At 38.0% G+C, this 68787-nt stretch overlaps 7 protein-coding genes across 11 annotated transcripts; 4 read left to right on the top strand and 3 right to left on the bottom strand.

Moving 5' to 3' along the window:
* The first annotated feature begins 200 nt into the window (after positions 1-200).
* Positions 201-3983, top strand: LOC140021452 (transcription factor bHLH79-like). 2 transcript variants are annotated; one of them, XM_072072271.1, is made up of 6 exons: positions 201-917; positions 1305-1496; positions 1690-1755; positions 2650-2718; positions 2882-2953; positions 3460-3983. In XM_072072271.1, exons 1-6 carry the CDS (start codon positions 597-599, stop codon positions 3586-3588), a joined length of 849 nt encoding a protein of 282 aa, XP_071928372.1. In that variant the 5' UTR covers positions 201-596; the 3' UTR covers positions 3589-3983. The 2 variants fall into 2 exon arrangements, with proteins under 2 accessions (XP_071928372.1, XP_071928373.1); XM_072072272.1 differs by having other exon boundaries at positions 3508-3983.
* Positions 3984-5678: 1695 nt separating this feature from the next.
* On the bottom strand, positions 5679-10833 carry LOC113716844 (ubiquitin-like modifier-activating enzyme atg7). Of its 2 annotated transcripts, XM_027241344.2 has the most exons (15): positions 10612-10833; positions 10222-10388; positions 9630-9853; positions 9274-9465; positions 9135-9189; positions 8944-9038; positions 8563-8749; positions 8342-8447; positions 8113-8257; positions 7854-8003; positions 7581-7769; positions 7209-7403; positions 7012-7127; positions 6743-6902; positions 5679-6493 (listed from the first exon to the last, which is right to left on the bottom strand). In XM_027241344.2, exons 2-15 carry the CDS (start codon positions 10358-10360, stop codon positions 6320-6322), a joined length of 2127 nt encoding a protein of 708 aa, XP_027097145.2. In that variant the 5' UTR covers positions 10361-10388; positions 10612-10833; the 3' UTR covers positions 5679-6319. The 2 variants fall into 2 exon arrangements, with proteins under 2 accessions (XP_027097145.2, XP_071928371.1); XM_072072270.1 differs by lacking the exon at positions 8944-9038 and having other exon boundaries at positions 8563-8610; positions 10222-10833.
* A 1773-nt stretch (positions 10834-12606) lies between these two features.
* Positions 12607-25966, top strand: LOC113716349 (phospholipid-transporting ATPase 3). 2 transcript variants are annotated; one of them, XM_027240645.2, is made up of 27 exons: positions 12607-13040; positions 14804-14869; positions 15001-15062; positions 16460-16541; positions 16774-16884; positions 17473-17550; positions 17743-17839; positions 18011-18117; positions 18450-18515; positions 18828-18949; positions 19048-19132; positions 19215-19292; positions 19367-19483; positions 19674-19820; positions 19903-20007; positions 20677-20819; positions 21062-21163; positions 21250-21313; positions 21403-21615; positions 22212-22377; positions 22557-22636; positions 22718-22957; positions 23371-23592; positions 23836-24003; positions 24170-24529; positions 24609-24715; positions 25297-25966. In XM_027240645.2, exons 1-27 carry the CDS (start codon positions 12858-12860, stop codon positions 25598-25600), a joined length of 3675 nt encoding a protein of 1224 aa, XP_027096446.2. In that variant the 5' UTR covers positions 12607-12857; the 3' UTR covers positions 25601-25966. The 2 variants fall into 2 exon arrangements, with proteins under 2 accessions (XP_027096446.2, XP_071927830.1); XM_072071729.1 differs by having other exon boundaries at positions 12855-13040; positions 15006-15062.
* Positions 25967-27229: 1263 nt separating this feature from the next.
* LOC113717256 (uncharacterized) lies at positions 27230-35575 on the bottom strand. The gene is made up of 5 exons (XM_072071726.1): positions 34994-35575; positions 30942-32055; positions 30254-30679; positions 28141-29751; positions 27230-27999 (listed from the first exon to the last, which is right to left on the bottom strand). Exons 1-5 carry the CDS (start codon positions 35476-35478, stop codon positions 27322-27324), a joined length of 4314 nt encoding a protein of 1437 aa, XP_071927827.1. The 5' UTR covers positions 35479-35575; the 3' UTR covers positions 27230-27321.
* A 659-nt stretch (positions 35576-36234) lies between these two features.
* Positions 36235-43871, top strand: LOC140021024 (uncharacterized). Of its 2 annotated transcripts, none has more exons than XM_072071728.1 (6): positions 36235-36453; positions 36672-37182; positions 38744-39848; positions 40316-40735; positions 41386-43002; positions 43090-43871. In XM_072071728.1, the coding sequence occupies exons 2-6, from the start codon at positions 36689-36691 to the stop codon at positions 43600-43602; spliced, it is 4149 nt and encodes a 1382-aa protein (XP_071927829.1). In that variant the 5' UTR covers positions 36235-36453; positions 36672-36688; the 3' UTR covers positions 43603-43871. The 2 variants fall into 2 exon arrangements, with proteins under 2 accessions (XP_071927829.1, XP_071927828.1); XM_072071727.1 differs by having other exon boundaries at positions 36235-36440.
* An 11664-nt stretch (positions 43872-55535) lies between these two features.
* Positions 55536-60928, top strand: LOC140021697 (serine/threonine-protein phosphatase PP2A-2 catalytic subunit). The gene is made up of 7 exons (XM_072072991.1): positions 55536-55737; positions 55838-56145; positions 58136-58250; positions 59677-59785; positions 59864-59941; positions 60196-60387; positions 60464-60928. The coding sequence occupies exons 2-7, from the start codon at positions 55893-55895 to the stop codon at positions 60635-60637; spliced, it is 921 nt and encodes a 306-aa protein (XP_071929092.1). The 5' UTR covers positions 55536-55737; positions 55838-55892; the 3' UTR covers positions 60638-60928.
* A 558-nt stretch (positions 60929-61486) lies between these two features.
* On the bottom strand, positions 61487-64585 carry LOC113716975 (uncharacterized). The gene is made up of 4 exons (XM_027241552.2): positions 64347-64585; positions 63923-64070; positions 62666-62968; positions 61487-61822 (listed from the first exon to the last, which is right to left on the bottom strand). The coding sequence occupies exons 1-4, from the start codon at positions 64436-64438 to the stop codon at positions 61709-61711; spliced, it is 657 nt and encodes a 218-aa protein (XP_027097353.2). The 5' UTR covers positions 64439-64585; the 3' UTR covers positions 61487-61708.
* Between the last annotated feature and the right edge of the window lie 4202 nt (positions 64586-68787).

Consider the following 68787-nt stretch of genomic DNA (forward strand, 5'->3'; position numbering starts at 1 on the left):
AATCAAAATGAAAAATAAACTATAATTCGGGACAGATAAAAAAAGAAAACAAAACTATCAAAATGGGACAGAAGGAGTATAAATTTTTTGAAACGTAACATGTGAACTTGTCCAAGAAAAAAAGTCAAATCAAATGATGGTCAAAGTTTCGATATATAAATTACTCTCCTCCTCATTTACACCACGCTACCTGATATAAGCAAATCCGAGGGCAAGTGAGGGAGGGAGGTGGGAAGTACACGCGAAGAGTAGAGAAGAGAGGAGGGAGGAAGGTGTTTGTTGGGACAGGAAACGCTGGACCCTCCGAGAAAACCTCACTCCAAAGTCAGTTGTTTTCAACTCCCGAGGAGTGATAGTGAGAAGAGAGTGGTGGACAGAGAAAGAGAAAGCTACGGCAGAGTGAGCCACTAAGTACTGTACGCATACCAACGACAGCGCCCTCCACCTCCCACCGCCACCACCTTTACTTCCTTCAGCTGTCACCGTTCCTCTAACAAAACCTTTGCATCACCAGCTCTCCCAAGGTCTCAACCAATGCTGTGTAACTGAAAAATAAAGTTCCAGTTCGTTTTTGGATTCGGATCGGGTTGGGAGAAATGGATCCGCAAGCGTCCTATAATCTGGGATGTGATACGGCGGCGTATAACTTAGCGGAGATCTGGCCGTTTCCTATGAACAACGGTCCCGGTCCCGGTGCAAGCGCTGCGACGTCGTTTCACAATACTAATGACTTTGTTGCCACTATGAGTATGAACATGAATGTGAATTCCGGTGTTAATAGAGACCGTGATCCGATGGTAATGGAGCAGGCTCCAAATCCGACTCCCAACAGCAGTGGTGGCGGAGGAGCTAGGCGGAGAAGAGATGAGGATGAGGCAGTTAAAGGAGTTTCAAATAGCAGTAATGGCAATGCCATGGTAATTTTTCCTACTGAAATTACGCTCAATTTACGCTGTACATATGAAAGTTTACTAAGCTGGAAATTCTTTCCACTTTTTTTTTTTTTTTTTTGCTTTTGTTGTTTAGTTGTTTTAGTTGAATTGCTTGGATGTAGTATATTAGAAGTTATTTCAAATCGGATTCTGCATTGTTTTAGAATTTGTCATTGTTTTGAGCTGATTTTATCTATATAAAGTTCATACGCATCAGAATCTAGAGTTCGTAAATTGAAGATCCACGTGGATTGCCTGTGCATTATACCAATTCTACCGTTACCGTTAGTTGCTTTCACTGTTTAACCTGAAGATTTGAACTATCAATTGCTTAATTTTGATTATGATTTAGCGGCTTTGACAATTGTGCAGAAAGCATGTGATAGTAAAAAACTTAAGACAGCAGGAGCGCATGAGAATCGGGAAGCGGAGGCAGAAGGGGAAGCAAATTCAGGCAAGGCAGCGGAACCATCTCCAAAACCGGCTGAACCGCCTAAGCAAGATTACATCCATGTGCGAGCGAGAAGAGGTCAAGCTACAGACAGTCATAGTCTAGCCGAAAGGGTAATTTTCTTTAGATTATCTATCGATTTGTTGTAGTAATTCTTTGCCTTGCTGATAGTAAGGGTAATAGTTAAGAGGTTGTGAGGTCTTCAAATTTTCATTCAGTAGCTGCATCAGATGGATTAATAGAAAAGTAGCGCGCTAGTTCTGGAAAATAACAAAGGCTTAGTTGTTTTATTTTACTGATATGCAGGCTAGGCGAGAGAAGATAAGTGAGAGGATGAAAATTCTCCAGGACCTAGTCCCTGGTTGTAACAAGGTGAGCTCTGGCTTTATATCCATTTGTCTTTTACTTCATGAACTAACAGTTCTTGTTTGTTGATACTGTGGTAAATTTCGACATTGGGAAATGGTATCATTTGCTCGCTAATTGTCATATAAGATGACATAGAGAATTGAAAAAGAATTTTCTTTTGTTTTTCTTACTTTTTTTGATCCTTCTTATTCAATTGAGATTTCACACAGTTTGATCTTCATTAAAGCTGATGAAGCCACTTAAAGTATACTTCCCCTCCCCCCTCCTTTGGGTGATTAAGTGTTTATAAGCAACTTAAATCAACTTAGATCTCATTATGGGTGATAGTACCCATAGAAACAAATATGTAAGGTAGATAGTAAATTAAAGTGACACCTGATCCTTGCTGTCAAAGGTCATCAAGTTTTTGAAGTACAGCATTAATGAAAACACCACGAGAATGAAAACAATAGGTATTTGAACTAAATTGGCGGAAGATGATCCTAGTGGTGCACCTTCCCATTGGATGGCTGAAGGTAGTGCTGCTGGAGGTAAAAAATCAAATCCCAAGAAATTTCTCTTTCAATCTTTTCCCTCCAAGAAATCTCTCTTTCAATCTTTTCTCTTACAATTCGGTCAGATTTTTCCCTCTGTTACTGTAGACTCATTTTTCACCTTCGTAAGGAGTCTAGGGATAAATTAACACTGCTACATTGGTTGGAGTCTGTTTCTGTGGATGCTCTTTCTTTGTTTTATCCTGAGTGCTTTTTTTTTTTTAATGTGTAAGAGTTATTTCTGAATTGCACCTCTAGCTGTTGCACAATTTAGTTATCTTGAAGGGTAATATTTCACTTCTTTAAGCTGGCAAACTTTGGAGGATATGTCAGTTTTCTAACAGAAGTTGGTCTTCGGATTCAGGTTATCGGAAAAGCTTTGGTTCTTGATGAGATTATCAATTATATCCAATCCTTACAGCGCCAAGTTGAGGTACAGTCTGTACAGTCTTCCCCCTTCCCCCAAAAAGAAAAAGGAAAAAGAAGAAGAAAAGAGAAGCAGCTTCTTGTGAATAGTGGATAATCCTATGACTACTCCTGCTTTTGGCTCATTCTGTAACAGTTTATACTGAATTGCAAATTTACTTGCCTTCCAGTTTCTTTCAATGAAGCTTGAAGCAGTTAATTCAAGATTAAGCCCTGGAATTGAAGGTTTTCCCTCCAAAGATGTAAGTGCACTAGACATCTATCATGAGTTGCCAGAATTTGTCCCATGATAGGAGCTATACATTGTGAAACATTTGGAATTAGTGGGTGTGCAGTTGAGTCAAGCCAAATCATTACTCAATCTTCATAATTTGAGCTTACCTGACTCCTGAATCCTTACTTTTGTTCGAACTCCTTGCTGTTAAGAGTTCTTTTGTCTTGCTTAAAAGCTACGCTAAAGGAAAATCTCGTGACTTGGTGAGGAACTTTGTTTATCTTTTCTTTCAATGAAATGAAGACCAAACATCATTTCCTTTCTAAAATTTTTCAGCACTTCGAAACATATTATGTGAAGAAAGGACACCTTATTTATTAAACTACATACAGTAGAGAAAGATTGAAAGGTGTTGAAAGATCATAAAAGATAGAGACGGGACTTGCTACTATTGATAAAATATATAGATACTTTTACCTTTATTTACATAATTTTGGTGTAAATTTTTTGACATGTAGCACATGTTGTTTCCAGTTTGGCCAGCAGCCATTTGATTCATCTGGGATGGCCTTTGCTTCACAGGCGGTGAGGGAATATGCTAGGGGTACATCACCTGATTGGTTGCACATGCAGATTGGTGGTGGTTTTGAAAGATCATCATGAGTAAATATAGTTCAGATCAACTGGTAATAAGAGCGTTGAGAAACCAGGCTCATTCATTCATTGACCATCAGAAGATGTCCATTTTTCTGGGTCAAAGAGTTACCTTACACTCGTTTCTTCATCAAAGCCACAGAAATGTGGGTAGTCTCTTCGACTCCTGAAGCTTATATCAGAATATCTCCATAACTTGGTAAACAGAGAGAAATTGTTTAGCTTCTATACTTCTTCTGGCGGGATTGATCTATAATGTCTGGTACAGTGTTCTTGTGAGGTTGCTTGCCCAGAACTTATAAAGCTCGACTAATCTGTGTCAAATTTGTTTGATTGAATATATTAAGAAACCGAAGATTAACTGAATAAATAAAATTACAAGGATGTAAGTGCTTGTTTCAGAAGTTCCAATGCTTTGCTCTCATATTACCTGATTATGCGAGTTTAGACATTAAAAAGGGTTCAAGGGAAAGAAATTTTTTTTTTTAATGGTTCGCGGAAATTTGCCTTCCAGTTTGGTACCTTGGCAACGTAGGCCGATCTTTTCATTTGTCTTTGCGTTTTTCATTTAAAAGAAGGGGAACGAAATAGCGCAAAGGGATTGGTGGATGGAAATATGAACAAAAACCCTTGACCTCGCGTACAGGCTGCTCAGCTTGTAATTTCCATCTGTCTATGTATCAATGGCTGGCTGGCCGGCCGAAACCTCGTCCCATATTTGGCGATGTAGAAAAAGAAGAAAAATTCAACGTCCGAGAGTAATTTCTCATTACCAGAGAGTTTGCACAGTATTAAGATGCGGATGCAATAGAACCTTGGACCGGGTTTCAGCTTTTTGATTTCGATCAACAGAATCAATCATAAAGTACAATAGAAACCAAACAAAGCAGTTTGAAGCGGCCAAGTTGGGGTATTATTCCTTGATGGAAAAGTAAACCTGCTACTAATAAAGGGTTGACAATTAAGCGGGCCATGGAAATTGCATGGATTCCGAAGTCGACTCTGGCTAAAAACAGCTCCAGCCAGATTGGGCGTAGAACCAGCTGATAGATAAACACCAAAATACAGTTCCCCCAAGTGTGCGTACCACCAAGATGAACGACAACATTTGCTTCCATGGATAAATGATGCGAACACGACCTAGCCAATGCTTATGCAACATTATGAGCACTTTGTCAAAATCACAAACAGAAAACAATGCCTTGCCCTCAAGTACTATGAAAAGAAAACCAACAGCAAAGCTGCAAGTGCAAAAGACACCTGTATTCTTGCAACAAAGGGGATACACAGACCACAAACTTCAGAGAATTTATAGAAAGTGACCCAGAAAATGCAGATTAACCAATGGATCAAAATATGTGGTAGCTTATCCTTTCTCTTTATTTAATTAGACCAACTAACTAAGATGAGTTTTTCAACAAACTAACGTTTGTCATACAAAGGAACAAGAAACTGAGTAAGATCAAGTCAAAAAAACATGATGCCCACATATCAACTAATAACTGTATTCATGCAAAGAAATACTAATTTGATACCAAAAGTTGGAGAAACAGGAAAAGGGCGGATCTGAAATATAACAGGGGACAAGCGGCGAAGAAGAAAACTGTTCTTTAATGCACTAACTCCATTTTATGTAGTAAAATTGACAAATGATACACCTTCCAATGGCCAAATACTGATCCATAATAAGATTCTAGGCTGTGAACTAATGCAAACTCACCAGCCAGAAAGTTGTACTGTACCTGAAAGTGTTTAAACTAACAAATAGATGTAACGACAGACTAGAAATAAAAGCAGTGTACTTGAAAATAAAATAACACTTGACAAATGACATGAGAATCATAGGATATCTTTGAACAGTACAATATTTTATGCAGTTACAAAGGTTTACAATAATTATTCCCATCCTTCATATGTTAAAGCTAATACCATCTAAATTACATGTAATTATATTCCACACCTTTATATTCACAGAGGTCTCCACCATGATCAAAGATAAAATGCCAAACAATATGAGCGTTGCATGCAACCAGAACAACAGCTAGTTCCAGAGTTATGCACAAATAAGTAGTAAAAGGAAACTTCATATCTGCAAACAGTTATCCGTAAAAAGAGATAAACTTTTAAGGGTATGTATATAGTACATGAACCTGATTCAAGTTGAATGGAACTAAAAGATACTTGGGAAACCTGCATGATTGTGTCTTTACTAAAGACTTTAATCAGAGAATTTGTCACGAAACCTGCAGCTTTCATTCGGAGCCAGGTATCCAACAAATAACAGGAATAATAGTAGTATTTTTTTTTTGTAACTACAAACTGCATTACCAAAACAATTTCTGAAATTAGTAGCACTGGGAATGGATGCAATTTTGGAACATCTTCTTATGCTGTTTGCCAGCTAACCACTCCCAAGAGTTCTAATAACTAGTTTTTGGGGATGCCACAGAAAACGGAAAAGCAAGAAGCACATCCTAGTAGGTAAAGATAACTTCTCGTCTTCAAAACTTTTTCCTTCTTTCTGTTTGCCTTGTACCAACCATTCTGCAAGTGAAACTACATCAACAGACTCCCCCCACCCCCCCTCCAAAAAAAAAAAAAAGAAAAGGACAAATCAAGTAGAAGTCAAACTTTCGTCTCTTTTCTGGTGATTTCTACAACACTTCAAACAAGAACATTCATGTTAATTTCCACCAGAAGATTTTATATGATCAGCTGAAGTTAATTACACCAGAAGATTTTATATTTCCACACAATCATCCTCCACATCATCAGTTCCAACTTCCCAATCCAAATTAAAAGAATCAGCTGACTTTTTCAGCTCTGTTAGTCCTGTTCGATCTTCTAGATACATAGGTGTATTGATAGCTTGAAGGACAAAATCCAGCCCTCTCTTCTGATATTCCAATATCACCTGGAATATTTCAAGTTCCAGAGACATCAAACAACCTCCAGAATTAAACAAAAACCAAAAGAAGGGATATGCAAAAGATTATAATAGCTTCACACAGGTAAAACGCAAAGCTAGAGAATATGGTTTTACGCCGACAAACAAAACCATTAATAAAAAACCATTAATAAAATGATTGTCCGGGTTGTGGTGGTAAATAACGTGATGCATTTATTTACTAATAAGGGGATTTAACAGTTTTTAGAAACTTACAGTGCTGCTACAACCAGTGCAGCTAGAAGAGGCATGCCCCACAAGTGTTATCATAGACATCTGGGAGAGGGATCCTCGAATCTGATGGGGCAAGATACCAAGACAATTCTCACTGCTCGGGTTATTAGCTGAGTTTGCAAACTCAGCATCCGCAAATATCCTGTGTGAGAGTGTCCATAAACAAGAAACATGAAAACACAGCACACCCAATATAAAACTGTCATCAGGTAATGGCCATTGATAACGTCATGCAGTAAAAGGACAATTACCCCAAACGATCTTGTAAAATTCCTGCTAGAAGTTTAACAGCATAGCCAGATGTAATAGAAGCAAGTCCAGGAAGAGCAACTGTGCACTGCTGATCCAAGGTACGGTTTGCAGTCGACTGAAAGTAGAACAAGTGATCAATGCTTCTAAAATCAAAATCTTATAACTTAAAAGATATTTCAATAATTCAAAATATTACGTCAACTGGCGCAACCACGTCATTACAGAAATAGCATCCTAGTCTCTGTTTTCCCATCCTGTTTGTAAGTGAGAGGTTGTGCATTTCAGCAGACAAACTACTTAGAGCTCCAGAATCTTTGATCATGCTCAAAGGACCAGCTCCATGACGCATAACTACAAAGCTCTCAAATCCTAGAGCTGCTGTAATAGCTATCTACACAAAAAAGGATTATTTATCAGGACCATTGTACAAGTGAAAGCAACCCAAGGTATCTAGTCTTTAAGCATCAATATTTTAAAGCACACATTATATGTAAAATGATCCCAAGATATGATGCAACAACTATACAACAGGACAGAACTTAATAGGACATAAGTTAATAAACCATACCTTGTTAGCACTAGAGCAAAGAAGAGTAGGCAGCCACCGACTCTCTCGCGTATCAGTCAGCAAGAATATTACATCATGACATTCAACTAAATCGTGCAGCCGTTTACAATCCTCAAGCACACTTTGCTCTTCTTGTTCGGGCACCGGATGCCCAGGCATTGGAATAGCCATCACAATGCCTTCTGCTTCCTGAGAGGAAGAACAAACAACATCCTTTCAGCCAAAAAATCGATTTTTCTTAGGGCTAATTCATTTTGGGACTAAATTAATCACCACTGCAGGAAAGATGCGATTTAAACTTCTAACTGCAGCAATGGCCTTAAATTCACCGCAGTCATCTAATGTGTACAGGGACTGCCTCAGTGGATTTGAAATGGCAACCTTGCCGCTATCAAGCATTGTAATTTTACGGAAACCCCAAGCCTGCAAAATTAAAATAATTCTCAATAAGGTATCGAGGCATTAAGATTATCAAGTTATTGTTTCTTTCAACAAAAAGAGGTTTAACTTGAAATTGGTACCAAACACTTACCATAAGCAATCTAGCAACTTCGCATCCAAGTGTACCTGCTCCCAGTATAAGACATCTAGTAGCAGACAAGATGCTGAGGTTCAAATCTGGCACTGCACGCCATTTCATAAGCTTTAAATTCAAATCTGCACTTGATATGGCTAAACTGCACATCATAAACCAAAAATGGCCTAAATAAGGAGAATGAAACCACATTAATAAGCAATTTTTAACTAATTTCCTCTGATACCTAGTTGGATCCATAGCCTTTGCAAGGCTGATGAAGTTTGGTTTAGCATTCCCTTTGTTCACTTCCCATCCAACAGCTTTAGGCGTACAGTCACGAGTTTTCCATTCTAAACAAACGTGAGCATATACTTGAGAAAAGCAGGGAAACCAAAGTTTTGCTAAAAGTTGAAAGAACATGAGTAGCAATTTGAAGAAAAGCTGTTAAAGACTCTGCATCTCTACCTGGTGAAACTGATATAGAAGCTTCTCCAATGAGTGAAAACCCTAAATCTGCAAAACCACGAGTCTCGCGATAGCACAAGAAATGAACCTTCTCAAGACCCCATCTTATGCAAATATATGCAAGATAATTTCGAAGTGGCCAACCAGGATATGGAACATTACAAGGGTCATAAAAACCAAATAAAACCTGGACAAAAGAGCGGCACCAAAAATCGTTCAAAAACTATTGATTTTTCCTATGTTTCATTAAATGTACTTTGTAACTATATTTTTTGCGCATTATAAGTCCATAAAACAGAAGCTATCATTTGTCAAAATTTTATTCACTCACTAATAACGACCTTATTTTTATAGCAGCTAGTGTAAGGCATGTTAACAGACCTTTTGACCATCATCCATGCAAGCTTCCCAATCAGCTAGATGTCTAAGAGTAACATGAGAGTCTGAAGCAATACAAACCAGAAAAAATGGCACACCTGCAGTGACATCAAGGTTTAAATTCTTTATGTATCAGACAATACACATCAAATATACAAATTCTGATAAAACTACAAGCCATAATCTAATCATGCCTGTTGTAGAGCTTGTATTACGCCACTCATTACATGCTGATGACAAGGACTCAGCCTGTTTAAGAAGTTGAACATCTTTAAGATCAAAATCTTATCTTTACAAGCTATCATCAATCCATAGAGTTGATCAGAGTAACACCTGTTCTAAACTAAGGCACTGGGATGCTGACCGCAAACTGACCACCCTTGCTGCAGGATCAAGCATTAGAGCCGGGAAAGCAAACCAATAACAAAAGCTCCATTTTTTCAGCTCTGCAAATGATATAACCATGAATCTTAAGAGCACAGAGCTGCTTTCCTCCACTTTACCATTGTGAATATCATCCCAAATCTGATATTAAACGATAAATAAACTAGATACATGAGCAATGTTCCAGCACTAGCACATCTAGCTTTCCATCCATCAAAGATTACAGCTAGTTAAGTAATCAAATTCAAAAATAAAATTTTCTCCACATGGCATTGACAGTTTCAATAAACTTCACTTCATAATACCTTCTTAGCTTCAGTCTCAAGTAAGCTCACTCTATCAATGGCATTGAAGCCCTCCAAAGTGTTCGTATTGTAAAGAATGCCAGGTACAGGACATCTATTCCTATTCCCCTGATTCAAAGTAGCAGGTAAGGATGATGATTGTTTTTGATCTTCACTAGGCAGAGACTCGGCCAGAAGGGTCAGACGACTTGGAACTTGCTTGTGCGAACAAGGTGCAAAAAAACCTAGCATTTTATCACAACAAAATCAAGCTACTAAAACCTGCTTAGGCATTATAAATAACTAAATAGTGCCATAAAATTCCAATTTCTACTTAATTTGATTGCTTGAAATATGTATCCCAAACTAAACCCAAAACAAAAAGTGGAAAAAAAACATGTAGAAAAGCAGAAAGAAGCAACGGAAACCATAAATGGTGCGATATATATTCTCTATTTGCTCAATTTGATTGCTAACATGATTGAATAGCAAAGACAAGCTACAGATATCATAAAAGATCCCATAAAAATTCAATCTTCAATCTTTCTGAGTATTTGAACCCAAAAAAAAAAAGCATAAAATTAAAGTTTAGAAAAAACAGAAAGAATTAAACCAGTAATGGGCATTGGAGATTCATCAAGCCGTAATTTGTTGAGCTTCAATGAAGATAATCTATGCCAGAAACCCTCATCCACTCTACTTTGAAACGGTGCAAATTTAAGCAAAGTTCCTTCCTCAGCGTCAACGTCCATGTTTGCTGATTTCTTTCCCAAAATTCCCCTGCAAGGCCCCTTAAAATTTCAAATCTTCGAAAAAAGAGCCCCCGAGGACAATACTTGATGGGTCCAAGCCAAATTGTAATTGAAAAAGTTTTGGTAAAAGATTTGCGAAATTAACCGAAGCCCACAAAAAGCTTTGGCGAAAAGAAGAGCAAATATGGCGACTTCTTGTCAGGAGAAAAGTTAGAAAACTTCAAAAGGTGCCAAGGTGCCAATAATCGTACGGTAGATTGTAAACGTGTACTTTAGCCTTTGCTTATTCCCAGAGATAATTGAATTCGATGAAGCAAGGTGTTTGATTTGGTGTTGGAATGGGACGAGTAGGACTGTCAAACTGGCGCTGCCGGATACTTCAAGCAGCTGTTGAGAATTGGGATTCTCACTCTCTTTTTTTTTTTCCTCAAACTAGTGTACCACTACTTTTTTCTCCAAAACAGTTCTAGACTAGCACCTTATTTTTCTGCCCCTCGTGAAAATAGAATAAATCGCACGGTCTCCAACTTGTAGTTCCCAAAGTACAACGTAAATGGGTTTAGATTGCCCTTTTTTCCATAAAATTTTTATATTTTTAACCACATTTTTATTTTATGTGTATCAAATTACTACTATCATATATTTTCTATAAAAATTTTAAAACATAATAATCTAAACGGACATATTTGAAAATTACTGAAGAATCTCAAGTTGGACAAGTTCGATAGGAGAAGGACAATTAATTTTTCAACGAGAAAAAAATCCAAAGAATCATCTCATATATAATAATAAGCTATGGAAAATAGAGGAAATTAAAGTAGTTATTTGCACCGTATGAATAAGACAAGAATGTGCAATGAGACCACAAAATTAGTCATGTGACATAATTATTATCAATTGCTAGACAATTGTATAATTATACAAATACATTAAAAGGTTGATTATTTTCTTCTAGATAAGATTAAAACTTATGTTGGAAGTGGCATTTTTATGTTGTTATTTTGACATTAACCATAAGTAAAATTTGATGTTATCAAAGGAAAAAACACATTTGATCATTTTGACACATCCGTCTTTTATCTCACAACATAGAGTTTGAAAATACAAATTATGCTATAAATATTTGCTTCTCAATTTATAATTTCCAACCAGTAAACAAAAAGTAAAAAGAGTTAATGTAGGTGAGATTAAAAAATAATTTAAAAAATAAAGAAGTGATTCAATAACTTATTCATGAAACAAATAACTATTATTATTATTATTTTGCAGAAATTGGCGCAGAAGAGTGGGAGCAGTACAGATGTACCTGTTCTAACCGCCACATCCAACGTCATCACCTAAAATTTCAACTGTCCGCTCCATGATCATCACGACAATGGCCCTTTTCTATCGCCTCTCAGCCCCCATTAACAAACTTCGTTGACGGCGCAATTTAGCATCCTGCACGTCAAATAAACGTTGTCGTCTCTCCTCTTCATGACATCCTCTTTAACCTTCACTTTCCTTTCCGCGCGTACACAAACTATCCGGAGTTTTAATTTCTCAAAACCCGTGCAGAAAGTGCTCAACGCGCACACCCAGGAGTTGTTAAATCCCCACAGTCGTTAAGTACATTTACCATGATACGTAAAAATTGCAAATACTGTCCCTCATCTTTGCAACTCATCCTTTTTTGCCTCATGTATCTAAAAAAAAAACAAATACTCTAGTGAGTAAGATCCACAAACGCCATTTTCTTACTATTATTTTTTTAATTGCATAGAAAAGTCCTGAAATGTAATTATCAAAAGATAGTTTTGCATGAAAGAAATTCTTTAGTTAACCATAAAATTTAGATTTAATGTAAATCATCATTTTTTTTATTGTTAGTGAATGATATTGTGAAAATATAACACCATTTTAACAATTAGTGTTAGATAACTCATTTCGTCAATCTTTTTTAATTCAATAAGTATGTTGAAAAATATATATTATTTCTCTACTTTGTAAAAATTATTTGTCATGTTAAGATTTGATAATTTAGATAGAGAATAAATTTATAAGAAAGTGATCTAAAAAATAAACTTATAAAGGATATATTTTGTTCCCACTGAATTGATATATTTTTACCTTTTCACAACGACAGGAGCTTAGTGCATTGTCTGATACATTGAGGGAGTATAAAACTATACTTCGAAAATTGAGGGACTACATCTCAAAAATTTTCGCCAAAAAAATGCAGTAATGGATTTCACGCGGAACAAAAAGATGGTGGAATATCAAATCTGTAATGTATTTAACGAAAAAGGGCTGAATTACCAACAAAAGCCCCTCCCTTCTTCTTCCGTCCTATTATCTTCACACTTCAACCAGCAATTAATTAATATTCCCCCAATTTATTCAAATATATGAAAAGGAAATTTGAAGTGAGGTAAGATTTGGAGAATTTTTCAACGTGATAGTCTCCGGAATTGATTTGATCGGTTCTGTGCGATCGGAGGGATTACAGGGCAGTAGTATGGCGGGCTGGAGGGGATCCAGATCGAGGTTAGGCGGCGGCGGAGACACCGGAGGCACGGCTATGACGGAGCACGTCTCTTCGTCTCGAACTGTTCGACTCGGGAGAGTCCAGCCGCAGGCACCTGGTCACCGTACCGTGTTTTGTAATGACCGTGAAGCCAATGCCCTCGCCAAATTCAAGGTCCATTAACTTTTCAACTTCTCATTCCTTACTACGTTTTAGAGGTTTGCTTATTCCCCCTCCCCTCTCCTCTTGGTTGATTTACTTCGAAATGTGGGATGGGGACGTAGGCACGAATTTCTTTGAAGGGCAGTAATTTTTTTTGGGAGGTTCATCGAAGGTTTACTTCATGTTTAAATGTTGGTAGCAGCGGCTAGTGGTTATTAGGATATAAAGATGGACGATTGTTTTGTCTTCGTTTCAAATTTATAAAGTTGAAAAGAATGATATGAGTTGTTTTTGCCTTTTCTGGTGGCAGTATATGGTGCACAATTAGATGGATTGTTGTGCATTTAAGTTTCAGTTGATAAATTATTAATGTTATTGAGCCATTCTTGTCTTATTGTTCATTTAGGAAATAGAAAGATGTTCTTGTTGGAATAACTGTGAGGAAAATCAATTGGAATGGAGTTTATTATTTTGCTCAAAGTATGTTATTTATGAATCTTTAACTTCTTGATAATAGAAAAGAATTTGTTTCTTTCTTAAACTAAGTCTGAATTTTTAAGACCTTAACATCTTCTGCAAATTGTGAATGCATAGAATCCTTGTTCTCAGTACATTCATAACCTTAACAATGTATATAGGGCCACTTGAATCCCTTATTTACGTGAAAATAGAACTCTAATATGCATTTAACACTTTGTCAATCTTTGTGACATTTAATCTTTGTCATGGTATCTTGTCTGGTATTCTATCTTAAATTCTATCTTCCCTTTCCACACTGAGTTAAAAAGAAGTATTTTAGAGCTTTAACAACAAGTTGTTTTGAACTATTTTCTTGTTCCTTTTCTAAGAGAACTAGATATTGTAAAAAGATCTTATGTGGAAGCTGTCAAGTCTTAGTGTTATGGCCAGAGTGAAGCTTGGCCCATCTAGTTTATCGTCAATTTGGGTTCTTCATGCAATTAGAATAACTAATTTCTCCTGATGGATTGAGAGAAGCTAAGATTTGTGATTCAATTCGCACAAAAGAACACAGGCACAGGGAGAAATGGCTTATTGATGTCCAGCTCGATTAAGACATTCGACACTGGATGGAGCCATTGGGGCCTGATTTCTGCTTACGTGAGAGAGATGTTGGAATGAAATTGGTTTATGATTGGTTCTATTTCTTCAAGTTGTCTGTTAGCATCTTTGCTGATACTTTGAAAGGTCCACCGTATAGACCTTTCTGACTATGTGACAATTTGATGCTTTGTTTGTATGATTAAGTTTAGTAGTTGTTTTTTTTTTGATGAAACTGTTTCCCAACAACTGGAACTTTGTTTCAACCGTGTAGCACATTCTAAGCCTTAAGCTAGCTTTGTTATTTTGTATTGGAAATGTCTTCATTTGTAGTTGTGAAAATTGTCACAATCTAGTTTTGTGTGTTGGCATATAGTTTCAGGAGCAAAAAAAATCGAAAAATAATATCTAATTGCATAAAATTGCATGTGATGCCATACTGGGACCATCGCCTGCTCAGATGTCTAAAGCTAAACTTTGGACTGCAAAGTGAACTGATTGTACTCATAAGTCTTTCTTCCAAGACTCTTTGCTCCTGTGAGTGATGTGATGTTTTTAAGATTTGTTGGAAAGATATCATTGATTTGTATGTGAAAGGTTATTGAGATTGAATTTTGGAGCTTAAAACAGATATAAACTTCTCAGTTATTTTTCTTAATGTTACTTTCGAATTTTGATGAAGTTTGGTTCTAGTTTACTGAAACTCTTTTTCTCAGGGAAATTCTGTGTCAACCACAAAATATGATGTGCTTACATTTCTCCCAAAGGGGTTATTTGAACAGGTAAATTTTGTTATACCATTAATGCTAATAGTCAGTAATTTCAAATTATCATCTCTGCAATTCTTCACAAGATGTAACCTTGCTGTCTATTTCACTTTATCTTTTCTTCTTGCTGTTGTTTGTGCTGACAGTTCAGGCGGGTGGCTAACCTTTACTTCCTTATGATCTCGATCTTGTCATGCACTCCCGTCAGGTATGTTTGTTGCAAAATTTATCTTCTAACTTGTCAAGAAGCAAGCAAAATGCGGGGTTCATTTGGCACCCCTGTTTTTTTGCATGTTTTTAATAGTGAAAGTTTTTCTTCAACTTTAGCTACAATAACTTGTTCAAACAGCCTAATTTTGTAAGACAAACCCACCCACCCCCCCCCCCCCCCAACAAAAAAAACCACAAAAAAAAAAAGAAACACTCAAAAACTGCACACCCTTTTTCCCTTCTCGCACCACCTTCCATAACCATTTCCCCTTCTGCGGCTGCCACTTCCTCCCATCACGGCTGCCCCACGCCACCACCCTCCCCCACACTTCCGCCACCTATTCTGCTTCCCCCTCTCTCCTTGTTTCCTCTCTCCCCTCCCTTCCCCTCTTCCCCTCTTCTCCTCCTCCTTCCACCTCTTCCCCCTCCCCCCTACTTTCTTCCTCCCTTCTTTTCCCCACCAGCACCTATCCCCATCATCACCTTCCTCCTCTTATCTCCCTCTCCACCACCACCCATCCTGCCACCACCTTCACCTTCTCCTCCCTCTCTCCCTCTCTCTCCTTCCCATACCCCGTGGTGGCGGGCTGGAGGAGAGGGAGAAAAGAAGAGGGAGGAGGATGAAACTGCCATGGTGGAGAGAGAGGATGAGGGGATGGGGGTGGCAGCGGCCGGTAGTGGGGTGTGGTGAGAGGGGTGCTTCTGGGGGTAGTGGAGAAGTAGGGAGTGGGAGGGGCGGCGGCAGGTGAGGGAGAGGCGGTAGTGGTTGCCGGTGGCGGTTGTGGGTGGGGAATGGTGGTGAGAGTTGCTGGTGGGTGTCATGTCCAGATTGAGCGGCGTTGTGGGTGGCTCATGGAAAGGTTTTTGTAAAACATTCTACAGTAAGCTACAGTAAAGTTGTAGACAAACATCAATAAACACACCATCCAAGTAGACCCATGGCTTTATTAGTTCTGAATCATCACTTGAATCTGGATTTCATGCACTGAATTTTGCTTCTAAATTAGCATCTCATGTTGTTCTTTCTGGGCAATGTTGGTATAGAGTATTGTTATATAGAAAGAATAGTGGAAAAAGTGAAAAAAAAACTCATGCATGAGAGTTATAGTAAAACTCATCAAAATTTTTGTCTCAAGTTTCTTTTACAGTTGATATGAGGTGTGCCTCAGCTTTTAACTGGTTTCGCCAGAAGTATCGTGGAGATCTAGTACTGCTATTATCTCCTACTTACCCTGTGTTACCAAAATGTTACCACCAAAACATTACTTAGTGCATGTTTGTAATGCTTTATGGAGTTGTGTACTCCCATAGCATCAGAGAGAATTTGGATGGAGTTGGCTTTTAGTGATTTTGGGAATTTTAACTACTCTGATTTTTATATTTTCTTCCTTGCAGTCCTGTAAGTCCAATTACAAATGTGCTTCCTTTGAGCTTGGTGCTTCTTGTTTCTCTGATAAAGGAGGCGTGGGAGGACTGGGTGAGTATTATCAGATAACTTTAGTTTGTTTTCTTTATATTTTTGTACTTAATAGGATGAATGTTCCAATTTGTAAAAGCTTTACTTGTCTTTGAATAGGCTTAATAGATAAAACAGTAATTTGATCTGCATCTAATCAAGAACTTAGAGCTTTCTTTCCTGATGCTTCTGCTAGGCCTAAGGGATTTCTCACCTTTTTTTTCTTTATTCTCCTGTGCCCTGTGTATAACAGAAGCGTTTTCAAAATGACATGGCAATTAATAATACTCCAGTCGATGTATTGCTAGATCAAAAGTGGATATCTGTTCCTTGGAAGAAACTTCAGGTTGGAGACATCATCAGAGTAAGTAAATCGAATTTATGATGTTTACCCATTTATTGTATTCATGTATAGCTGGACTAAGATTGTTGCCTACTCTTATGCTCATGCATCTTCTATCTGTGGTTGTTGTCTTGATTGTGACTTTTCCAACATTTATCTCCTTTTTCTTGTGAAGAGCTTCATTTTTGCCACACTGGTTAAACCTTTATGTTTATGGTTGATTTTACTTAATATGGAAGGGAACTTCCGCACATATTGATTCAGGTAGCTTTAGTTTTTTTTTTTTTAGGATGTTTTTTCCTTCTTTTCCCTGGCACTACTACTGTGCTTTAGAAATAAGATGTATAGACTGTTATTTATTTCAGAAGAGTGCAATAGTATATTAATATCCTGCTGGTCTTTTATGCGAATATTGGTATCCTTACTTTGATGTCGAAGTTATATTTTAACAAGTATCAGAGATATTGACTCGGGGCAACTTTACAGTTCTGAACTTTCATCAGAATTGACTCAAGGCAACTTATATTTACAGTTTTGACCTTCCATTCTTAGTGCTTGGAAGAATTGGCATCTTTGTGGTTATTTAGCATGTGTTGCTCTATTTTTCAGGTTAAGCAGGATGGATACTTTCCTGCTGATTTATTATTTCTGGCCAGCCCTAATCCGGATGGGGTCTGTTACACTGAGGTATAGCTCTTTGTGCAGTTGACTTTCCCATTGACTTTTGCCTGTAACTGAACTATTGATTATGTTGCATTCGCAAGGATGACATGATCTTATCTGTTGTATACCTGGTTTGTTGGTCTGTCTGTCTGTTTCTCCTCTCTCTCTCTCTCTCTCTCTCTCTCTCAGCTTGCAGTTCTTTTTGTCTTGTCACAGACTGCAAATCTGGATGGTGAAACAAATTTAAAGATCAGAAAAGCATTAGAGAAGACATGGGATTATTTGACTCCTGAGAGAGTCTCTGAATTTAAAGGTTCTACCTATCCATTTTTTTGCCTATATATCCTCGTGTTATGCTAGTAAATTTATTAGAAAATTCTAACTAGCATCAATAGCCCCTGTAACAATGATAAATCAACTGATATATTCTGTAATCATCCCATTATTGTCTACTATCTCATGTGTGTCTTTCTATAAGTTGCAGGTGAAGTGCAATGTGAGCAACCTAACAATTCATTGTACACCTTTACTGGCAATTTGATAATTCAAAATCAGACGTTGCCCCTGAGTCCTAATCAGATTTTACTGCGAGTACGGCTTCATTTTGTCATCTTTATGATTCTTTGATTGTTTTAACATCATTCATATTATTTAATTATCTGTGTGCAAATTTTGTCATACTTTCCATGAATGACTATTTCTTCATTGTTTGTGGGGTTCAAATCTTGTTCATTCATATACCAGTCTGATATGCTTTTCTTAGTGCATGCATTTCTCACCTAATTTTATTTTTCTTCAACTGAATTTTTCATGGTGGGACTATGTTTCTATTCTTCACACTTGCTTGCCTGGTTAACGTTGGTATTTTGCTGCCTAACTTGTTTATGATTTGACCTGCTGACTTTTGCTTTAAATTTCCACAGGGATGTAGTCTCAGGAACACTGAGTTCATCGTTGGCGCTGTAATTTTCACGGGGCATGAGACGAAGGTACTACTATATATGGCAGCACTATGTCTTTGTTAGATTTCCTCCATTCTGGTTATAGTAACACACAATAACAATGTCTATATGGGCAGTCTTCACGGTACTGGGTTGGGTATGGTCTAAAAAATTTAGTTCTACAATAAGACGTGCTTAAGCAAAGATATTTTACTGTTTTCTATCAATGTTATTTCTTTGTATGTGAACTTTTTGGCTTGGCTTTGTCCATATTTATGTTCTATTTCTCACATTTTGCCATCATTTTTACTGTTCATCTTCATAATGTCCAGTTCCATGGCCTCCTTGGTCAAATTGCAGGTCATGATGAATGCAATGAAAATCCCATCAAAGCGAAGTACTTTAGAAAAGAAACTTGACAAACTTATTTTGACTCTGTTCTGTGTCCTCTTCTGCATGTGCCTTTTGGGTGCTGTGGGCAGGTTAGCTTCTCTTCCCCAAAATGTTCAGTATGAAATAGAGGTTTCATTTGAAGCATGCTCACACTTTCACGATGACTTATTGTTCAAAATTTTTGCAGTGGTATTTTCATCAATCGGAAGTATTATTACTTACAGTTTAGCAAGAACTCAGATGCACAGTCCAATCCAGACAATCGATTTGCGGTGATGGAGAGATTATTTATGTTTTTTCTGCTTTCTGTTTTTTATACTGCTTCTTGTTTTACTGATTGTATTAATTGTGCAGGTTGCTGCTTTGACCATGTTCACTCTTATCACACTCTATTCTCCAATAATTCCCATCTCCCTCTATGTCTCTGTCGAGGTATGTGTCTGGCATTTTCTTTTCATTGTATGTGTATAAGTCTCATCTAAGCTTGCCTTTCTTTTCCTTTTCAGATGATAAAATTTATCCAGTCCACTCAGTTTATCAATAATGATTTGCATATGTATCATTTTGAGAGCAACACCCCGGCTTTAGCACGGACTTCTAATTTGAATGAAGAACTTGGGCAGGTGAAATTTATTTATTAATGATTTTTCTTGATTGGACGGGATGCAGAAAATCTATCTGCTTTCACTTTTGCTTATTCTCTTTCCTACATGAGCACAATCCTATGGATGAAGAAATTATTGTCATCATCTTTCTTTTGTAATTCACTCAAGCTGATTTCTGGCAACTGGATTTATCATCTTATTTCACCAGGTGGAATACATTTTTTCGGATAAAACTGGAACTTTGACAAGAAACTTAATGGAATTCTTTAAATGTTCAATTGGAGGAGAAATATATGGTACTGGTATCAGCGAGATCGAGATTGGAACTGCTCAAAGGAATGGAATGAAAGTAGAGGTAAGTTAATCTGCCATCACAAGGAGAGAGATTGTATTTTAGTTGCAGTCATGCATGTTTTCATGTCATAAAGTTCATACAGGTTCAGAAATCGTCAGATGCTACACATGAAAAGGGTTTCAACTTTGATGATGCTCGGCTTATGAGAGGTGCTTGGCGGAATGAACCTAATCCTGATTTATGCAAGGTAGAATATATAAAATAGGAACTAGTTAAGATTTACATGCTCAATCTTTAAAGAAACTGAATTTCCCATTATCCAATTCAAAATATGTTGGTCATTGGGTGCTCTTGTTCCACTTTTGATCACAATTACTTTCTCTGAGATGTGGACCTATAATTTTTGTGGCTGCTTTCAGTTTTCATTGTTATCCAGTTACTCATTTGCCGAAATGTTCTTCTCTGTACCGGTTGCACTGCCTTCAGCTATTTAATTTTTCATAGAATCGGATGGAGAAGAGCTAGTAAATGAGATAAAGTCTCTGTGTGCACTCTGTGATATGCAACTTTACCTTTTTGATTTGGTGTGCACCTTCTTCTGGGGACACTGCTTGTATCTATTAGAATTTTTTGTCCTTTCCTGTCAATTGTGTTAAGCTATCAAGACATTGTTGCCTTACTTGTGAATTGACTGTTGTGTGCAATCTGATGCTTCCTTTGCTTTCAGTCTAGTTTTCCTCCCTTTTCTCCTCTTCCTGCTCTTATTTATTATGCTATTGTGATGTTGTTAAATTTGAAAGTAAAGTGTTTGTTGCTTTTGTTGGTTCTACTACATCTAATAATTGATGACCATGTACATATCTAATGAAAAGATTTCATTGTTCAACATCAACAAAAGCTTTTCTTTTTTGTGTAGGAATTCTTCAGATGCCTTGCAATTTGTCATACTGTACTCCCTGAAGGTGAAGATTCCCCTGAAAAAATTCGCTACCAAGCTGCTTCCCCTGATGAGGCTGCTTTGGTTACAGCAGCCAAGAACTTTGGCTTCTTCTTTTTTAAGTAAGCATGCATGAATAATGACTTATGAATGATAAGACTTGTAAAAATCGATCTTTTCGTCATTCAGTGATGTTTAACCTTAAATTAGAGTGATTTCATCTCCAAATGATAGTCGAAATGATAGTCGAATTAATCAATCAATTTAGATAGGAATGAGAAAGTGATATGGATCTTGTGCTTGAAATCCAGAATGAGATAATCAATTCATCTGTGATGGTAATTGGTGAAGTATGCTTTTGCAGACGTACACCTACTACAATTTATGTCCATGAATCACACGTGGAGAGAATGGGAAAGGTTGAAGATGTTCCTTATGAGATCCTGAATGTCCTCGAGTTCAACAGGTGATTATATTTTATTACTTGCATGATGGTAGCGATTATATGCTATGTTTCATAAAATTGACTTAAACACTCTATGGTGTGTGTAGTACAAGGAAGCGCCAATCTGTTGTCTGTCGTTATTCAAATGGCAGACTTGTGTTGTACTGCAAGGTAATGGTTTCATGGGACTGACTATGCGAGTTGAACCCTGTCTTTAGGCTTTCTAGATGGTTTTTTTTACAGTACTTGCTTTTTCGCAGGGTGCAGATACTGTAATTTATGAACGATTGGCTGACAGAGACAATGAACTGAAAAGAACCAGTAGGGAGCACTTGGAAGAGTTTGGAGCTGCTGGACTGCGTACGCTTTGCCTGGCCTACAGAGATTTGAGTTCTGAAGTGTATGAGAGTTGGAATGAGAAATATATTCAGGCAAAATCTTCTTTAAGGGATCGTGAAAAGAAATTAGATGAGGTCTGTGTTAATTTGAGTTTCTACCAAAAGTTAAAACTAGCTTTCTGAGGGAAATACCATTGAAGTTCTGGTGGTTTCTTACATTGGGATTTTGGTTTGTGAGGCATTTGGCATTTGATTGGTGCTCCAGTTATTGATGCTTTTCATTTGGCTTTTTAATGGTAGCATTTAACCTTTTCCATCTTTTCATTATTATCCATCACTATCTGGGGAGCTAGAAAAATGTCTTCAAAGGCCCCCCACCACACCACCGCACCTCCCTTTAACGAAAAAGAAAAAAAAATCTCAGGATGTGAAGAAAATGTGATTTGTAGGTGCAGCATCTTGATTTGTCTTGCTAGGTCCAATGATTTTCTGGAAAAGTATTGAATGCTGGTGCGGCTTTTGGTGCAATATGTTCATCTATATTCTAGAATGTGTGGATATAGTACATTAGGTTCTTTAGGTTGTCAATTTTCATCATCGAAGTGGACGCACAACATCAATTTCTTTGATAGCATATGTATTTGAATGTGCTTTTTGTTGGTGTACCTTTACTGTATATAAGCCACTTCTGATACTTTTTTCCTGCAAATAACTATCTGTTTATTTTGCAGGTAGCTGAACTCATTGAAAAAGAGCTTGTTCTGATTGGGTGCACTGCTATAGAAGACAAGCTTCAGGAAGGGGTACCCACTTGTATAGAGACTCTGTCAAAGGCTGGTATCAAGATTTGGGTGCTTACTGGGGACAAGATGGAGACAGCAATAAATATAGCTTATGGTAATTTTTTCCCTTAGAATTCAATTTTTTCATTTCTATTCTTTTCTACGTTAATGGCAACAATAAACTTTTATTCATTGTATTTTAGCTTCAGCTTCATAATTTCATCAGCACATTCTAGGAGTTTCCTTGTCATATTAATTTGATAGTGGAATATCTCATTTGATTTTTTGGTACAGCTTGCAAATTGATTAATAACAGCATGAAACAATTTATCATCAGCTCTGAAACTGATGCCGTTAGAGAAGTAGAAGACAGAGTGAGTAACATTTCTTCTGTAAAACAGTTCTTTAGTGAATTTTGATGTCAAAGGCTTAAGTTGTCATAAACCTAATTATAGGGTGACCAAGTGGAGCTTGCTCGGTTTATGAAAGAAAATGTGAAGAATGAGCTGAAAAGGTGCTATGAAGAAGCATTACAGTATCTTCGTACTGGATCAGAAACAAAATTAGCCCTTGTGATTGATGGGAAGTGTTTGATGTATGCATTAGATCCAAGTTTGCGCGTAATGCTGTTGAATTTGAGCTTAAATTGTAATGCAGTGGTTTGCTGTCGAGTTTCTCCTTTACAAAAAGCACAGGTGATGTTCTTAAGACTCTTATTGAAGAGTGTATCAAGTGAAACCGTTGATTTAATTTATGAGGCTAACACCTTAACTTTCTTACGTTTCCTTTCTGTCAAGGACATAGCCAGAAGTGTATATATTATTGTTTATGGTATTGGTGGTGTTAAAATATAAGCTATACGTCACAGTTGTTCCTCTGGCATAACCTGAAAAACTGCTTGGAAGATGGGCCCAAACTTTTCTCTGCACATGATCTTGTTTCATTCAAAATGTCATAATTTTTTTCTTGTGTACCTCAAATGTGGGCACTAAAGAATCTTTTAGGTATGAAGTTGATTATTTTGTGTTAGCCTGTACAATAGCATCTGGTCTGCAAGTCATATACTTCTATGTTCAAGTGTTTCAGGAAACTCTGTTATTGGTTGTAGGTCACAAGCCTGGTTAAGAAGGGTGCAAAGAGAATCACACTCAGTATTGGCGATGGTGCCAATGATGTTAGCATGATTCAGGCTGCTCATGTTGGTGTTGGAATAAGTGGACAGGAAGGGATGCAAGCAGTAATGGCCAGTGATTTTGCAATTGCTCAGTTCCGCTTTCTCACAGACCTACTTCTTGTGCATGGAAGGTGGTCGTATCTTAGGATATGCAAGGTATGGTATTTTCCTTCCCTTCCCCCCCCCCCCCGGGCCCCCTTCCCCCAAAAAATAAAAAATAAAAAAGATATATTGATGAATTATAAGAGCCATTGTGGATTCTTTATTGTATCAGCTTGGCGGATCCATTCCTTGTGTCATCGAATGCATTTAGCAGTGATCAGTCACATTGGCGTTGCAATTATCTTGTGCTTTTTGATTTGCATCTTAAGCTCAATTTTTGTTTTGTTTTGTTTACAGGTGGTGACGTACTTCTTTTACAAGAATCTGATGTTTACTCTGACCCAGTTCTGGTTCACATTCCATACTGGATTTTCTGGTCAAAGGTTCTATGATGATTGGTTTCAGTCTCTCTACAATGTTATCTTCACTGCCTTACCTGTGATTGTCCTAGGAATATTTGAGAAGGTAATCTTATACTTATGAAATTTGGTTTTTTACCTTGCATAATTCCAACAGTGCATTTGATTGCTTTGTTATTCATTTTAATGATTTTGTAATGCCAAAAAGTTTTTAAGGCTCAGTATGGAATTTATTATATTCTTTGACACTATTCATATGTGACTTCTTGCAGGATGTTAGTGCATCCCTTTCCAAGAAATATCCAGAATTATACAAGGAAGGAATAAGAAACACATTCTTCAAATGGAGAGTCATTGCAATTTGGGCTTTCTTTGCAATTTATCAATCTCTCGTATTCTATCATTTTGTGACAGCTTCTAGTATTACGGGAATGAATAAAGCAGGGAAAATGTTTGGTCTTTGGGATGTCAGTACAATGGCCTTCACATGTGTTGTAGTTACTGTCAACTTGCGCCTTCTTATGATGTCTAATACAATTACAAGGTGGCATCATGTTACTGTTGGTGGGAGTATATTAGCATGGTTTATATTTGTCTTTATTTACTCTGGCATCGTCTTGCCAAAAGATCAGGTCAGCAGTGTGAATAGCCATTGTTTTAGTGTAGAAAATTTCACATGTTGATGTTCTTGGGGTTTTTTCTATGGTGCAGGAAAATATCTATTTCGTCATTTATGTGTTGATGAGTACGATTTATTTCTACCTGACGCTGCTTCTTGTTCCTATAGCTGCACTTTTTTGTGATTTTATATACCAGGGGTAAGATCCTTTAAGGCCTTCTGTTCTGACTTTTTTTAAGTTGCATTGGATCATTGCTTAAATTCAGCTGAAAAGTATGCAAAAGGTTTTTTGACCTACTGTTGTCTGTTATTTTGGCCAGTTGCGGGCTTTTCTTTTCGGATTCATCTTTCTTACACTGGCAGTTTATACGCTGTCAGTTTTGAATAAATGACAATTATGCAAAATATGAACTTGGAATTCAACTTTTGCACTGTGTCATGGATCCAACAGTGATAGTGTATACACTGTCAGTATATATAAGCTTTATTCATTCTTTTCAGAATCTCTTGTTTAGTCCTTCAGAAATATTGACGTGTTGAATGCAGTGATTATGGTTCAAGACATTTAATATGCATAGATATGTCTGGGTGGTTGTCTTTAATTATTTTGAGCAAACTATGCCTTTGTATCATGATCTTTGTTTGAAGGTTTCTTTAGACAAGTAGCTGCACACATTTTTTGCCCTTCTTCCCCCACCTTACTCATGCTGTATGATAGACACTACTCTTCTGTGAGTAGAAGTTTGTTCATTCACTAAACTGTTGATGATATGGTTTCAGCGCCCAGAGATGGTTCTTCCCCTATGATTACCAGATTGTTCAGGAAATTCACAGGCATGAGCCTGACGCCAGCAAGGTTGGATTATTAGAGATTGGGAATCAACTTACCCCAGATGAGGCACGACGCTATGCTATAATGCAGCTACCAGGAGAGAAATCGAAGCATACTGGTTTTGCTTTTGATTCACCTGGTTATGAGTCCTTTTTTGCATCACAAGCAGGTGTTTTCGTTCCTCAAAAGGCGTGGGATGTGGCTAGACGAGCCAGCATGAAGTCGCGCCCAAAAACATCTCGAAAGAACTGAGTTGGAAGTCTGTACAAAGTTTTGCTTCTTTGCGGCACTTCGCTACGATAGCTTGTAGAACTATCTGTACATTAGTTGTACCATATGCGGTGTAGGTTTGATTTCTTTTTGTAGTGTTTTCTCAGCTGCTAACCGATAGTTAGATGTTAGTTATCAGGTATAGGGTATCAAGTGTTGACTGAAAGACCTGGGAATGGCATTGAGAATTCTTTTACAGCAGCACATTGTTTGGTATGAGCTTGTATATGCAAAATGTTACCGGCCCAAGGTTTTTTACACAATTCCTATAGTGGATGTACTACTAAGGGATGTTTGATTACCACGTTAAGCATTTAAAATTAATGTGTCAAGTTCTTTTTTGTTCAAGTTTGTTTCATAACAAAATTTCTTTACCATTTAAGAGTCAATTTCTATACAAAATTTTAATGGAAAGTGTAATGATTTGATTTGCTGAATGGTTGAACTAGGGTCGTAATATTCATTTAAAATTATTATTTCCTATATCCAGACACTTTTATGCACACAATCTCTCTCTCTCACACGTACTATCACACATGTACGCACATACGTATTGCGCCTCTTGCACACATGTACCTGCTCACACATTTTCTCTCTTGCGCAATTGCACTCTACCACTTTTTTTCTTTTAATCTGTCAATATATATTTTCATACATAATCTATTTATTGTACACAAAAAAATACATATTTCTTTTCTCATGTAACATATTTTCACATATAGACAAAGACATATATTCATTTCTTGTGTTGGTTTTCAAGTTTATCAATATTAATAATTGATATTAAAAAAAACTAATTTAATAGAATAGTAAAATAAAATATTGGTATTAAACTATGTAACACATATACAATAAAATTTGTTAATTCAGTGCTCAAATTTAACAAATTTGACCTCATAGATACAGCAAATTTAAATTTTAGTACTGAAATTTCAGTTTTATCAAAAGTTTTTGAAGTTGCATTATTTAGGGTGTTTGATAACAAAACTCTCTTATTTTTCAATATAGATGGAGCACCATTTAGTTTTTCTTGTTCTTCGGTATAGAATAAGCATCACTTAATTTGTACATAAAATTTTAAGTGATAGTTTTTTTTTTTTTTTTTGCCCCTCGTTTTGCTTAAACTACCATATTAATGTCCACTTATTTTCTCTTTTGTTTTTTTCACGGACATGCACAGACATTTGACACAAACTCAACCCGTTTCCCTGACGCTCCCATTCCAACATATCAAACATACTCTGTCACACACATACGCACGCAAAATTTTGGTGAACAAATATATCAAAGGGGCTTAAACTGCCTATTGTTTTGGTTCGGGGTTCAAAGTGTAGCTGGAGTATAAGTTCAGGGGGCTTAGCATAATTAACCATAAAAATTATTAGAGTGAGAATTTTATATGGAAGTTGCAAGTTTTTGATATCGTTCCCAATAATCTGCATTGCAATTGTTTGCAATCATTCCCTGGAATGTGCAAATTTTCCTCTTTTATGGCACAAGTAAATGGAATCGGGCATTTTGAACACACACACAGAGCACACCCCAAAAAAAAAGAAAAAAAAGGGCGAGAGAGGAGCAATTGGGTAAGGGACACATGGCAAGCATCCTGTATAACAGAGAAATGGAGTTTGATTGATTAATTAAAACTACAATTTTATCTGGCAACCAAAACCATTGAATTAATTCGTACGGTACAATGCAGTCTAAACTTTTAGCCACCAGGCAAACGCTATGCCTAGAATCAGTGAGATTAAGACAATTAGGCTTCGCTTATATTTAGCATAGCCCAATATCCCTTGGAAGCAATCGGAGACATGCTTCTGCAGTTCTTGCTTATTTTCTCCTCCTGAGCCCGTGATAAGATCACCTTTTCGGGGAGAACCTATGAATCTTCTTAGCCTCTCTGATATGGATTGTTGACTTTGGTCCAACGATTCTTCATCCCCATCATAATCATCATCATTTTCAAATATCAAATGTATTCCCCGCTTCTTCAGCTGCAGCCCTTCAAAAATTGAAAGGTTCTGCATTCCAACCTCTATCTTATCGCCATCTTTTAGTATGGAAACTAAGGGATGATAGTCCTCGTACCGGCACAAATAAGTTTGATCCTCGTCCGTTCTAGGCACTCCTGCCAAGAACATGCCAGAAGTATGTACTGTTTCGTTCAGCCTGAGGATCTTTGCATTAACACCAGGTACTACAGGCAGCTGATGTCGGGAATCAACTAGTCCTCCACAATCCACAGAGATGACGACACCAATGATTACAGCTTTAAGCGAAATGTTTTTGCGTTTCGAAAAGCTAACCACATCTGAAGTTAGCCAGTCTGGAACTTCACTTCCAGGAAAACTCAAAGTGCCCAGATTCTTCAGGGCAACCTGCATTTAAACCCAACAAAAAAACATGCAAGTTCTGCAGATAATAATAATAATATGCATGTGGGCATCCAATACTGCGAACGCAGGGACAGAGATACTTCACCATAAGCTGACTATGAGAGAGAGAGAGAGAGAGAGTACCTTGTCAATTTTCCTGACCGCTTCGGCGCATGAACTGCATCCAACCATGTGCAACCTTCTCAATGATTTTAAACATTCAATACCTGGGACGTCTACCAATTTTCCACAGTTTGCGAGGTTTAGGTCCTGCAAACACGTCAAATTTGAAAGGCTGTGTATGCTTTCGAGTGCTATGCAGTTTGAGGCATTAATATTCAGCAAACTCGAGGGAAGAGGAGGAAGAGCTTTAAGCTTGCTGCAACTGGATAGGAAAAGCTCTCTCAGAACGGAGAGTCCGCTCATGCTAGACGGCAGGCTGAAAAAGTCATTATGACTCAAATTCAGAATTTTCAATGATGTCAACTTCTCAAAATTATCAGGTAGTTGCCCAGAGATCTTCCATGCTCGAGCATCAAATTCTTCTAACGAGATGAGCTTTGAGAAAGAAGGTGGAAGCAAAATCGATTCAGCTTCCCTTTCTACATTTATAACTGGATCTATTGTTTCTGTACTCTGAGCAAGTTGGCCGTCCGGTTTCTTTGCCATTTTCAATATCATTAAGTTCAAAAGCTTACCGAAGGTTTCAGGTAATTCTGTCATAGCAGTCTCCTCCATTAACAGGTGGCGCAAGTTCCTCAAGTCTCCAAATGAATCTGGCAATCTCTGCAAATTCTTACATTTGTTCAATCTTAAGATAAAGAGATTTTCCAGCGAACCTATAGATACTGGCAACTCTGTAATGGCAGCATTTGTTATGATCAATTTCTCCAGAGCCAACATCTTTCCAATGGAGTCAGGAAGTGAACTAAGTAATTTACAGTTCCACATCTCAAGTTTCTTGACTGATATAAGGGCACCAATCTGATCTGGTAGACCCGTAATTTGCATGTCGTCTAGCTGAAGCTCTGTCAAGGAAGATAGCCCCTCGATTGAAGCAGGCAGCATTTTTATATGAAAACATTTTCCAAGTGACAATTCTTTCAAATAGTACAAGTAACCAATAGATGATGGCACAAGCTTTACTGAACTGCCACTAAGATAGAATTTTGTTAATGATTTGAGATTGCCAACAGATTCAGGAATTACAGTTAGTGATCTGCACCACTTCAGATCTAGTGTCTCAAGACTCCGCAAGGAACCAAAAGATTCAGGGATTTCCTCCAATGCAGAATGGTATAGAGAGATTTCCCTCAAAGATATTAGCTTCCCTACGTGTCTTGGCAGTCGTTTCAGTGACGAGCATCTTCCCAAGCTAAGCTTTTCAAGTTTTGTTAGCCTGAAAATATTCTCTGGTAGGTGCCCTATCACAGTATCATCAAGTAGAAGTACCCTCAATGAAATCATGCATTCTATATTCTTTGGAAGACTCCTCAACTTTGTGCAACCAGAGAGGGTTAGAATCTCCACATTTTTAAGTCCCGAAACATCTTCAGGAAATTCAACGAGGCTTGAACAATGATTCAAGTTCAAATGACGCAATGATCGAAGGTTCCCCATTGATTGGTGAATCTTCTCCAATTTGGTGCAGCGTTCCAGGATCAGCTTTTCCAATTTTTCATACCCAGATAAATCAGGGATCTCAGTAATGTTGTTGCAGCGGCGAAGATTCATAACCATTAAGTTATTTGACACCTATAAAGAAATAGATTGCACGGATAAAGGAAAAGAATGACGGATTAAAGTTAAGCAAATGCACATTTGCATTTATTTCCAAAAAGTTAAAAGTATCAAAATGTTTCATCATTTGCATCATTCCTGAAAACAGCAAAACATATAGTTGTCAAAGAAACGGGATGAGACGCATATTGAAGAACTCGTTGTGTTATAAAGGTTCTAGATCACTGCAGGGAGACCATAGTGCAAAAAGAAAGCTTCTCTTTGGTTGAATTATGAATGCAATCAGAGTCTTGCAAGCAGAATCCACTTTATATGTGAGAACAGATCCTTACTAGACAAACCTATACACAATATGTTTTCTTGACTTCCGGGAATCTTAATAGTAGACAAAGGCAAAAAAGCAAAAGATTTGACCAGTTACATCACTTTGACTTTCTTGTATAATGTGTGATGCATGTTATTATCCAAAATAACTAAATCGAGAGACCAACCAAACGATAATGTACATCAGAAGTACCTGTTGAGCATGCCAGCACCATTTCCGTCCCCAGATTCTTTCAATTTTACTTTCTGAGAGATCAAGGATGGCCAATTCCCTTGGGAAAAAATCAGAAGGAAGGCTTCTCAGGGAACATTTTCTCCACTGTAACCACTTTAACTGGGCAGGTAAACGTTTCAAATGTCCTTCCAATTTCACATTGCTGAACTGTAACAGTCTCAGATTCACCATTGATTCAAATGATGTAGCATTAAGTATGACTTCACCATCTTTTGTTGCATAACGGTGATGATGTTCCTTGTATATCTCCCTGAAGTATGTTACTGCAGAGGTAAAATTGGGTGTTTGACGAAGTTGTTGCCATGCAATTGCCCGTGCCTTTATATCCCTAGGGAAGTTCTTCTTTTCAAGGTCTAAGACAATTCCTTGAATATCTCGAGTACCCTGCAATCATCAAGAAATAAACAATTATGCGTGAATGTCAGCATGGTGCAACCACAAAATCCCTAATAGAAAAGGAAGTCGAGAAATCTGTTATGACTTGGAAAGAAGAGCAAAGCATGCAGTATGATTTTCACCATCTTAGTCTGCACACGCATTTTCTTGTGTTTTGGACGGTGCAATCGAGACCAATCATACACTAGTGAGAGACGTGTAAGCAAAAGCTTCACAGGAAGTAAAGGTTAGAATCTCCAATATAACCAACCTTTCCGTTTTGAAAGAGACCCAAAACATCGGCAGGATTCCAGATTCTGCTGCGCCCATAAACATCTGATAAATTTTCCTCTACAATTATCTGTCTTCCCATGTCTCGAATCTGGTCATGCATCCATAACTGCTCAGAATCGATAAATTTTATAAGGGATCTTGAAACAAGAGTAGTAATTGCAGTCTCTACTCCAAAATAAGAGCCTCTCAGCGCATCAATTACATCCTCTCTGTTCATTTCCAAATTCAGAAACAAGCATGCAATGTCAAGAAATATCGACCGCTCTTGAACATCAAGGGCATCATAACTTATCTTCAAGACACCCTGAAGTTCAGGCCCACGGATCTGTTTCAGCTTTGCCAAAGCATCTTGCCATTCCTCTACTATTCTCTTACCGTATAAAAGAGAACCAAAGACTTCTAGTGCCAACGGTAGTCCACCGGTACAGGAGACAATTTCTTTGGACAAATTAAGGAAAGCTCCTGTGGGATTCTCTCTTCTAAATGCATGGTGACTAAAAAGTTTTAGTGACTCAGACTTTCCCAAAGATTTCACTTCATAAATCTTGTCCACAAAATCAGTTGGTAAAACTGCCGCATCTCTAGTAGTAATTACTATCCGGCTTCCTTCAGAGTACCATTCTCTCGAGCCAGCTAGTTCTTTAAGTTGTCCCGCATCATCAATGTCATCTAAAACTAGAAGAACTCGGTTTTGTTTCAGTATCCTCTTCATTTCTAGCACATAAGATTTGGCATCAGAGAAAGTAGGAGGCACCTTGTGTGAAGAAAGATCACCAACAATCTTTTTCTGAAGGAATTCAGGACCATTTTGCCGACTTTTAAAATTTTCTCTAACACTGGAAAGGAAGCTGCGGCATTGAAAGTGTCTAGCAAGTTTATTGTAGAGAGCCTTGGCAAGAGTTGTCTTACCAATTCCACCCAGTCCGTGCAAACCCAGAACTTGCTGGCCATTTTGCTTGACGTCTAACAATTCCACTAATTCTTCCAGACAAAAATCAAGTCCCACAACGTAAGAAGCCACAACCACAGGGGAATTGCTCAGTTCAGCCAGAATCCTTTTGACTATGTTTTGTATCAAATCCGACTCTTCGCTGAGAACAAATCAAATAAATTTGGAACGCATGAGTGCCATTGCGCAAATTAATACCACTAGTCAGCAGTGTAATATGAAGTAAGAAATTGCATTAGCTAAACTGTTGCGATTTCACAACTCTACGATAGCCTATAGTTCTGTATTTAAAAATCTCGCCTGCAGAAGAAGGTTGAATTATAATTAGGATATATTGTCATCTAAGATGCAAAGCTTCTACCAAGTACCAACCCCTCATTCAGTCTCAACAAATTTAAACACATTTCAGCTGATTGAAGAGTAATACTATGGAATATTGGACAATATTGCTTAAATAGAACACATTTCAACAAATTTCCATAGCTTCAGATTCTTCTTTGACAATTTTGAATTAGTCACGACCTTAGCCTTCATGTTATGCATGTTATCGTTGATTTGAAATACATTATTTTATTATTGACCAAACTGCTGCACGTACTATAGTCATCCAAGTATAAAATATAAACAGAAAAGAAAAGTCAAGCAGAAGACAATTTAACAACCAAGACAAGCGTATTATAAAATAGAGAGATAATTGAAGTTATAAATATTAGTATTTTACGTATCATTCAAAAAACCAGTACGAATGGCAAAACCCTTAGTATTTTGGTCATTTTATTTTTCAATTATTCATCAAAATCTGTAACATAAATTGTAGAAACCAATTCATTTACTCTAATACCTTCTAGAAGTTAAATTTACAGTTTGAGCCATTACTTTACTACTATTTATCAAAGTTATTTACCGCTCCATATTTGGCTTGTGTATCTATTTGTACTGCTTAACAACGTTCTATTGTGTATAATAAATTACAACTTTTATGATTTAATAAGTGTAACAATATCATGAATATATAATAAATTTGACAAAACATAATGGTGTTAATATTTGTGTGTTAAAATTTAAGCTACAAATTAACCTCATAGTTTAGAAAAGTTTGAAAAATTTTAGATCTATGATTTCTAAGTAATGTATCCTAAAAACAACTGTCTAAAGTAAAAAAAATAATGCATATATTTTGAAATAATATAACCACGTGCTTTGCACGTGAAGTATTAATAGTAAAGTACAAGTGGATGTAGCAATAAAACTACATGGTGATAATAAGAATATTGTTTTGATGCGGTCTTATTTAATTTGCTTTTTTTGTTCATTTTTGGCAAGTCAATTTTCACAACCTAGGCCCTAGGGTAACCGTTAAAAGGAAAAAACATGCTTAGGATAGCCGTTGAATAAGATTGTACGCTTGTTAACTTCACCAACTCAGCATAAGTTCAACTTTTTTTTTCAGGGAGATAGGTGGGAGAGGAGGCATTAGGGGAGAAGAAATGGGTTGGATGGTATCGGAAAAAAGAATGTAAGTGAGAGATTCTAAAAAAAAAAAACTTGATAACTAGTAACAATCATATGAAAGAAAAAACAAAGGATCGATTCCATTTCACTTTTTCGAGAGGTCGTTCAAAATTGGCTAGAAATGATAATCAAGCCAAGCTTGACGCTGTTTCTAAGTTTGTTAACTAATAAATTAAGTCAAGCTTCAATACATCAGTATTTTGGTCGTTTGGACTCATTTTACACTATAATGCCCTAACCTTTTGAAATTTTTAGAATGCCACAAAGATAATTAATCGATTCCACCTACTAAGTATAAGTCCGCCTACGTGTGTTGGTTCTTGCAGATGGATCCAAGTTCTCATATTTCGCCTCAACGCACAGCCCAATATTGAAACTACGGACACTCACAAGAATTATAGAATTGAAGAGATAAAAATGATTACTTATGAAAAGAGAATAATCAATACAACTGATCATATTGTTGATATCTTAAATTATAGAAGAAAGTCACGCCACAATAAATATCCTACAAGTACTCTACTGACTCTCCTTGGAAAATGCGCTATTTATTTATAGCATAACATACTTGAAAAATTGGAAACTACCACACAAATGATTATCAAATAAAATACTAATTACTCAATAGGAAAACAGCTAAAGATCTTTACTTGACTATAAGAAAACAACTAAGATTTTAAAAGAAAATTCTAGAAAATTGGTTTATTTTGCCACCAATGAGGATTTTTTAAAAGAAGATACAAAAAATTATGGTCCCGACTATATATTTTTTTGACAAAATGGTGTGCCAACTATATATGCTTCCAATTAATTAATCATGCAAATTTTATTTTCTCGAAGAGCTCTCGAAAAAATATACTACTTTCTAATGTCATCTCCCTCCGAAGCCTAGATGGACTACCCGAGCCACAATATAGAGCTACCGCTTGTGTTCTGCAAATCTTTTTCCCATGTTATCTTTTGAGAAATACGTTTCTAACATACCAAAACATTTTCTTTCCTTTTACAAATGCCGTAGTATGAACGCAGGAAATAAGGTATAGTATTAACTTAGAATTTGTCTTGGCTTTTTTTTTTTTATATATATAGTAATACAGTGTAAATTTTGAAACATATTAATTTTTATATTCTTTTGTCTTCATATTATTTTTAGAAGGTATTTGGATGCAGTAAAAAAGATGATTTGCTACAAGAAAGAAAAAAAAAGGCGCAATATGCTGCTGTTAAAAGGTCTTTAGCGGATGTTCGAGAAGTTGATATCGCTATCACCCTATGAAACTCGAACAAACATTAACATGTTCATGTATCCAAGAACCAAAAGCTTGTTCCTTAATTTATGGTTAGGAAAGGCCAATTCTGTATGTCGATGATGCTGCGCTAGGGTTTTCGCTTTTTTTTTTTTTTGTTTGCAATATACTTTTCTTTTAGAGTGCTAATTTTGTTGTAAGAACAGTTTAGCTATCACAAAAACGAAAAAGGATTGCTCAAGAATGAAAAAACATTTGCCGATGAATACAGACGAGAGAAACAAAAAATGAATGTATACGATCATTGATCATGAGCATTACCTGTTGTTATAAACCCATCCAGAAATCCCACCAACTCTTTCCATGGCTTTCCTCCATCTGACCACCTTTTGAACTCCAAACCTTTCCTCCAGAGCTTTAAAATCCTCCTCGAATGGCCCCCTCTGGCGTCGAACATCCGACGGATCAACCCGGTAGAAGACCGGAAGGACGAGTCGTGGGCTTTGGAAGATGTGCGCAAGCTCCTCGAGACACCACCTGGAGGATGCATAGTTATCTGAGATAATGGCGATGGCAGCTGCCGAGTCCTCAATGGCCTCGACTAAGCCTCGATCAATCTGGTCTCCTTGAGTCAATCCGTTGTTGTCTCGGAAAACTCGGACGCCGCTCGTATCTAGGGCCGAGTAGAGCCGATCCGTGAAGTTGTCCCGTGTATCCTCCCCCCGGAAGCTCAAGAAAACATCCCACCTCAACCTCAAGGCGCTGGGTGTTGAGCGTGAAATTTGATCTTCTTCTTCTTCTTCCATTGTCCCGTACCATCAATCTTCAATTGTACATTTATGTTGGTCGGAAGTACAAATTAAGATTGGCCAGTAGTGTCATCATCAGTACCCTATACGTAATGCCTAGACATATAACCGTGCATGAGTAACAGGTAATTACTAATTAGCCCCCGATATTATACAAATTCTTCTGTTGTAGGCGTTACTTGTACTATTATATATCGAAGCACTTTTTTAGTTGGTCTTGGTTTTATTTCTTAGCGGCTAATTAAGGCATCTAACTTTTAAATTCTTTTTTTTTTTTTTTTTTTTTTTGGGGGAGCCTGGAGGGTTGTCATCCGGGGACAAGTATTTGATTGTGGCCCTTGTGGTCGTGCATAATCAAGCTATCTATGAGATGATATGTCTTGCCTTATTTTCTTATGAGCTGCCACCAAATTTGCACTGCAATGCGTGTTCCATTTGTTTTGCGTCTTTTAAAATCATTTTTGAGAAAAATGCAAGATGGCATTTCTCCTTTTTTTTTTTTTTTTTGCTGTCTTTTTCTTGTGCATTAAAACCAAGGAAAAACAGATGGATGAAATCATGACGTCCCATCCAATATGGACCATCCGATGAATTTAGACGGTCCAACGTGTTGTTGTTAGCACGTGCCTTCGCATTATTGGCGTAATAATTCCAATTTCTTGGGTGGAGTGTGGAAAGCAATAATCTGTACAACCGAGAGTTGACAGATCTAGTACCAAATTCAGTCTTAAAAAGAAAAAGACCATATGACTTTTTCAACTTGCTAATCTCAATGGTCAATACTGTTACTCGTGCTGTGACTTTTGATTACTGCGACATTTCGTGGATTTGCTCCGACCAAAATAATTCTTCTAACATGCAACTCAACAAAAAATTTTCTTTGTATTTCCATATTGTTGTTGCCGAATTGCCAATTGTTGGCAACTCAAGCTCAAAGAAAATCACCAGAATTTCTACAGGTAGGGTACAGAGGTAATATGCAGATTTTGTTTGTAGAAGTATTTCCAGGTGCATGTCAAAAAGTTAGAGGCATCCTCAACTATGATATTCGTTGCTTAATATGATCACCAAACAATTTTCGTACTCCTAATACTTATGAAGATGCGAAACTTTTATACTCCATTAAGTATAAGGTGATAGCTTGTTTCAATAACCAATATATTAACGTTCTCCGTTCACTCCGTTTGCAGTCTCCGGCGAATGAGAGATGGGCGACGAAGACGACGATGCTGCGTGGTTCTCATCATCCAATTCAACCCCATCATATCGATTCAGGTGGGACGTATTCCTGAGCTTCCGAGGCGAAGACACGCGCCACAACTTTACAGAACGACTCTACAATGAACTAGTACTCCGGGGTGTCAGAACTTTCCGGGATGATGAGGGACTAGAGAGAGGGGAAGAAATAGCGCCTAGTCTCGTGGACGCGATCAAAGACTCGGCGGCTTCTATAGCGGTGATATCCGAGAATTACGCTAATTCAAAGTGGTGCCTGGAGGAGCTTGCTGTTATTTTGGAGTGTAAGAGGCTGATGCTGCCGGTGTTTTACGAGGTGGATCCTTCGGATGTGAGGCGACAAAAGGGTCCATTTGAGACGGATTTTAGAAACCACGACACCGATGTGGCGGCTGATAAGGTAAGCCGGTGGAGGGATGCCATGAGCAAGGCTGGACGAATCTCCGGCTGGGATTCCAGGACTTGGTACGTACGTGCTACCTCCTGCTGCATTATTATTAACTTCCTCCTGCTCTTTGTCAAAGATATGCTGTAGGGTAGGAGAACTCTTCTTTACCTTCCTTTTTTTTTTTTTTTTTTTTTTTCATTTTTCCCCTTCTCTTTTACCCGTTTGGCAACACAATTGGTTGGAAACTTTTTTTTTTTTTTTTTAATATTTTCCTTTGGATTCTCTAAAGTTAATTTGTTCTTGGCTAAGTTAGGCATTGGGAATTGGGAGCATGTGTAAATTTTCTAATAATCTAAAGATGGGATGAGCTCTCAATCCTCTTGTTTGAAAGCATTCTTCTCATTCTAGGACAAGAAAAAAGAAAACACTACTAACAAAATTAACTCATAAACCTAACACACACTATTTTGTTATACTCTTCCAACATCATCCCTTAAGAAACATTATAAACTCCTAATGAACCAATAACATTTACTAAAGAACAAGACAGTTAAATGCGTTGCTTTTGGCAAGCTCAGTAGACCAGAACGTACAGCTTAGGTGCAACCGTGTAATACTACTAGTTGGATTCATAAAGGTGCATAAAGATTTGTTTAATAGTTAGACTTGATTGTTGTAGAATCTACATAAGTCTGTCTGTTTAATTACTTAATTAATTTATTGCAAGTGATAAAGGACAACAAATTATAATTCCCGCCTTCCTTTATGGTTGGTTATTTATGTACTCACACATAACTGAGAATTTAAAAATTGATTTTAAGCAGTCGTTTCCTTGTCATGAGCTATTTAATGTATATAACCCTAGAGGCTAAATCACATCCCTTTCACCATTTCAATTTAGTTTTCTTAATGGCAGAAAAACGGAAAGTGATTAAAGAGTTGAAGGAAGGCTCTGATTACTTCCTATAACCTAATTGTCCAGAATGACTTCTGCGAAGCAGCTCATCATATTCTCATGATGCGCCAATCAAGTAATTATGGACTTGTTTTCGGTTGATTATTTTAATTGATTATATATTCTGATTTTCGATAATCAGTTTTTGTGATATTGTCTGTTGCTTTTGTATTTTGATTATAAATTTTTTAATGACAAAAAAGCTAAAATTTATAATCACATAAATGGTAGCTTTTACTGATTCTGATTCTTCTCTCTAATCAGTTTCTACAATCACATTTTGTAAAATCTAAAACAACCGAGAAGAAGACCTGTGTGTGTTTCTATTTGTCTAAAATAATTGAACCAACTGCAAGTCAATGCAACACCTCACAACATTTGGGACTTCGAACTAAGAAAAGTTGCATATTTGTTTTTTCTAACTAGCTTACCCTTTTGCGACCCAAATATGGATACCTGTTCTTTTCCCGGACCTAACCAAAAAAAAAAAAAAAAATTAGGGAGGAGGAGGTAATATAAACGTTCCTCTCTGTGGTAAGGCTCGATGCTTGGAATTTGCAACGTTACAAAATTATGATTTTTGGTCCATTAAACTTCACCTAAAAATAAATGATTGCAAAATGAGAATCAAGGTTGATAGACTTTGTGGATTACTCTTGATGATACAGTATTGTTTATGTCAGGAATGAATTAGACCTTATCCATTCCCTAGTGAAGAAGATAATGGCAAAACTGAACGATACGCCCTTAGGCGTGGCCAAATATCCAGTTGGAATAAGTTCACGCCTTGATATACTGTTGAGAAAGCTAGATGTCAAAGGCAATGGTGTTCGAATTATTGGATTTCATGGCATGGGAGGGATTGGCAAAACCACTCTAGCTAAGGCTCTTTTTAATAAACTTGTCAGTCATTTTAAGACAAGGAGTTTTATCTCCAATGTCAGACAAATTTCACAGGATTCTGGTTTGACTTATCTACAAAGCAAATTTCTTGGTGATGTAAACTCAACCGTGCCACCAACAATACACGACATCGCCAGAGGAATCATTTATATCAAGGAAGCTGTTCACGATAAGCCAGTTCTTCTTGTTCTCGATGACATTGATGATGCAAACCAGTTAAACGCACTGGCTGGCGGGAGAGATTGGTTTTATGAAGGAAGTCGAATAATCATCACAACTCGAACTAAGGAAGTTTTACCCCAAAATATTGTTGATGAAGTTTATGAAGTAAATGGGCTAATTTACCCTGAAGCATTACAGTTGTTTAGCTATCATGCATTTGGAAGAGAGAAACCTAACATGGACTTTATGAAGCTGTCCGAGCAAATTGTGAATCTAACAGGAGGACTACCTTTGGCCCTGGAAGTGATTGGTTCTTCCATGTTCTATAAGAGGAGAAAAACGGAATGGATTGATGAACTGGAAAAGCTGAAACAAATTCGCCCCAATCATCTCCAGGATGTGTTAGAGATTAGCTTCAAAGGACTGGATGATCAAGAGAAGTGTGTATTTCTGGACCTTGCTTGTTTTTTTGTTAACAGCAACCTGATTAGAGAAGACGCAATTGACATTTTTAAGGGTTGTGGCTTCAATGCTGAAGTAGCAATAACAGATCTTACCGCCAGATCTTTGGTTAAGATCATTGAGGGAAATGTTTTGTGGATGCATGACCAAATCAGAGACATGGGAAGGCAAATTGTTCAACGTGAAAGCTATGCGGATGCTGGTAAACGCAGTAGACTCTGGAGTCAAGGTGAAATAATGATGGTATTGAAGAATCGTAAGGTATGAACTGAAAAACACACTTCATCTTTCCCTATTTATACTACATTAAGTGTGAATATAGTAAGTGACAGTTCATATTTTAACAAATCAGTCTAATTAAGCTCGAGTTCTTCAAAGTAACTTTCAATCTTGCTCGAGGTAACTGTGGCACCTCTTGATGCTCATACTGAAATTACTACTGCATTGATACATGCCAACCTCATCAGGATTGAAGGTCATTACTTCATTCTGGTTGGATCTATTCTTTGATAACTGGAACCTCTTAGGCAGGGGCATGCTGCCAAGAAGCAAACTGCACCGAAGGCTACAAGTTGCTTTTTGGGAAAATTAGTAAAACAAAATGTCGCTTTCTGGATTTATATTTTATTTCCTGGATCTTAATTATTCTCCCCATGCTTGTATCTTTGAACCTTTCACCGGTTGAATCTGCTGATCTGGCTAATATAGTCCTTGAGTAATTAATACAGGGAACAAGAAGCATCGAGGGCATCACACTTGACTTCGGAAAAAAGCAGGAGTTGAGCAGTGAGAAGGCAGATAAGGTCAACGCAAGAAAATTCCCAGGCTTAGAATCAGCAGTTATATTCTTAAAGAAGCAGTACAAGAAATGTTTTGGGCATACTGCAAAAGAAGATGGAGACTTGCTTAACACAGAGTCCTTTAAGGGTATGGTCAATCTGAGGCTTCTCCAAATTAATCATGCGAAGTTGGAAGGTAACTTCGAGATACTACCTGCTGAATTGAAGTGGCTGCAATGGAAAGGATGCCCTTTGGAAAGCCTTCCTTCTGCTCTATTCTCTAGGGATGTTGCCATACTTGATGTCTCTCAAAGCAGCATTGTGCAGCTGTGGGGTCACAGTTTTGTGGGTCATTGGCAGCAGAACAAGGTTAGTTTCATGATTCAATCACTAAATTCAATTTCCCTGTATATCTCTTCACCTTCCCCCTGAAGAAACAAATAAGAGTATCACTGAAAAAAACTCAAAAAGATAAGTACACATAGGTTTTCATACTGAACAAAAATTATGAGGAAGCCATCAATGAAATATATGAGTAGTTTTATCAAAAATGCATGACAAACTTTGTTCGGCAGTCTTCTATTTTTGAACTTTTTACCACATCCCTTAGATACCAAGAATCCCTTTATAACTTCTTGAGATTACCGTGAAAAGGTACACCAACTCTGCATCTGTGTCAGTTTTTTTGTCTAATTATCTCAGGTAGTTGAACTACTAAGGAGGAAAAGCCAAACTTGTGTGGGGCATAAGAGCCGTTTGCTAGGAGGGTTGAGCCATTTTGTTCTCTATGAGATACATTTCAATCTTAAATGCTCATTAAGTGCTGACTTTTTGCAGCATCATCATTTAATTTTCCGCAGCATGATATTTATGCTTCAAAAAATTTGTGATTCGGGGTAAAAGCTAGACTTATTCGAATATAAACGAACTTCTGGGCTTGGTCACCTTCGTCCTATTAGCCTTTGAAGAATATGGTTAATCAGTTGATCTTTAACAAATAAAAATCTTCTGTTGCATAGATGGCCAAGAAGCTGTTTGTAGTGAATGCCAGTAATTGCTATCATCTAAAAGAGATCCCTGATTTGTCCGGGTTCTGTTTAGAGAAGTTGATTCTTGAGCGTTGCAAGGGACTAGTCAAGATCCATCATTCACTAGGTGATATGAGTACATTGACTTACTTGAACCTCAGAGAGTGTGAAAACCTTTTGGAGCTTCCAAGTGATATATCTGGGCTAAGGAATCTCGAGAAACTCATCCTTTCTGGTTGCATTAATTTAAGGGAATTACCAGAGGACTTGAGTGGTTTGAGATCCTTGAAAGAACTGCTACTTGATAGAACACCTATAATGAAATTACCGGACACTATATTCCGCCTAAAGAATCTTGATGTGTTCAATTTGGCTGGTTGCTATCGTCTAGATCTACTGCCTCATTCCATAGGAAATCTCAATTCTCTGAGGGAGCTTATTTTGAGTGGCACTGCTCTACAGACACTGCCAGATTCTATTGGGAACTTGAGCAATCTCGAGTTGCTAAATTTGAGAATGTGCAAGCCCCTTACCTCAATTGCTAATTCAATTGGCAATCTTACTTCTTTGGTTGAACTTTGCCTTGATAGAAGTTCAATCAAGGAATTACCAGAATCTATAGGTTCAATATCTCATCTCAAGTTCCTTATGCTTGGTCATTGCCGATCCCTCAGTAAATTGCCTGATTCTATCGGCAGATTGTCATCTTTGGTTAGGCTTCATTTAGAAGGAACACAACTGAAGGAAATTCCAGATCAGGTAGGTGCATTAAATAACCTTGAGCAGCTCAAGTTGGGGAGCATTGAACTGCTGGATTCTATACCAGGCTCAATTTGCGGAATGCTGAGTCTGAGAGATGTGGAGTTGGATAATCTCTCAATAGCTGAGTTGCCAGAATCCATAGGCTTATTGGAGAGACTTGACACTTTAAAATTGAACAACTGCAAGAATCTTCGAAAACTACCTGCTTCAATTGGAAACTTGGCAAGTTTGCGGTACCTTTATATGGATAAAAATGCAGTGACTGAATTACCAGATGAAATTGGAAGGCTATTACGTTTAAAAGTATTAAGAATGGCAAAACATCCTGATTCTGGAGCGCCTAATAACAATGGCAGGGAATCCAATCAGACAGATTTGGTTGCAGAGCACCAAATTCAGCCTGTAGTACTTCCGAAATCCTTTTCAGGCCTCTCCTCATTGGAAGAACTGGATGCCCGATCCTGGAGAATATCAGGAAAGTTGTCTGATGATCTTGAGAAGTTATCTTCACTGCAGACTCTGAATCTTGGTGATAACGATTTTCACCTGCTTCCCTCCAGCTTGAGGGGACTTTCTGTTCTCAAAAAGTTGCTTCTACCCAAATGCAAAGAGCTCAAACTCCTCCCCCCGCTTCCTTCAAGCCTGGTTGAGTTAAACGTCGCCAATTGTTATGCATTGGAATATCTAGCTGATATATCAAGCTTGGAAAATCTAGAGGAACTTCAACTTACTAATTGCAAGAAGATAACAGATATTCCCGGCCTTGAATGTTTGAAGTCATTGAAAAGGCTATACACCGGTGGTTGCAATTCATGTTTGCCAGCTATTAAAAAACGACTTTCCAAGGTTCTTTCCCTTTTTTCTTCATCTTCATTCATTAATAGTTGAATTATCCTAAATGACAAGTATAAGCAACTGTTTTACGTCTTGCAGGATGCTTTAAGGCATATAATCTATCTGTGTGTTCCCAGCACTGAAATTCCGAGTTGGTTTGCTCAGGAATTGCCTCGTTTTTCAATTCGAAAGAATCTCAAACTTAAGGCTGTGATTATAGGTGTCGTAGTCTCTCTTGATCAACAAGTTGAGGACAACTTCAGAAAGAAACTTCCAGCCATCGTTGATATACAAGCCAAGATCATCAGATTGAATGATGCCATTTTCACCAAAACGTTGTACTTACTTGGAGTTCCCGACACAGACGAGGATCAGCTATACTTGTGTCGATTTCACGAGTTTCAGCAGCTCGTCTTCATGTTGGAAGATGGTGATAAGATAGCGGTGACAATGAGAGAAAACCCGCGGTTTAATGGCCTTGTGCTTAAAAAGCATGGAATTCACTTGGTTTTCGAGGGCGATGATGACTACGATGAGAATGATGAGGAACTCTTTGATGAATCCCATCAGTCAGTGTCGAAGAGGCTTGCAAACTTCTTCAGTTCCTTGTGATGGATACTCTGTAGCTGTTGACTCTAAATTTCAGATTAAACATTTCAAGTGCGTTTGGAAGTATGGCACACAACTTTACCACTAAATTTTCATGGTGGAATTCTACGTAATCTAACCCCATTATTTTCATCACTTCTTTCGACACTGATACATGATAATGGAAGATGAATCTTCCATCTTTGATGTAAAATGAAGTTACACTTCATTATAGTTTGGGTAAGAGAAAAACAACATGAAGACAATGAAATGATGGGATTCATGTTGGATGATTTTCAACAATGTACTTAATATGATGCTCTGCTTTCTTATTAAAAAAAAATGCAATCCAACCACTTTTTTTTTTTAATTTCTTTTAAAGTAGGGGAATGATGGGATTTGAGAAGTGGGGCGGAGAGAAGAAAGATTTGAATCCAAAATTTCTGATCTGTTGAGCCAACTACCTAGATTATGATAGTTAAGTTTAATTAATATAACGCCGCTGGTTTCACTACAATTGGGCTTTTGGTTCTATCTTAGTAAATTTGGCAAAACTTTTTGATTTCAACCGTTTAAAATCTCAAGCATGTATATATTTGCACTTTCATCAGGACGGGCTGAAACATAGACTAGCATGAAACCAACCGAAATGAAGAACATTCTGGGGCTAGTTTATGATTTCTTGATGATTGAATGGAGATGCATTTGATGAAAAACGAGCTGATGGATATCTGTTTAGAAGGACAGCTTTCAATTTCCATTCATTCTTCAAATCTATTTGGATGGATCAAGAAATCACGTGGTGTCAAATTGTCAAAACTAGTTTGTTTTTATACCAGTACAAAAATGGGAGGTTCAACCTTGAAAAAGAAAAACGAAAAGCTTTACCAGAAACCCTCATAATTTCTCTTCTTTTCTATTTACTACTTTTGCTGCCGTAGTAATAATGATTCAATTAATAAGAGCGAGACAAATCGCTAAATTTCTGTAGCAATGTTTTTTTTTAAAAAAGTTTTTTTTGTCCTTAAAAATTATGAGCATTAATAAAAAAAAAACTAAAGTGAAAAACTAAGTCGAAAAGGAACAGACCTTTGAATTGGGGGCTCATATCTTTAAGGTTTTTGCCCATATTAAATGGAAGGGCCTGATTTTGCTTGAAAATGGAATTTACATGATTTGGGCCCGTTATGCATGGCAGCCTAACATAGTGATGACACGAATGGGGATGACATCGACGATGATGCTGCAGAGCCGCCAGATCCAGCTTCATGGTCAACTCGTTCGTGAATCAACTGCACCGAATCCTTCTGTAAAATTACAGCTATTTTAGCTTTTGGTTGATAAATTGGACGGATGGTCCCCGCTTTCAAAATGATTTTTTGATTCATTCATAAGAGCAAATCGCATTATTTCAATTCTAAAACTCATTTCAGGTGACTTTTTGACTAAAAAAAACATCATGTGACCACCAGAGGATAAAAATTACGGGGAAAAAAAAATTGACATTATATTGTGTATACCCAATCCCATACAAATACACTATATTCTAATCTGTTTGTTTAAGCGCTATTAGAATTAAGTGATTGAATGATTAACCGACGCTTTTTCTTTTTACGAAAACAAAAGAAAATTAATCAGCACAAATCTTCTATCACGTGGTGGTCACGTGATATTTTCAGACTAAAAATCTCCAGAGATAGTTTTTAAAATTAAAATGGTGCGATTTGTATATATGAGAGACAAATTTACGTAATTTTGTAAGTGAGAGAGCAAATAAGTACAAAAGTAGCACGTAAGACGTTGAAATTGCAGATTTTGGTTAGAAGCTTGTTTTGTACCCATTATAACACTATTACCAACCAAATAGTTAATTCTGGATTTTTAGTTGAGTAAATTACTAATAATATCTTGTAATTTTGTATATTAATTATTACATGATCCCTTAACATTTTAAACATCGATCTTTATATATAACCACTCTACAATTTTGTGTAAAAAGTACCTTCTTTAGTTATGACAATTGATTCAGACACTCGAGTGGTGAAATTATAATACAGTATCTATTTAATCTCTTATGATTTTGCATAAATTTCTACTTATTATTTTGCATACATCTACATGATTCTCCTACTGTTTTATGCACAATAGTTAGACCCTCATTCTGTTTCGTACTTAAATAAGGGTATTATTGATATTTCAACTAATAACATTACATAGTTTTTTTTTTTTTTTTTGTCAAATATCTAGCCACCTTACACAAAATTACAAGGAGATTATGTGGGTATTTTGAAACACTACGAGTCATGTGGTAATTGTGCGAAACCGCGAGGGGATTTACTAATAATTTACCATTTTTAGTTTGATTTGTACGGGTGGCAAAAAATATTTAACTCGATCCTTACAAATTAAACCCACCATGAAAGAAACTTGTGCGAGAAAAATAGTCTCCAAATTAGAAAGATTGGCCCATTGGCGCTCGAAGGATGCATCTTGATCTTGGAAAAGAGCTGAAAGAGGAGCGTGATTAGACACCGGGGAAGTGTATGCCTTTTTGCCTAATAAACGATGAGTGTTGGGAGCATATAGAATCCTCATGAGTTTTGGGCACCTTTTATGCTACCTGTTCACTTATTCTCTCTTGCTTTCCATTTGCTACAAACCATGTCGAATTTTAAAGCGCATTGCATAAAGTTGTCGTGTACGAATCCATAAAGAGGATAAGATAATTAATTATGTAATAATACATGCAAAGGAAACACGACTAAACAACATTAGTATTATTAATTTCTTTCGAGACCAACGAAAATTGACTTTCCATGAGTCCCCGACCTGGGAGAGAATAATCAACCTACATAAATGTTAGCCTTCTCCAAGCAATTTTATTTGCCAATAGCTATCAGGATGGATATTATCATCTGCTCAGCTCCATATGTACGTACTCTTACTATTTAAGCAGCTAGCAAAGGGGATTCTCAAAGTGAGACAAACTTACTATGCTGCTTCATTTCATGTTCCCACGAGTCTTTTTTTTTTTTTTTTTTTGGGTTGGAATATTCATGATGCGCATTTAATTTCTTTGTGCAGCCATTCCGACTGAGAAACCTTTTTGGCTTTTGACCATACGAAGTCGATCCTCTCTGACCTATATAAGTTCAGAGAAATTAGGAAAAGAACTATGCTAGAATTTTGGGACGTTGATAGATAGCTAACAAGTATAGCTGGAGATATGCCCTTCGAGCCAATAACAGTGAGCCTTCTTTATGAAACTTCAGTGAGAGTTACTTATGGTTTATGTCATTGGAACCAATGCTCTTGTTTACTGGTTCTAGCATCCGATGTAAATCTCTTTATTCTCTCAATCATCAATACCTACCAAGCAACAAACACAACATTTTGTCATTGATAAGCTCGAGTGAGCGACTCCAGCTGTACCTTTTCTTTTTCTTTTTTCCTAAAGATACTTTGCATTGTTAGCTAGCCTAGCCATTATGCATGTACGTGGTATGTGAGTTTTATCTGAGTTTTTAGCAATCTCGGGTCGATTGGATGATCTGTGTTTGATTGCCTTATGTGTATTTGAGTTCTAAAATATTAACTCTTCACCACGCCATATGCGATAGCAGACAGATTATATCTATTACAGCATCAACTGACGAATCGCAACTCAAAGTAATCCACAAAATGATGGTAACTGCAACTCAAATGGATTGGTTGGTTGTTTTCATATCTCATTAATCCACGCGCATTTGATTAATTCGTAGAATTTTAATTTCTGTCGCCATGCTCTGCGTTATCAGGGCTTTTCTTAAGTAGATTTAACTTGTTCTCACCATTGTGACATTAGAGATATGTTAATATTTTCTACACTGTCAGTGTATATATTAACGGGGTTGAATGAATGCCACATCATTTGAATTTGAATTTAAGCATCAAATGTCGTATATGTAGGATGCATCTAGACCCGCTAATGCATACACTGTCAGTGTATAAAAGAGTTATAAACCAAGAAATACTAACTACTACTTTCTCCGAACCCTACCAGTTATGTGTTATCTGAAGGGCACAAAAAGAGAGCAAATTGTGCCCAAGCACGTGTAATAACCTTTGTTGTGTTGGTGTTAATTATTAATCTTGCCTGTGAAGCCATTTATACTAGTACTGTTTGATCCGAGCATTGATTCTCCAAGAGGGGGCCAACTTTTGTATTTTTCCCTGTTTGTATAATGTCCTCAAAATGATGCTCTATTCAACTGGAGGAAGGTGTAGGGGATATTATTCCGTTTGATCAACAGAACAGAAAAGGAACCAGCTGAAACGATAGACAGTTAATATGAATATATATGTCACACTTCTGCTTGGTTTGCTCCATGGAGGCCGGAACCAGCTTTTCATTTCAATCTGGCGAAGCAACAGGTGCAATCAATCTTGTAATACTATATGAAATCTAGTACAGAAGTTTCTGCTAAATATTCCAATTCCCATCTTCATAAAAGATCATATCTATCTCCATCGTGATGGGATTTAATTTGCAAACCACTTCAACTAAGAGTGGCTCAAGTTATTGAAGCATCTACGTGGGCCAAAGACAATTGAAGCAAAACAAGTACTCAGATATATTATTGTAACTTTAGTAATTTTTATCTAGAAAATTAGGATTTAGCATTGAAATGTTAAATCATGTATATCAAAGAAACTAGCTGGTCAATCTAAACTTTTTGCAAAACATTGATTGTTTTACATGTTAAACTTTCTAACTACGTTCGCCAAAAGTATAATAAACTATTCCGGTGTTTTGGTATACCAGCGGTTAAGTATGTGGGGCAAGGAGGGACACAATTGATTTAAAATCAAAGAGCACCTTTTGTAAAACATTTAGCAGCTAAATGAACATGATGAGAACCCCTTTTCGAGTTTAAGTAAAAGAATTGCCTTTTTTTTTTTTTTTAACTCCAGCTTAATGTACTTAAAAGTTGGCGTGTCTTACCAGAAAAATATGACAAGTACATTTCTTGATTGAAACCCGCATGGCGATCAAGCATACACAAATTTCTGAGTCCAAAGCTCGATTGCTTGTAGAAGTATCAGTCACAATCTAAGTATGTTGACCCGTCCACCAATAAGTGGATTTGGATATGTAATGAACTTTAAATATGTCTAAATGGATACCCAATTAAATTTATTTAATTAGCAGGTAGTGGGTTGACTTGACTCGTTTATTTATATTTATTTAAAAATAATTATGCATTTAAACTCAAATTTTAGTGGGTGTTAAGTAAATAAGTATGCATTTTGTACTGATCTGATAACAATAGAATATCGTTATTTCTTGTCAAATAACATGTGAAAAAACAGTAAAATTTCAAGTGAATTATAAATGAATAATTGGGTATATCCAATACTCATTCATTAAATGAGTATAAACAAATTGATTCATTTTGACCTGTTTATTAAATGGATATAAATGGATTGACACAAATATGATTTGCCCAAATCCATCGAGTTACTCATTTTGACACCTCTAGTTGCATGATGTCAATATTTTCTTGCTTTAGAGAACAAAAATTTATCTTAAAAGTTGTTGATTGTTCAAATCAATCCTTCTAAAGGATGGATTTTTAACTTTGTACAATCTAACTTTATAGCACATTTTAAAGATAAAATTATTTCATACGCCAACTTTAACTTTGCAGAATTCGTCCAGACTTTAAAAAAAAAAAAAAAAAGGGGGGGGGGCACCCTTCCCAATATTGAATAGTTTATTGAGAGCTTGTTATAATAACAAAAAAGAAATAGAATAACTGAAATTCCTTTACTTCATAATGATGCGACCTAGTGCCGTTTTATTTTGGTTGAAGCTTGGTATCTAGCGTATAAATAATTTGGGCCTTTGTAGTGAAGATCTTCCCCGAAAAGCTATGTCCAAGTGAGCGATGCCAAGGCACGAGCTCAGCAGTTGAAATTTTCTTCCTAACTTAAGTCGCACAAACAATTCAATGATTCATTTGTTCTCCAAAAGAGATTGCGCGAATATAACCAAAAATTTTGTCGCCATTGTGGCCCCCTAATCTACGAACCATTTTTCATTCAAAAAAATTAACTTATTAGAAAAAGGAAAAGGTTGACAAATTTTCAAACTCAAATAATGAAGACAATATACGAACGTGCTCTCAGATTACTTCGATAATTTAATCAAAATGAATACTAGTTTTCTTTTTTCCTTTTTTTTTTTTGGGTTAAAAAGTAGCCCCACGAATACCATCCAGTTCTTTAATTTCTTAATTTTGTTGCTCTGAATATCAGTTTTCATCAATTTAAAGAACTGATGTTTCTTGACAAAGAGAAGATAGCGATGTTGCATTTGAATGATATATGATAATTAAGCCCATAAGTTCTTTCTGATCATTTTGCTTATTGAACTAATTTTTAGCTAGTGAGTCAAAGTTAGACGAGGAAGGCCAACTATTTGAAGATTAGTGGCGTTTATGGATCACATACGAGTCTCTAAGGTGCAAAAATGATTGACTCATGCAGAAAATGTAGTTTCAAATTTTCTGAAATGTACCAAATATTCCATCATTACCGTGGAAGATATTTAACTATTTGAAATTTTAGAACTCGATCATGCAGTTAAATAGTTTCCTGGGAATGATTTATTTTATCCGTTTATATATCTGGGAATCCAGCAATCAAAGAACTGTACGTAAGGAATTATAGTTTGGCATGCTATTGTTGGTATCGTATGTGCATGAAAATACACAAACCAAAGCAAAAAAGACAATGTGGTATAAGGTAAGGGGGTCCTAAAATCAGTATAAAGCAATGTCTTCCCTCCATGTCACGTTCGAACCAGCTCACCTCTCTCTCTCTCTAGCTTCGAGAAAGGAACCGAATCGCTCCAATCTATAAAGAAAACCAACCATCCGTATCCCTTGCAGTAAAACCCCCCCCCCCCCCCCACCCCCCGGCCTGGTCTAGCAGCTAAGACATCACTTTTAGTCTTAGCAAATCATCCTATTCTTTGTCTTTCTCGTTTGCTCTCCACCTCAAAATTTTATTACTCTCATTTATATGCTCCAAAGGTACAACACTTACGTTTGTTGCCAATCCTGTTTTGTTCCGTCCTTCATCTATATTCTTGATCAGGAAAAAATTCTTGATCACGGAAAAAGGTGCAGCAGCGTTCCCTTTCAATCTTGAAGTTGATATATATTTAGAGCCAAAGAAATGAATTGCGGCAGAAGTGGCAGGTGGTGCTCAGAGGTTTTGTTTCGAAGACTTCTGCTGGTAGGACTCATTTGGTTCTTGTGGGTAGGCATCTTAGAGAATGAAGCAGCAACGCTAAATTCTGAGGTAGCAGGTGGAAGTTGGAAGCATATGGAACTGATAGGAAAGAGGCTTCTTAATGCTCATAAACATTTGGAAATTAACTTTGTCAGCAAAAGAAGAGTTCCAAATGGACCAGACCCCATCCACAACAGGTTAATTGCACTTGTTGAGTTTACTTACTCTGATTGTATTCTCGTGATCTGCATGCTTTCAATATTTGTCTCTTGATATTTTTCGCCGCCATGCTGATTTAATTAAGTAATAGTGGTGTATGAAAATTAGAGTATAATTCTGGTGTGATTATACTGACTTCTGTGATAAGTATTTGATTTAATTTAGTCGTTCTTGAATATCACCATTAAAAAAAATTCTTTTCTTTCTCTAAATTATAGAGCGAAACTTAAACATCCATAACCTAGTTCATCAAGAATTAAAAAGCTCTTTGTTCCTATTCTTCATCATTTTCTAGTCATGTGAAAGCCGATGCTATATACAACAAACAGATGGATTACACCTATATCATTAGTCAATGATTATATAAAGTCATATCCACTGTAGCCCAACTTTGGCCGATCACCACCGAATTAGATTAGAGAATATTAGCTTATACTCTATTTTACAAGTTCCCCGACCATCTTTGATCATGTAGGGACGAAGCATGTCAAACGGATATGTAGTGTTTTTCCCTACTTTACAACATAATCTTTGACCATAATTCATACTTTCTTCAATTATGTTAAAGCCCCATGAAAAAAAAAATGAAGAAAAGTATTGGCTAAGAGGCTCTCTCTTAATCCATGTGTTTAAGCTACATATATATATATTCATGTTGTTCTCTCCACTTACGAGGCCTTTAAGTTAACCTTTTGATGTTGTCCTCTTTTCTTTCTCTTTTTCTTCTTTTCCCTTCCTTTCGTCCTTTATCCTCACACCTAAGCACCCTAATTTAATCAGAAATATATCTATCATTGATAAATTGGGGCTGCAGTTTTTGGTCAGGCATCTTCTTTACCAAAAGTGAATAATCGTACTTCTAGATTTCAAAAACACAAACTAGCCACTGGAGATAGTCTTTACCAAAAAATAATAGGACAGAAGCTTGATCATGCAATAGAAATAAGTTCCCGCTTTATAATTATTGGCACTGAATCAAACTTGCTTCATTCTCAACAGAAGGGCTGGCAACTCTCACCGGCCACCAGGTCGAGCATAGGAGACTCCAAGAGAAGCTACGATTTAACGCAGAGGAGACTGCAGGCCATCATTTGCTTTCTTGTATGTACTTCTTGGAAATGTGACCATGTCTTATTGACAGCGTTTGAGAAATCCCAGATTGTTTAGATTTTTTACTGACTTGATCAATTTGCTAGGTTCGTGGGAGTTAATGGACTCTTGGGGATGTGTTTTTAGACAAGGAAAGAAAATGTTGTCAAAAAAACAGACGAGCTAACTGTTGTAGGAATGTAGAATCTTTTTTTTTTTTTTTCCCTTTCTAAATGTGTTTTGGACAAGTGTACAACTAGTTGTTCTAGAGAAGAGAGACGGAGTCTTGAGAGTCGAGATCAGGCAGTCGAAATTTTGGAAGTGGAAGAACAAGTTTGATGGATACTAGCTCTCATTTACAAAAGTTGATGGAACATAAAAAATTAAGCAACCAGAAAAGTTTTTAGCAGCCATGCATGCATGCACACTAGGGAGAATCTCTATCTGTCTGATCAATCAGCTATGCTTTTAATTTTGTTTTAAAGTTATTTCACGTACTCTTCTTTTAAATATTTATCCAACTTCTTAATAGGTATGTGTTCCAAAACAAAAGCAAATCCACCATTTAAAGGTGTTTGCACCTGTAAAAAAGAAGAAAAAGGTGAAAGCATCTCGTGTTAGTCTTTATCACTGGATTCTTTGGTACTGTAATGTGTATGGTGTATACACTGTTTTGGACTGTGACCTATTCAAACTTACAAAGCTATGCCAGACTCTGCAGTCTCGTGGCTTGGAAAAAGGGCGGCCAAAATTAAGTCGAAACTAAAAAATTCCATTAATTCCTTCGGAATGTGAAGTGATGGATGGAACTCCGAATGCATCACTAGTTATGCTTTTTATTTCTCTTTTCCTTTTGGTTTTTACTTAGAAGCAAGCAAGACTTGGTCTAAAGTTATTGAGACTCAACAAGTGGGACAATTTACCGGAAAGGGATAAAAGAAAAAGAGATTCAGAGGACAGGATCTTTAGTTGCATGCATGAAAGGGAGGCCTCATTGTCCCTGAATGAAACTTCGAATACTGATTTCGTCTTCTAGTTTGTCGTAGCAGGCTTTTGTTTTCCACAAGAAGTAAATTAAAGCTTAATCATATATCAACGAAGAAAGCACAGAGGATCCCTCTGCTGGAATTAGATCTATACTTGGCGCTGATGTGATGGAGATCACTACCCCCCCTCGTTTTGTGGCGTCCTCGAGTCTGTAAACGACTCAACTCTCCCTTGTACCCCAAAAAAAGAAGAAGAAGAAGATGGAAGTATAGCTTTGTAATCACCTCCTTGAATGGTCCTATTGCTGTTGTCTGTTGTGAATGGTCCTTTTATGATGCTTGCAAATTCCAGAGTCTAAAATTATGAAGAGCGAAAGAGTAAGATCAGTGATCTATGTTGAATATGGTAAAACTGCCCTCAGTGTCAAAAGTTTTTGTACTGCTATATATATCTTCCTATAGTATATAGTTTATACACAAATTAATCAAGTGACAGAAATCTTGAGGATTAATTCACAACACAAGAAGAATATATGAGCAGGTAATTTTAAAATAGCGGCCAAAAGTGACTACTGACTGAAGTAACAGTCAGGTTGGAATCAAACTCCACCACCTATTTTATAAGTAGAATTTCCAACTCCGCCATTGACTACTTCCTGTTGTTCAGATGAACATATGTTTTATGACTGAAATGTGATTCAACAGTAGCAAAATCTAACAGCCAACTTTGAAGTCAACTTGGAGTGCAAATTGAAAAAGTCTACAAGGAAAGAACTAAATGGATTTCATTATTTCCAAAAAAAAAAAAATGGTTTGGAAATCTCCCTCGCAAATGGTACTAGATTAATTTTGATTTATTTTCGAAAAAAATTTGTGTCACACTTACATAAACGTTGTTTTAGCCACGTAATCCTCCTCGTGGATGAGGCTCCTCTCCTCCTTGGTATGATTTTAAGTGAAATTTTTATAGGATTAACTTTTTATACATGATAGTATAGTGATTTTTTTTTACACTTACAGCTTTGTATATATGCCATATGTGTATGACTTGAGTTTCAAATTTAAATTCATAGTACGTGGTATTGTTCTAAATTCGTTGCATGAAACATATCCAAAATTTGAATTTCAAATTCAACTTTACAATAGTTACTATAGTTATCATTCAATTCGAAATTGACAAAATACACACTGTCAGTGTATAAAAAATTAATTTTTTTTGTAAACACAAATAATTTTGGACAAATGGTGTTTGGATTGTAAATTTTTTTAAATAATATTTTACTTGTATCAAAAACACATTTTTTATATTCTTAACCACTTTTTTATCTCACATACATCATATCACATCACAAAAAATATTATAATAATTAATTCAAATAATATTTCAAATAATACTCAATCCAAACAAAAATTTGGGCCGTAACAAATTTGAAGATTTGATCCATCTTGGCTCCTTGTACTTAAACACTTCCACAGTGGGCTCCACTTCTCCAGGCGCCTAAAATCAAAATGGATTCATAATTCATTCTGGCCCAATTAATCACATTTCACTATCTTGCGCCTCACGCGTACGCTCGTAGTCTTAGAACGCAGCTTCAGTGACACGTGTCCCCAGCATTTTATTTTGACCCGGCGGAGCCACCGGAGCGAGAAATTTCGTTAAACAATTTTGACGCCACAACAAAGCAAAAACATTATTAATTTATTAACAAATAACATGCAAATTCATGCTGGAAACTTCAAAAATACTACAATGCTCCCTCATATTCTGTAAAAACCTATTTTGCTACCTGTTGCTTGAAACGAGACAGATTGAACCTTAATTTTTTTTTTTGGTTGGTGACAAATACACTTGGTTAGATTTGATAGTTGATACTGATGTTTGGTCATCTTTTAAACACCCAAATGCCAAGTCTTTGATTCTTGTTATAAAACTGAAATTACGGCTGCTTTGTTTTAAAATAGGAATTATGTGCAAAGAATCATTTGTGTTTTTTGGGGCTGTGTTTGGCCATTTTATTAAATAAAAAGATTGTATATAATATATTTAATTTTATTTCAAAAGGGAAGTAGTATGTTAGACATTTTTCATTCCAAATTATTTGTATATAGAAAAGTTATAATATGGTGTTAGAAATAATGGGGCAAAAAAGTGATTTACTACCAAAAATTTGCTTGATTTGGACTTTAAAGGACTGAATGCAGGTTAAATCAAAATGCGAAGGACTGTTTTAGCAAAATTGTCAAATTTCATTTACATTTGCATTTCATTTGGGCTCATTAGAGTTTCATTTCACATTCCACCATTTCTTCTCTCTCTCTCTCTCTCTCTCTCTTCTCCCACACCATCATCACATATACAGATAATACACAAAGATACATACAGCTCGATAGATTTAAAAATATATGTTCTAATAAAATATAGATACACACATATATATAATCCTAGGCCAATATATTGGAAGAATTTTCTCTCTGCATTTTCGGGAGAGAAATTTCAGAAAACAGAAAATGATTTGGAAAATTGAGAAATTGGAGCCCTAGTTTTTTTTTTTTTTGGTCATTTCCTCTGCCAATCGAATTTGTAAGTGAATTCTGGTCGACAATTAATCGGTAATTTCTTTTGTTTATTTGGTGGCCTATACCATCGTTTAGCTAATTGTAATTCGCGTCGATCGACAAAGAAAACCTAGATCGGAGAAAACAAAGGGAAAAGAAAGGAAAAAAGAGTGGGGAAAAATGCCGTCGCATGCGGATCTGGACAGGCAGATAGAGCAATTGATGGAGTGCAAGCCGCTGACTGAGGCGGAGGTGAAGACGCTCTGCGATCAGGCGAGGGCGATTCTAGTGGAAGAATGGAATGTGCAGCCGGTAAAATGTCCGGTGACGGTCTGCGGCGATATTCACGGCCAGTTCTACGATCTCATCGAACTTTTCCGGATAGGAGGAAATGCTCCCGACACAAATTACCTATTCATGGGCGATTACGTTGGTAAGCAATTCATTTCCGGTTTAGGAAATTTATTAAAGTTAGGGATTTCTTTGATTTCACTGTACATATAAAGGTCGAATAGTTGGTGATCTATGATTATCTATTAGTTTTCTTGGTTTTTATGGGTTTTTTTTTATATGTTTGCTTTATATGTGATCAAGGGATGTGTTTGCTTTTAAAAGAAGTGGCATATTCAAAGATGTCTATATTGTTTTGGATGGGTGTTTATAAATTATTGAATATTTCAGTTTAGGTAGATCTATGATTTGCTCTACGAAGGAATTTCTGTGGTATAAGGAGCTGAAGCCATTATGAGGGGTTCATTCCAAAATAACTTTTCTAGGTTTTGAAAATAAATTTCTTTGACTATGGATTTTGCTTCGCATTTATGGAAATTTGTATCCCTTGTTCGAGTGGCATTATTCATGTCAGTTGTTTGTAGTGGTTGATTACTGCTTATTGGAATTGTATTGCACGATATACAAGGTCTGAACAAAGGAACCAAATAAATGAAGAGACTATTTGGCTGACGTTTTCAATTTCCTCTGGAAGTTTTGGCGAAAAAAGGGGCTTGACATGGTGGCATGTAGTTGCACTGCTCAGCTGCCAAGTATTTTTTGGTATTTGACTTGTAATAGGCAGCAATGAGTGGATTGTTATGGGTTAATTTGGATTTGACATCACCAGCAAGCAACTTAAAGAAATGTAGGTGAAGAAGAATTATTGGATCCACGACTTGAAAGTTTGATGACTTGTGAAGAAAGGTGAAGTTGCTGTGTTAGTAAACGGATTTGCGCTTTAACATGTTTGATCTGAGCTGCTAATTGATTTGGAGAGTTTGTTAGAAGAGTTGCTGGGAATGTCATTAGTCACTGTAATCTACTGGACTTTTACTTGCTTCACCTGATAGAAGCATGATTGAGCTTTAGTGTCATAAAGCAAAGGCTTGCTTTGAGTTCGATGCATATGAGATTTGTTCACAGACAGTCTATTTGCTGACTAACTGCAATTACATGTTGAGGCATTGTTGATTAGATTGTTAAACTTTTCTATTCATGTTGCCAATGCTTCTCATATTTGTAATTCCTTGGAAGTTGGCTATGTTGGCTATTGTGGGATGATTTGCATATGTAAAGAACCTTAAGCTTCATGCTGTTCTGTTTGTTGGCTATTCATTTATTATATGTTATTGCTGTAAACTATTTGCATATTATTTCCAATTCCATCTGTTAACCAGTCTAATTTCAGTAGTGAATGGTAATCAGTGGTGTTCCTTTTCCTTTTTGTTTAGTAGTAATCAGTCTTTGGGAGTATTTGGAAAGTGGAAGCATTGTTAGTTTGAAGAAAATGGATACTTAATTACCATAGGTGAATTCAAGATTTATTATGGTGCTTAAATGAATTCTGCAGATTTTGGGAATATGGATTACCAGTTGTACGTAATGCTCAGAAGTATTTGTTAGCATTTAAACATCCTGATAGTTCTGCAATTTAATGTTGATTTTCTTCAAACATTGAAAAGATGGGGAAACTGCTTAGTGTTATTAGATTATTGCCAAATAGATGGAAGAAACATGAAAGATAATTTATCTCTGGTTTTGAGGTGTCGCGCTCCTGTCATGATGGGAACTTTTCTGGCTGCTACTAGTCATTACTTCTATTTTGCCGTTGTAATTTTGAGCCTTCTAAACAGATGGTTAATTGGTCTTATCTGCTTCTTGTCATTGAATACCTTCTATTTTTAGTTCGTATCTGCATTAGTAGAGATGATATTCATGTTTTCCTGTATAATATATCTCTTTCCATCTTAGAAATTTTATGGCTTGATAACCATGCTCTAGACATGTTTTCCACCATTGATGCCTTTCTAATTGGATGAGTATCTTTTATGAGCTTGAAGTTGGTGCTTATAGAGCTTGTTCCTTGACATTCAATATTTCCTTGATATCAAACTTCAATATCCTGTTGATGACAATTCCATTTAATGCAGACCGTGGGTACTACTCAGTGGAGACTGTCACACTCTTAGTTGCTCTGAAAGTTCGTTATAGAGATAGAATCACAATTCTTAGAGGAAATCATGAAAGTCGGCAAATTACTCAAGTGTAAGGCTTTTGTACGCTCGGATGAGCACATTGTTGCTAAGAGTACAAATTCTGTGGTTAAATATGTGGATTCTTGTTGTTTCATGGGAAATACATGATTTGGGAATTCTGTATCATAAAGGTTGTATAATAAAGTTTAATTTAAAAGACTTGGACAATTTAGTATGGGAGTCGCCACATACTTTAGTGGATATGTCTTTAGTTCTCACCTGGACATGGCTCTGCACTTTTCTCCATTCTTCTGTGCTTCACAACAGAAGAAGCATTCTGGTATTTATTTCCATTATCTGTAAGTCTATATTATTTGTCTTTCTGCTTGGCAGCAGTAGGTGCATATTCCAGCTCGCATACTTGAATACATACTTATGTGGTTAACTGGTGAATGAAACAGGCATAAGGTGGTATGAAAGAAGGGTTAGGGAAGGAATAAAGCTAGAAAGGATGGAACCAACAAGGTTTCTGTTTGTTGCATTTTGTCAAATTAACTTCTGTAATGTTGTGGTTCTTTTTGCAATGCCAACTGATCTTTTAAGGCATAAGTTTTTAGTTTTTTTCTGTCCATACTAGTTTGGGATTATGCTGTTGAGAGTTGGTTATAGGTGAAAAGTATCATTGATGGTCAACCTTGGGGGACATGTGATATGTTTTTCCTGAATTTCATTTCCTTTCAAAAGATTTTTTTTATCCTCCCTTCAATTTGTCCGAAAGTTTTTTCTACAGGATCCGTTTGGATTAGCTGTTTTGGGGGTGTTTTTGAAAAATTTTACTGTAGCAGAGTTTTTATAGTATATTTTGGGATATTTTTAGAAAATATTTTGGGATATTTAAGAGTAAAAGAGTTTTTAGAATATATTTTGGGATATTTTTTAAACATTAAAAAAAATTTAGACTACTTTTTAGAGTACCTTTTAGAGTACTTTTTAAAAATTTTATTAGCACTTGAAAATCTAATTTTTGAAAAACTCTTGAATCCAAACAGCCGTCTACCATAATCATTGTTGTGCGAAAAGTTAGAATCATTCCTGCAAATAATTTAAACTCATGTAAGGGTGGGGTTTGTGCGAGAGAATGTAAATGGAAGATGAATCATAAAGTTTAAGTCCCATATATCAGGATGTTTATCCCGGTGTCTTGCTTTAGCCTGGTTGAGTTATTTCTAGCCTATGCATCTTGCCTGGTCTTTTCTTCAGCAAGTGTCATATAGGGCCAGCAATTTTTATTTTCCCTAAGTAGTGATGATCTCTGAAATTCCATCTATTCGATTGTCATATTGTTCAGTCAAGCTTTGTGAGCCTCCTCTTATGACCTTTTTATTGTTGTGGATGCGACAAATGAACCTTTCTTTTGCTTAATTAGAAGCAAGGGACCATACTGATTCATTTCAGGCCTGCTTCAGTATTAACAAATTGTTTGTTCCTAATGTCAGGTATGGTTTTTATGATGAATGCTTGAGGAAGTATGGAAATGCCAATGTCTGGAAGTATTTTACTGATCTTTTTGATTACCTCCCCCTGACAGCACTTATTGAGAGTCAGGTTTGAGCAGTAGTATGTGAATATGTGTGCTTAGTTAATCTCATTACCACTTCCAATAGCAATATTACTCTATTGTAGATCTTCTGTTTGCATGGAGGGCTTTCACCATCACTTGATACGCTAGATAATATTCGAGCCTTGGACCGCATACAGGAGGTACATTACTCTTAGCTTCAATTTCACGTACTTTAGCTGATGACCTTTTCTCTATATATATGACAAGTGGTTCCTTTGGCTTTATGTAAGGATTTTCGATCCCCTTCTGTTTTTGAATGTTCCCAAATCTACCTTTGGTTTCTCTCTCTTTCTTTGAGACGAACTCTCTTCTTTTACTTGTCTCGAATTTTGCTCAAAATTTTCTACCACTCCTAATGAGAATTTGGCTGGCAAATATGTTTGTGGTTGTATAGGTCCCACATGAAGGACCAATGTGCGACCTGTTATGGTCTGATCCTGATGATAGGTGTGGATGGGGCATATCACCTCGTGGGGCTGGCTACACTTTTGGACAGGATATTGCAGCTCAGTTCAACCACACCAATGGGCTTAGTCTGATTTCAAGAGCCCATCAGCTTGTCATGGAGGGCTATAACTGGTGTCAGGTTCGTTGACTGGGAAATGACCTCATTGCATCGTGCGTTACATAGTTTCTAATTATTCAATCTTGTTATTTTGTAGGAGAAGAATGTGGTGACTGTATTTAGTGCTCCAAACTATTGTTATCGGTGCGGAAATATGGCTGCAATCCTCGAAATTGGGGAGAACATGGAGCAAAATTTCCTCCAATTTGATCCAGCACCTCGTCAGATTGAACCTGACACCACAAGGAAAACCCCAGATTATTTTTTGTGAGCTTATTTTCCTGCCAGGTCTTTGTAGTCCTCGCTTGCTATTCTCTCTGTAGATGTGTCTAAAAAGAGGAGTTTTTGCTGTTTGAGGATTATTACTACCATGATACCATCATTCTTTTTTTTTGTGGCGTTGCTCTGCTGCTGACTTTGATTATGTGCTCGGGATTCTTGCCCAAGAATTGATGGGAAGGCACCAAGTCTTTTGTCTTGTATATTTTTTTCCGGAATAGAAGGAAGCAGCAATAACATGACATGGTATATTGTGTTATGTAATGTCAGAATTTTTATTTTAGGACACAGGTCTCGGCACTATTCTGAGTCTGCGCTGCGTGTTTTGATGACTAATTATTTCAGCTAAATTTTCCGTGACGGATTAGAAACTTCAGTTTTTTTTTTTTTGCCCCAAATAGTTCTGCCAAGAACCGGTCATTTAAATCTTAAAAAAAGCATTCGGTGAATCTTGGTGTAGCACGGCGGTGTGTGCGTTGCCATGCGCCATCTGTTTCTCAGCAGCGTAGCGGAGCATTTAACTGCTGAGCATTTTACTGCTGAGTTGATATGATACTACAGAGCTCCTATCTTGGGTAGATGTAGCTTTCACCATGCAGGTGATAAATGAACGTCTCTCGCTTTATCTGCACAAGGGATTTCTACATTGTACTGGTTATGAATGAGTGTCTTGCATATCCGCGCACAGATTGAAGTTTAAGATGTATTCTCGGTTCAGAGAAAATATTACAGCAATGCCAACACTGGATCGGGAAAATCATGCTTAAAAAGGCATCTCGGATGGGATCCCTTCCAAAACCAAGCGTTCTACACCTAAACTTTGAACACAGTTAATATTAAATTACTGCGGCAACATTTTTTGCTAGCATAACTCGGAAGCAGCCACCTTGAAATGGCAATCAGATTACAGGTAAAGCAGGTAATTGGAGCGCAAATTACATGCAAAAAGGATTTGAAGAACCACGAATAAAAGTGATACAGGAAAGGAGGGAAGCAGGTTTTCGGGAAAATTCCTCAACTAATTCCTCCTTATGAATGACAGTGAGGGCCACGGAGCACTAATTTAAAACCTAGAATTATTAGGTACTCTGGCTTGTCCCCCTGGCACAGCGTTGGCTCTCTTCCTTCTGAAGTATATGGCTGAACCACTAATAAGCAGCAAACCGACCATAATCCCCTACATAGAGCAGATTTGACTACAAACATGAACAAGGGTGACAAAAAGCACTAAAAGCTTGTTTATTCTGTTGTTCATCTAAGGAAAAAGCTGCATATAATCACACGAAGTATTGGCATACAGAAGATCCGCATCTTTTTGATAAACCACAAAGGTACTAGTCTTCACGCACAAGCCCATGTCCCCAAACTTTACTCCTAGTCAGTACTGTCTACCCAACTAGCATCAAAAGGTTGACTAACTAAAGTTTATTTTCTCTCTGTTCAATACAATTTTTGTTTTTTTGTTTTTTTTTTTGGTTCAAATACAATTTTTAATTATAGACTGAAGCACAATAATTCCAGGCCTACACTCACTATGGACCCAGTCCCCTGAATGACAACCATGGTCCGTGCTCCGCCACTGAGCAAAAGTGCACCTGTTTATGCATGATGATGAATGTCTTACCTATACATCCAACCCACACCAGCCAGCAAGCAAAATGAAAAGAAAAGAGAGAAGTTTGCATTAACGTATTCATCAAATGAGGTTGGATGATTATTCTATGAATATATTAGAAACCATTCATTTGTGGGTCACAATCTGCATCATGATGGTAGCAGCTTCGGTTACAATTAAATTTTATTCCTAAGCACCCTATTTTCTGTCAGGTATAACTCATTCCATACCCTTCCAGTCTGCAGTTTATTTGTTTCTACCAATAAAACTAGCAGGGTACCATCCAAAATACAGGATAGTACAAAGAGAATCGTTTTTAACGTATAGGGGTCTTAATCAATCAAAAGTTCAATAGTTAGAAGGCATTGTGGAGTCAAAGAATCCGTGAGTTGAGATTTAACTTACCTCAAAACCCAGCACAGACAACTTTTCTTCATTTGCAGCAGGTATACAACTTCTGTAAGTAATATAAGCTTGTCTGCCATCATCTGATGTGGTCGACTCATCAAGTAAATGTCTCTGTGATGCCATTATAGTAAGCTTGTCTCCAGAATTCATATTGACAGGCTGCATAACCTTCATGCTTTCAAGAGCAGATCGACCTTTCTGCAATTTCTTGCCATTTGCCTCCTTTGAATCAGACCCAGTATCCACACATTTCAAGGGGATACGATATCCAGTTTCACTGCAGCGATACTTTTCATCATTCTACAGCAAACATGCCATTTCAAAACTAAGTCCAACTAACAGATTGTAGAAGAGGCATAAAAAAACAGAAACTGACAGAAAACAACATTTTTCCATTTTTCATTTCATCTTTGAATTTCTTATTGCATTTGATGATTAGAACTTACTGCAACTCAAGGTTAATACTATCAAATGAACATATGTTCAGCTAAGAATGACTTGGTACTTCATGTTCAATAAGGATAGCAGCAAACATCTAAGCAAATTTTGAAGCTTTTTGGATTTTATCGAGATCAACAACCATTTATCTGTTTCAAATTTCTGTAACAAGCCTCATAGTTATACAGTAGTGCTCCACAAAATATTATTCATTCTTGTGCACATCAGAAAAATTCACAGCAGCTTTAGAATAGATTATTTGGTCTTAAAGACGACATATGACATATTGCGATAATCAGACGAATGAAAGTTTATATCCTTTACTTCGCTTTCCACGTATGGAAATTGAAGCAAACCAACCATTACATCAAAACGGTCTAGCTTGTGAATGCATCCGAGGTTAAGTTCAGCATGCATGCTTTTTGTGCTTAAAAAGGGCAAATGCATACTCTAATTTGTCTTTAACTCAGCCTGCCACATAGAATAATGGTGCAGCAGACGCACCAAACAAGCTCTCATTGTAAAATGCTTACAAAACACAAATCAGCATTTAAAGTTCACAGGTACTTGCTCAGCAGGTCCTAAATTAACTTCCCGGGAAAGAATACAATCAACAACCTCTCACTTAACTAGTCCTAAAGCTTGCACATTCCCGTCAATCAGCTCAAGAACTTGAAGTAATTCCATCAGTTCAATATTGTCAAAGAATTTTCGGCTATACACTTATTCCAATAGCAAATTCTAAACACTCGAACAAATGGTCATGAATATCTGATCAAAATTACATTAAAAGGGGGCAAGAGAGTGTGAGCATACCTTTTCAGAGTAGGCACAGGGAACACAAGGACCTGAAGGTGAGCATTCATAGGTAATATTTCCACCATTAGGAGTCTCCTTAAAACCCATCAAAGCTCTTCTTCCAACGTTTAGATATCCTGAACCCACTTCTCCACTTTCTCCTGCTCTGTTCATACACCCCAGAAAACAAAAAACCAATACAGCAAGAATTTCACTAAAAGGAATCCAGACCCGACTTCCCCTTTTATTCTTTTTCCTCAAGTTCTACCTCAATAGTTCTCAAGAAAATAGCTTAACCAATTAAGCCAGAACCCAGAAAACATCCCCAACCCACTTCCCTCTTGGTCTTCCACTATTTTCAAATCAACAAATTAACCAAAAAAAAGTAAAGATACTAACTTTATCCCATAATCTTTAATCAGAGGAAGAAGTTTGCTCTTACCTTTGGACCTCAGCAGAGAGATCGGAGATTAAAGAGCAGAAGAAGAGGACGGCGGCAAACGGCCAATTCGCGGGAGCCAAACGGGATTTCATCTTGTTTAAACTCAAGAAAAAGTGGATCAAATTGAGATGGATCTCTATTCTATGTCTCTCCCCTGTGGAATGAATGTATCGATGATTATTTGTGTGAATATCATGCGACTGTTGAATTTCACCGACCTATGCATTCCAAAAACCTCTCAATCAATATGTTCTAGTTTACGCAATGAGTCGTGACATTGAAGAGCACGCTTTTTCTGGGTGGGGTACATTGCTTCAAACAAGCGATTACTTAAAAGCGTTACAGTTATGCAACTGACCTGCCGCGCCTTTCTCCTTTCTCTCTCAAGGCGTGGATTTTTACAATGCCGCTGAGCTGCACCTCTCACTTTTTCTTTTTCTTTTTCTTTTTTTTTGTCAAAAGGTAAGTGATGCGACTGCCGAAGTGAAGGTCCGACCTGGCCCGGTGCCTGGGGAGCGAGCTGGAGCGTTTGACCTGCACGTGAGCGAGCTGCGGGGCTAAGTCCCCTGGAGCAACTCCGACGGTCAAGTCAGAAGAAGATTCGTAAGTAAAAGAGTAGAGTTTGTGCTGTGAATAGCGTACCTTGTGTTTCTCCCACGCGTGGTATTTATAGGACCACAGATGGTAGTCTCCTAGTAGAATAGGGAGTTCTTATGGGAGCAGAACTCTCCCTAGGGCTCCATAACTCAGTTAAGGCGTGCTTGGGATCTGCAGCCCGCGCGGCCCACCCGCTTGGGGAGACCGCGCCCTCTGGGCCCCCAAGCCGACCTGCTGGGCCGAGAACCTCCTACTAGCCGAGCTTGTGGGCCGGGCCGACGTGCACGTGGGCCCCACTACACTAGCCCCTCCTCAAGTCTAGAGTCATCGATCGTGCGCGTGAATCTAGGCCGAACTCCAGGGGGTCATGTCAGCTCCTTGTGGGACCCCCCGTCAGAGAGGGGCGCAAGCAACCGTCGCGTCAGTTCGAGCCTGTCACCTCAACCATCGCCTCGGCTAATTATGACGGTTAGGAACGGTTCCCCATAAACTGCTCGAATAAATGCGCGCCTCTTCGCTTTCCCGCGCTGTCGTTGCCTATAAATAGGATCCTCCAAGCGTCATTTTCACTCTCCTTCTCTCATTTCCTCAGTTCGCTCCTTCACTCCTTAGTTCGCTGCTTCATCCTTTTTCCTTCGAGAACACGTCGGGTTGCCTTGCCCTAGGAGTCCAGAGTCAGTTCGTGCATTACCTAGATCAGCCTTCCACCCGATCTCGTTCCACCAGTAAGTTCCCCTCTCCTTTTTATGTCTTCTTATAGTTCTGATAGTTCTGACGTCACCAGTTCAGCCCATAGGCATAGAACAGCTAGCCCCATTCTCTTAGATAGCAGCTCTTCAGATTCCCTCAGCTCTACTCCTTCTATTTCATTTGGGCCAGAACCCGTAGTTTATCCCAACCCGTCTCCTGCTAGAATAATGAACCCCGCCGAGCAACCTGCCCAACCTCTGGTCGAAGCTGCTGAACAGGTGGCTCCAGATCAGACGGTGGCAGGGACCTCGGGGGGGCCGAGTGGCGACTTTGGGGAAGTCGACACCATCCTCACAGCCCTGGAGCAAAAAGACGTTGACGAGCTGGCGGAAAAATATGAGATCCCGGCCCAATTCGAGCCCAGGGCTGCCCGCCCAGGGGAGGTCGCCAGCCGACCTCCTCCTGGTTTCGTGGCGATCTACAGGGACCAGCTGATGGCTGGTCTCCGTCTGCCCATTCCCAATTTCCTCTTCTTTATCCTTACCTTCTGGGGCATTCGCATAACTCAGGTCATCCCCAATGCTGTTCGCTCCATCATAGGCTTTTTCATCCTCTGCCGAGCACTCGAAATCCCCTTTTCTCTTGACCTGTTCCGAGCCTTCTTCCAGATGAAGGTCAGCGGGAAGGTGCCTGGGTGATTCTACTTTGCCCGGCGAAGTGGAGCGAAAACCCCCACCCGCGAGCTGTTCACGGTGGCACCTTCTTCTATCAAGGACTGGAAGCCCCAGTTCTTCTTTGTGAGGAACTTAGGTTTCCCTCCCCTTACCTGGAGGGCAGAGACTCAAGTCTCAGATCCCCTTCCGTCTCCGCTCCCCGTGTCCGAGCTTAGCCGCCTACTCAGCTCGGACGCGAAGCTGGACGTGAAGGAACTCAGCAACAACCAGCTCTGGGCGGCGGGGTTGATCCGAGCTAGCTCCTCGGATCCCTCCTTAGAGGATAGGCCACTCTTGACAGACGAGCTGGACGCCTGTAACCATCCTGCCCTTCCGCCCATTTTCTTTTATCATCATTTTTTTTTCGTGCTACTGATCTCTTGGCCTTCTGTTTGTGCAGTGAAGCGATTTTCCTCACTTCTGTCCATCGGTGGTACCAGCAACCCGGGCGCTGCCACGCAGAATCCTTCGGCCATCCCAGCCAGATCGGTGCCAGCTCCCATACCTCAACCAGCTCCTGCTCAATCCTCCAAGGCGGTTGAGGCTGGGAAGAAAAAGAAAAAGAAGACAACTGCCAAGAGAGCTAGGGTGGAAACGCCCTCGTCCCCAGCTCGGGAGGAGAGGTCAACACCTGAGACTGCTCAGGGCGGCCACTACGGCGTGAACTCAGCCGAAGAGCAAGCCCGAGCTGAAGCTCCCCCTAACTTGTGGCAACGCCAGAGCTCCTTGCTCTTCGACCCCCAGACTCGACTGACGACGCACCAGCACCCCATGCACTTCTGCCCCCAGTGGAAGCTATCCATAAATGACCGAGCTCAGTTCCCCGAGGTGGCACGGGAGCTCGCTCACGGGGCTATCCTCCCACGGGACTACAACTTGACCAAGGCCATGGAGTCATCCGACCTTCTCAACTACTTCTACACGGGGACGGCGCAGGTGAACCTGGTTGGGTCCGAGCTGGCCAGGCGCTACGAAAGCCTGCTTCCCCTGCTAAATGAAACAAAGACAGCCAACGAGAAATTGCTCAGCCAGAACGAAGCAGCAGTGGCCGAAGCGGAAGGCCTGAAGAAGCAGCTCGCGCAAGTCCACACAAACTTCGAGTTGGAGCTGAAGAAGAACGCCGAGCTGACCTCCCAACTGAAAGAGGAACAGCAGAAGGCAGCTGGGCTGTCCGCTCAGGCGGAAGCAGCCAGGGCTGAGGGAAGCCAGGAGGGCGTGCGAACCTTCCTCAGGTCCGAGGAATTCAGGGGCGACTTGGCCATCCTGAATACCCCCGTTCTTCAGCATGGGTATTCCCAGGCCCTGCAGGAAGTGCAAGGGCTAGGTCTGCCCGGGTTAGATCTGGGAAACTTTCCCAGCTACAATCCCCTGGCAGTGGAGCAGCTCGACCGCCTGGTGGAGGGCTATACGCACGGACGGAAACTGACCGACCTGGTTGCCGACCCCCAGCTGCCAGTGACCACCCCCGAATCCGAGCAGGAGGAGGAGGAGGGTGAAAACTAGAATAGGGCTTAGGGTAGAACCCGAACTGTCAGTAGGCAGTTTGTTTTGTATGAGCTCTGCTCTTCGTTGTACAGTTTTTATTGAATGAAATGAAAGCCTTCCTTTTGCTTTATACTTAATCGCATTTCGCAAAGCTTCTCACAATAAGACATATCAGCTCGGCCCTATGCCGACCTAAGTGAGCTATTCTCCAAGATGAAAATAACTTATTAGCTAAATACATTAACATTAACCAAAGTCTTGACCTTGAAGCGAACTGTCATGCGCGAGCTTAACGGAAAATCCTCAGGTTGGAATTGTACCAAGTACGCGGGACCTCCTCGCCGCTGAGGTGAGTTAGTTTGCAGTATCCAGCTCGGTCTGCCTCCTTCACCATGTAGGGTCCCTCCCAGTTTGGATCCAGCTTGCCCGTGCCCTGAAGCCGACTTACGTTGTTCTTCCTCAGGACCAGATCCCCTAGCTTGAAAGATAGGGGCCTCACCCTAGCATTGTAGTGTCGCGCAACCTGTCCCTTATACTTAGCCATGCGTATAGCCGCCTCTTCTCTCCTCCCTTCCAGCAAATCCAGGTTAAGACGCAGCTCGTCTTCATTGTCCTGAGCTATGAAGTTCTGAACCCTGCTCGAAGGCACGCCTATCTCTGCAGGAATCACAGCCTCCGCTCCATAGGTCAGAACGAAAGGGGTCTCCTGAGTGGCAGTTCGGGGAGTGGTTCGGTAGGCCCACAATATGGTGGGCAGCTCGTCTAGCCACCCAGCTCGAGCGGACTCCATCCGCGTCTTCAAACCATGCAGGATAGTCCTGTTAACGTTTTCGACCTGCCCATTGGCTTGGGGATGACCTACCGAGGTGAAGTGCTGCCGGATCCCGAGCTCCGTGCACCAACCTTGGAGAGAATTGTCCGCGAACTGTCGTCCATTGTCTGAGACTAGAACCCGA

Source organism: Coffea arabica, chromosome 11e, assembly GCF_036785885.1.
Source record: "Coffea arabica cultivar ET-39 chromosome 11e, Coffea Arabica ET-39 HiFi, whole genome shotgun sequence".
Classification (NCBI taxonomy): domain Eukaryota; kingdom Viridiplantae; phylum Streptophyta; class Magnoliopsida; order Gentianales; family Rubiaceae; genus Coffea; species Coffea arabica.

Bases quoted from the DNA above. Each gene is read 5' to 3' on its own strand.
- LOC140021452 (XM_072072271.1), top strand. From the start codon at position 597: ATGGATCCGCAAGCGTCCTATAATCTGGGATGTGATACGGCGGCGTAT. The intron at 1,756-2,649 runs GTGAGCTCTGGC...CTTCGGATTCAG, and splicing joins TAGTCCCTGGTTGTAACAAG to GTTATCGGAAAAGCTTTGGT. The intron at 2,719-2,881 runs GTACAGTCTGTA...CTTGCCTTCCAG, and splicing joins CCTTACAGCGCCAAGTTGAG to TTTCTTTCAATGAAGCTTGA.
- LOC113716844 (XM_027241344.2), bottom strand. From the start codon at position 10,360: ATGGACGTTGACGCTGAGGAAGGAACTTTGCTTAAATTTGCACCGTTT. The intron at 9,466-9,629 runs GTATTATGAAGT...GTTTAATATCAG, and splicing joins TTGAGACTGAAGCTAAGAAG to ATTTGGGATGATATTCACAA. The intron at 6,903-7,011 runs GTAATTGTCCTT...ACTCTCACACAG, and splicing joins ATTTTACAAGATCGTTTGGG to GATATTTGCGGATGCTGAGT.
- LOC113716349 (XM_027240645.2), top strand. From the start codon at position 12,858: ATGGCGGGCTGGAGGGGATCCAGATCGAGGTTAGGCGGCGGCGGAGAC. The intron at 21,616-22,211 runs GTCTGTGTTAAT...TTTATTTTGCAG, and splicing joins GTGAAAAGAAATTAGATGAG to GTAGCTGAACTCATTGAAAA. The intron at 23,593-23,835 runs GTATGGTATTTT...TTTTGTTTACAG, and splicing joins CGTATCTTAGGATATGCAAG to GTGGTGACGTACTTCTTTTA.
- LOC113717256 (XM_072071726.1), bottom strand. From the start codon at position 35,478: ATGGAAGAAGAAGAAGAAGATCAAATTTCACGCTCAACACCCAGCGCC. The intron at 30,680-30,941 runs GTTGGTTATATT...TGATGATTGCAG, and splicing joins GTCTCTTTCAAAACGGAAAG to GGTACTCGAGATATTCAAGG. The intron at 29,752-30,253 runs GTACTTCTGATG...ATTTCTTTATAG, and splicing joins GGTGCTGGCATGCTCAACAG to GTGTCAAATAACTTAATGGT.
- LOC140021024 (XM_072071728.1), top strand. From the start codon at position 36,689: ATGGGCGACGAAGACGACGATGCTGCGTGGTTCTCATCATCCAATTCA. The intron at 37,183-38,743 runs GTACGTACGTGC...TGTTTATGTCAG, and splicing joins GGCTGGGATTCCAGGACTTG to GAATGAATTAGACCTTATCC. The intron at 43,003-43,089 runs GTTCTTTCCCTT...TACGTCTTGCAG, and splicing joins TTAAAAAACGACTTTCCAAG to GATGCTTTAAGGCATATAAT.
- LOC140021697 (XM_072072991.1), top strand. From the start codon at position 55,893: ATGCCGTCGCATGCGGATCTGGACAGGCAGATAGAGCAATTGATGGAG. The intron at 56,146-58,135 runs GTAAGCAATTCA...CATTTAATGCAG, and splicing joins ATTCATGGGCGATTACGTTG to ACCGTGGGTACTACTCAGTG. The intron at 58,251-59,676 runs GTAAGGCTTTTG...TCCTAATGTCAG, and splicing joins AGTCGGCAAATTACTCAAGT to GTATGGTTTTTATGATGAAT.
- LOC113716975 (XM_027241552.2), bottom strand. From the start codon at position 64,438: ATGAAATCCCGTTTGGCTCCCGCGAATTGGCCGTTTGCCGCCGTCCTC. The intron at 64,071-64,346 runs GTAAGAGCAAAC...GTGTATGAACAG, and splicing joins CTCTCTGCTGAGGTCCAAAG to AGCAGGAGAAAGTGGAGAAG. The intron at 61,823-62,665 runs GTAAGTTAAATC...TGCTCTATGTAG, and splicing joins TGTCTGTGCTGGGTTTTGAG to GGGATTATGGTCGGTTTGCT.